The 72,089-nt window shown below is 44.6% G+C and overlaps 1 protein-coding gene across 1 annotated transcript; it reads right to left on the bottom strand.

Annotated features, from left to right (window-relative positions):
* Positions 1–22,402: 22,402 nt before the first annotated feature.
* LOC119394209 (uncharacterized) lies at positions 22,403–58,863 on the bottom strand. The gene is made up of 6 exons (XM_037661484.2): positions 58,449–58,863; positions 43,846–44,217; positions 30,846–31,196; positions 24,412–24,432; positions 23,998–24,090; positions 22,403–23,585 (listed from the first exon to the last, which is right to left on the bottom strand). Exons 1-6 carry the CDS (start codon positions 58,498–58,500, stop codon positions 23,524–23,526), a joined length of 951 nt encoding a protein of 316 aa, XP_037517412.1. The 5' UTR covers positions 58,501–58,863; the 3' UTR covers positions 22,403–23,523.
* Between the last annotated feature and the right edge of the window lie 13,226 nt (positions 58,864–72,089).

Genomic DNA, 72,089 nt, shown 5'->3' with positions numbered 1-72,089 from the left:
GGAGGGTCGAACTGTGAGTCGTGACATGGTTAAGAAAGTGTCCCCTGGACACTTTCCTTGACACCGTCTAGAACTATACGTCCAGGTTAGTCTTTGCTTTTCATTATGGCTGCTATACTAAATATAATTTCTTTGAATGTTCAAGGTTTTCGCAGTGCGGCAAAACAGGCTGAAGTGATTAGTGTAGCCCGTGCTGCAAATTGTGATGTTTTGTGACTGCAGGAAACCAATTTCTTCTCGCTATCCGACGTGCTGGCCTTCAAACGAAAGTTCAACCTCGATTGTTATTTCTCTTACGCTACATCTCGTTTTACGGGAGTAGGAATTATCATATTTAATCGGGCTTTATTGAGGGATCACCACGTTTTCTACGACGGCGTGGGAAGGGTTTTGGCTTTAGACTGCGTTTACTTTGCTTTTAGATTACGAATACTATGCGTGTATGGGCCAGCACAAAGCGGGCAGTCTAATGACTTTTTTAAGGACCTGGATGGTTTTTTTCTCGACGGTCGTCACGTTATTTTAATTGGCGACTTTAATTGTGTGTTGAATACGCGAACCGATGTACAGGGTCCTGGCTGGGGTCGGCCTGCATGGAATTCACGCGAGTTGTGCCGCCTTGTTCAGCACTTTTCATTATTGGATGCGCACAATGTCGTGCACGGCAATGCCTTTGTTTGGACATGGCGACGCGGACCGTCCTCCAGTAGGCTCGACCGGGCTTATATTCCGCGTGCCTTAGAGGCGTTTGTCTCCGATTTCCATGTTCCGCCCTTCCCCCCTTCTCCCGTGTACATCTCTGATCATCGTCCTATTGTCCTGGAGCTCAAAATTCCATTTTCTTTTTCGGAAAAACCATGGCGCCTTGATGTTCGCGTCCTCCAAGACGCGCGCTCACGGTCGGATTTGTCACGTGCAATACGTGCGTCGCTCGCTACATCTAGCCCAGCTGATTGGGACGCTCTTAAAACGCAGTGGCGTCTACACTGTTCAGTTCAAGGCCGTTCGCTGCGTCGTCGCGTTTCTGAGGAGCTGGCCGCTACTGCAACGAAGTTGCGCATCGCCCTGCGGGCCGAAACGGCGTCTCCCCTGATGCGAGCTTGGCAGCGTGAGTTACGTGAACGCTGCCAGCGCTTGATTGCTGCCTCGTCTTTGGCGGCGGCAGCATGGCGCTGTAGGCGCAACCCCTCTGCACATCCTGAAGTACTACGCTATGCGAGGCATTCGTTTTTTGGGCAGTCGCAGCCCTCTCCCTCTATGACCACACAGATACCACCTGCGCAGCCGCTTCCTACGCGTGACCGGTCTCTTTTCTTGGCGCATTTCGAAGCGATGTCATGTTCGACCATGCAGACAAACTGTGACATATTACCGCCCATGCTTAGGGGGTTACCCCGCATTTCTCAAGAAGCCGCTGATTCTCTGCATGCCCCTCCATCACCCGAAGAGGTAAAGGCCGCACTGCAGTCCATGAAACGTGGAACGGCCCCCGGGCCAGACGGTTTTCCGGTTGAGTTTTACTTGACATTTTGGAATGAAATCGGTGCTGCCTTTACCGCGGTTATCCGCCGGTGTTTTGATGATGGCGCCTTTCCGTCCAGTTTTCGAGATGGCCGCATTATACTTATCCCAAAAGGAGACGCTTCCTCTGTTAGTCCTGAAGATTGGAGGCCTATTACGCTCCTTAATGTTGACTATAAGATCTTCGCGACGGTAATCGTTCAACGTTTGAGGGCTCTCTTAAACTCACTGGTGGGTAATCACCAAGCTTCATCAGTGCCTGGACGAGAAATACACAGCTTGTCCTTTACCACCCGTGATGTAATAGCCTATACGCTGTCGCGGTCAGCGCGTGGTCTGCTTGTTTCTTTGGACCAGGATAAAGCATTTGACCGACTGGAGCATGCGTATATCTTCAACGTGCTCACAGCCTTCGGCTTTCCTAATTCATTTGTGGAATTAATTAGGAATACCTACACTCATATAAAAAGCACACTGGTTCTGGATGGTTGGGAAAGTGCTGCCTTTCCCATTACACGTGGGGTTCGTCAGGGATGTCCATTGTCTCCTGTGCTATTTATCCTCAGCATTGAGCCATTCTTGTGTGCTTTAGACGCGGATTCGCGTGTACGGGGTCTTGCGCTTCCTGGCAGCAGTGTTGTGAAAGTGACAGCTTTTGCTGACGACATAACCCTGTACCTTTCAGATGAAGATAGTGTTTCACACAGCCTGCGTTTATTCTTCGAGTACGGTGACATTTCAGGTGCAGTACTGAACTTCTCCAAATCCCGGTATCTGTTCATTGGCTCTCCAAACTCCAGACTTAGCTCCGTTTACCCTATTCAACCGGCCACGTCCCTTCGTATTTTAGGTATATTATACACCCACTATGGCATTTGTGACTCCGTTTGGTCAACCGCTCTCGAAGAAGTAAGACAAAAAATTCAGGACGCACGGGATTTCGACTTTCCGCTTCTCGAGCGAAGGTACCTTGCGCAGACTGTATTTTGCGGTCGTATTTGGTACCTCTGTCACGTGGTGCAGCCGCCTTTACGTATCGTGCGATCGCTGCAGTCGGCATTGTGTTCCTTTTTTTGGTCAGGGGGCACTGAGTTGGTCTCTCGCGCGGCACTAGGACAGCAGCGCGCCCAGGGAGGCTTTGCTTTCCCTTCGGTGTCTATACGCTGCCGGCTGCTGGCACTGCGCTTCCTGTTGCGCCTTGTACAAGGGGAAGAATCGCCCGCGCGTACTCTTGCGTATTACTTTCTGGGCACTCACCTCCGGCATTTGATGCCTAATATGCATCTTAACAGGGGCCCTCAGTCAATAACACTCCCTGCATTTTATGCAACAGCTGTTGCATTTTTTCGCCATGTCCAGTTGACCTGTCCTGGAGTAGATGTGCAAAACAATCCTATTGTTAACACAACAGCTGCTTTGTTGCTCCCGTTAGTTCCTCCGGCTCGCCGTGCTCGCTCTAGTCGTGTGTCTTGGAGCGCGCTAACGGCATCTTTTCTGCCTGGCCACCTCCGGGACTTCGTGTGGCGCCTGGGGTGGGGTGTGCTTCCCACTCTCGACCGCCTCGAGCGGTGGAGAATGGTCCAGTCCGCAACATGCCCGAACTGCTCCCTTCAGGAAACAAATCAGCATGTTCTGAAGCAATGTGTTATTGCTCGTATTTTCTGGAGGGCCGTGCATGCTGGATTTCGCGGGCTCGGAGTAGCTCGCTTCGTTTCTTCTGGGCGTTGTTCTCGAAGCCGCTTCGCCTGCCTTCTCGTTGTTGCCGGTGCTTTCTGTCTTTGGCGCAACCGCTGCGAAGCGGTTGCAGCAGGCCGTCGCCGTCGCGCTCTCTTCCCGATCCTAGAGAGACTGTACTCGGAGCTTCTGTCTGTTCTGTCAGAGGAGCTCTTCTTTCTCGGGGAGGAGGAATTCCTCAGGCAGTGGTCTTGCCCTTTTGTGTTGGTCTGTGACAGACGCGTGAAGCTTGTCTTTCGGCCTTCCTGGTTCTGGTAGGCTGATGTCTCTTTTGGTGCCGGCCGAAATACCATGTAAATACGCAAAATGTACATATTCACGTTTTATTTGTGCTTTTTGTTTGCCATGCAATGTACATATGTATATCCATCCTTTTGTGACAAATTTGTGTGTGTTTATATATATGTGAAATATCGATTGTACGTGTTGCCTCCGTCATTTCGTGTTTTGTTCCATGTAACTGAAGTTTGTTTTGTCATTCTCGTAAACGTATGTCTAGCAAGCAAATGTTACGTTGAATTGTTATTGATGTGAAGCGTCTGTGATAATAAATTTTTCTAAACACACAAGACTTCCATCATTTTCGAGGATCTGGGACGGCTTACTACTCTCCGCACGAAGTGTGCAAGGTACTGTGAATCATTAAACACGCTCTAAACACGCTGTTCGGCTCACCGCTCTCTCATAGTAGAACACGTAGTAGTCTAAATTTGTCACTTTTGTTCCAGACAAAATTAAAAAGCGTGGCAACACCAAAAGCTGTTAACATCACGCGCGCAGATATTGCTACGTGCATGTATTTTCGTGTTTCTGTACTATAACGTTAACAGACAACACCGTAATAACACTTGCTACTGTCCAACGACAACGAAGCACTGGGCCTGCATTAAAAAAAAAATAGTGTGCCAATAACAACTGACGTGTGTTAAACAGAGGTTCAAAACGCATACAGTCTTTCTTATTTACATCCATCCTAGCCTTCTTTTTAGTAATAAACATGCATAAAACTGATAGCTAGGCGAGTTAGTATGAATTCATGTTTAAAAATTTTCCTAGTGCACACAAAAGATTACTGATAAAGAAAAGTCTTTTTTGAATTGTGGTTAACTTGTATTCTGCTCATTTGCCTCATGACTTGCCCCTCCATGCTTTGTAATGATTATTTCTTCATATATGTTTAGTCCCTATAAAAAAAATAAGTCAATTGTGAATAAGCGCTCGTCTGTACCTTCTTTCTGTGAGTCCCCGTACTACGAAGATTTTTAAACATGAATACAAGTCAGCACGTAAGGCAATCTGTTCCTGGCCTTATGTCAAAAGCAGATGTCGGTGCTACAAGGTGATTTCCCGTGCCTTACTAGAGTCAATTAAAATGGAAGGGCACGACCGATTGCGCGCTCGCTCAGAAACAAGCGAGGCGCGCTTCACTTGCTGTATGCTGTTGTCTCAAACCAAGGGGGCGCACTGAAGTTTTCGCCGAATGCTTTGGCTCGGCGCCGACAATGAAATTTCTTGGCCGTTTGCGGATATCCAGGTCTTTTACTAGGACTACCTGAGTAGTCTTGTTCACGAAAAAGCTGGTCTGAGAATATGTGAATATGTTTAAGAGTGAGAGAGAATTGCTTGATCAAAGTTCAGGCATGTGGTCTGATAATGGTCGTGTTCCCAGGCGATGCTAACGCAGCTGATGTAGCTGCACGCGAAAGTGCGTGCGTAAGAGAAATAAAGGGCTTCGACGAGCTGCCTGATGTTTCGCTAGAAGCTATTCTGTCAGCAGCCTTGTCGTCACTGATATGTTTTAACACGAAAGTGTTTTATGCCGGGGTCCACCACGGCTCCACTGACGCATTTCCGTCACGGATATGACGTTGTAAAATATAATGACTAACATATGACAAAGAAAGAACTATAAGAAAATGTTCCGTCACCGGGAGTCGAACTTACGACCTCTCGATCGCCAGCGCGAAACGACTCCGCCACGGGCGGCACGTTCTCTGCCGTGCTAACGGCGAGCTATTTATGTACACCATTTGCCGGTGGCGGTACTCAGAGATCGGCGCTACTGCGTATTTTCATTATCAATAGCGAGATGGCGCGAGGGGCTCGAAGAGCGTAAGAAGAGCGCGCTTTAAAAGTTGTCCCCCACGCGGATTAGCGCGCGCCTCGACAGGGCGTGGTCGTTCGTGCGGGCGCTTATCTCGTGATCTCGGTGGTTTGTACGTCTTGCGCTCTGCCTGCAAGTTTCCGTTGAGAGCACGAAGGTCACCTCACTCACTGCAGCGGCCGCTTTTGCGAAAGGAGCGTGCTGCTCACACAGAAATAAGTTACAACTGTGACAGTTCGCGCTCATCCTGTGTATGTTCGCTCTGCGCGTCCTTTCTGCTTGAGCAGCGCATTGCAAGTTTCGAGCAGCTTGCCGTTCTTCGCGTAACATTACAATTTGATGCTGTATCATTCATTCCTTCGCGCTTGGGGCGAAAGCATGCACAACAACCGCTCAACTATACGTCTGTGAAAACACGTTTCACTTTCGTGTTATACCGATTCCTATGACAGAGGGATCAGCCATGTTTTTTATTATTTTTTTAAATATTTCTTAGCATAGGACGTCACATAATGCCTGCCTTCTGACACGTCAGCGACGAGAATAACGCCTTTGACAAATAATTGTTACTAGGTTAGCAGTTTAGTGGCCAACAAAAATACTGCCGGTTAGCAAGTCACACATAATGTCAACAAGGGTGATCTAACAAATCATGTGACAATGGATGGATGATGATGCCCGATGATTTATATTCATGTTTGCTAGACCCCCCACCCACCCCCCAAAAAAGAAAAACACCCGCAGATTTAAGCGTCAAACCCTAACTTTCAATTGAAGAACACATCTCCGATTGCGCAAACGGTGGGCGGACATGTGGTGGTCATTGTCGAAGATGCGTGTGCTCTTCTGCCACATATGTGTTGAGAGAATATGCGCATGAATCAGATAGACTAGGGAAAGAGAGAGAAAACTTATTTGTGCAGGCCTCAAAGATCATCCTCGTAGGGTGGAGCCCTTATTTCAGGGCCCCATTGGCTCGCCCGCTGGATCAGCCGGTGCTGCTCCTGCGGCTCTGAGCTGGTCAGCACTGTCTCGCAGGAGGATTGTGAGGGTGAAGGAATAGGGCGGCAGCCCGGTGGTTGTGGATATTCCCAGGTGCAGTGATACACCGTGGCTTTCGCTCCAGTATAGGGGCGGTATGAGAATTATTGTGTGGGGTGGAATAGATGAACGATGTAAAGGGAATGAATTAGTCTGAAGATGCCGCCAGGCAACAGCGTTCTCTCGGTTGAGTGATTTGTGTGGTGGTGGGAGAGAGGCGTGTCCAGGTGTCCAGACGATATGCACCCTGTGTAACAAAGTTGGATGTATTGATGTCAGGATACGGTGTGTGTAGCGTGTGACCATTCCTTTCGCTATGTTCCTACAGGCAGTTTGTGAATCAGTAACCTCGGTAATTGGTTTGTCCGGTGCTGGTATTTGTGAAGCGTGCATGATAGCCAGCGCGATAGCAGCCTTCTCTGCCGTGCCGCTGTCCAGGGTTTTAAGCGTAGCCGATACCGTTACAGAATCTGTATTGTCCACTACGAAGTTTCGAGGCATTCAGTATCCAGTAGGAAACACACAATTGTGTAAGCAGTCCCTCACGTTCTTTATCAGTACAAGTTATTACGGCATCTCCGATAGGCCATCTGTGACACTCATACGTAGCCACGCCTGCACCGCTTTTCTTTTTATTGCAATAGCAATTATATGGACACTCTCGGCTGATTTTTGCCGTCGCCGTCACCGTCTGTCGACGCCGTCATATCCCGGATATGTATATGTATGTATATATATAAAAAAGGCACAAAGAAAAATAAAGCAGAAGAAAAAAATTTTGAAGTACCCGACCGCGGATTCGAACCAGCAACCTCACACTCCCCAGCGCGCTGCGTTAGACAATTCAGCCACACGCTTTTGTTTTCTTTGTTGTCGGTTTATTAACGTCACATGTACATCAATAACAGACACCACTTGCAGTAATAATACACATTGCTACAAGAATGTGTCAAGATGAAAAAAATATTTGAAATAAAATAATAAAAAATAAATTACGGGACTGGCTTTCTGAAATTCCTTAAGGTGTGCCAGAGGTTCAACCCTGGCCAGCCAGTCAGAAACAAAGTCTTGTTGTTGGAGCACATCTGTGTATTGAGCAATGTTCTCGCGAAAAAGCACACGTGCAGGTCGCCAGCCACACGCCATGTATATAACGACGAGCTATTTATATACACCATGTACCGTTGGTGGTAAGCAAATCTCGAAGGAGCGTGAGCGTGTTTTCTTTCACGCAACGCTCCTAGTTTCCTTTCCATTTGAAAACTGCCCTTGTGTCGCGCACGACAAAGTGGCCCTTTTCTGTATCCACTCGTGATGTGCAAGGAAAAAAGGAAATAACACCGGGAACACCTTGCATCAGACGCCCCCGTGTGGCTGGAGACGCAGGGGGTAATTCCACGCGCCACAGTTTAAAAAAAAGAAATATCTAAGAGCGTCTGATTCTTCATTGTCGACAGTTGCAGACGCAGCGCTCCTAATTTTCTTTCATTTCGAATACTGACTTTGAGACGCGCACGACAAAGTGGTCATTTTCTGTACCCACTCGGGATGTGGAAGAAAAAAATCACACCATCTCCCGCTAAAGGGGACCATGAGGCGATGCGAAGCAGTGTTTCGGCATGTAGAGCCCGCGTTCTAGAGGTGGAGTGGTGAGGGGGAAAGTGGAGAGGGGTATAGGGGAGGGGGAGGGGAAAGGGAAAGGGAAGGAGAGAGGGAATGGGAGAGGTGATGCGGAGAGGGGAAGGGGAGATGGGGAAAGGGAGATGGGGAAAGGGAGAGGGGAGTGGAGAGGGGAAGTGGAGAGGGTTTGCGCATGCGCAGTAAGGGTGGTCACGCCGCACACCACCACCACCACCACCACCGGATTGAACTCCGCCATAAGATGCTTCACATAAAAAAAAAGACAAAGAACACCGGGCACACCTTGCATCAGACGCCTCCTCTGATAGGAGACGCAGAGGGTCAATCCACGCGCCGCAGTTTAAAAGAAGAAGAAATATCTAAGAGAGTCTAAATTCTAAATTTCCTCACTTATATTACCCACCGGTTTCATGGCCAATCCCCTGTAGTGGGTAAGAGCCAAGAATTAAGGGTCAAGCAAGCAAGCAAGCGTCTGATTCTCCATTGTCGACACTTGCAGCGTGTTGCTCAAGCCCAAGCCAACGCCTCCTATAAAAAGTTGTTTCTCAAGCACATAGGCGTAACATCTGTGACAGTTGTTAGTTCACGCTTGCCCTGTGCATGCCTGTGCGTTCATTTAGGGAGTCCTTTGTTGTGCTTCAGCGGCACGCTGCAAGTATCGAGCTGCTTCTGGTTCTTCGTGTGACATTTCGATTTCTCGCTATCGCATTCATTGCTTCACCCTTGCGGCAAAACTGTGACCTTTATTGTCATGATGACCTATAGACGTCTCCTTCTCTTGTATTCCTCTGTTCAAAGTTAGTGTTTGTCTAATTTAATTTGTGTGTCCTTTCTTGCGCTATGAAACATCAATCGTAACAGAAAGAAACTTGGTCAACCTATTACCCTTATAATGCGCTTATTCAGCTCTGCTACAATAATTAAAATGATCGGAAAACAAGAAGCGCTAAAGGCTCACCAGATGAGTTGAGAGACTGCGGGAATTGATGATTGTGTGGTGCTTGAAGCTGTGGCACATGCATCAGCAATGCCACATGGAAATCTGTATCACTTATACGGAACTGCGTGTAGGTAGCGTATAGGGCACATCGGTATGCCATAATCAGGTTTTATAGCACAGGAAAGGACGCGGGAACCTATAGAAGTGCCGCACACAGACAGTGTGTGTCGCTTCTATATATCTTTGTCCATGTCGTCTGTTGCACTAAAAAACCTCATTGTTCGTAAATAAAATAAGAAAGTACATTTCATATAAAACAGAGATACGTAGCCAGGATACTGATTTCACAGAATGTATTGCCGGCTTTGTTAGTTTTATTGTACTGTAAATTTGTATAAACATCAGAGCGAGACATCGTACGGAAAATTCCCGAAAGATATGGGGCAGGCGCTGTGCACCAATAGTATGTATGCGTCTTTTATTGTGAAGTTTGTATTGAAGCCAAGACCCGTAGCAGAATACGTTAATCACATATGTGGGCTCTGACATAACGCGAGGAGCTTGAGGATTTGAAAGGCTGTATTAGAAAATTCCGCCCGTATTCTCATGTCTCATCGGTTTATTAAAAAATTACAGCAAAATTATGAAACTAGCTGATCAATTTAAGTTATTAATAATACACATATCCAGCCGAACAAACTGCTTCACAAACTGTCAATTTATGGCCCACAAGAGTGATTTCTCTTTTTCATTTTTTTTAGTTTTATATAACAAGCGAAGCATTTTTATACGAAAAGCTGTCTCTTCTTTCAGAGCCTACATTAATTAAAGCTCTTTAAAACCGCTTTTCTGCAATCTGATTCATTATTAACCATACGCTGTATGGCCCACAAGCCAAAGCCAGCTTAAAATATTCGGAAGCTGCGCAAAGGGCCATGGTACGGCATTAGTAAATGACGTTTTGGTGTGTGCCACTCTTTTATGACTACTTTTTTAAAGGTTACTAATAATTTGCGTAGTCAACATATTACTGTCGCATTTTTAGTACGGCAACGTCACCCCGACTTTGTCACCTCGTAACCGTTTCGTAATATAGTCGCTCTCTTAACCCTTTCAGGCCCAGTGATTCCAATTGGAATCATCAATTTTCTAGGTCACTCAGCAAGCACCTGGTAAAGATAAAGCGTTGATCTTTTTCAAGAGCTCATACTCAGCATCTGCTCTACGTATGGTGGCAACCTGGTACGTACAACAAAGCAAGGTCACCTGTGAACGAAGAAATTACAGAAGCGGTCATGCTGTTCGCGCATTTCGCTGAGGCAGCTTCTTCTTTTACCATGCAGAGATAGGGCATTTATTTTAGTTTTGCGTCGAAAATTGGAATGTTGGCTGTTGGGCATTATGCTACCCATCTAAATTATTGTTTGAGTAATGAATTAAGTAAAAAAATGTGGTTGATCCCTCTGATATAGGAATCGGTATAGAACACGAAAGTGAAACAGTTGGCACATAAGCGGAAGTCTTGGAAAAACTCGCGACCGGGATACATTGTCCGGAGACACTGCATTGCACGCGCCGGAGCATCGCGCAAATCACACGTGAACCACAGGCGTTCGCAAACCGTGCAGGCGAAACCGAACGGGTTGTCACTGAATAGTTTGGTGAACTCGCGGTCCGCTTGCAGCGAAGGGTGCATGATTTGTGGGTCGTGGACCGTGTGCTGGGCATCCTGCGTCGTATTGTCGAGCGGCGTCCCGCTGGCGGGTCGCTTCGGCAAAGGTACGATCTTTCGGTCTTGGTTCGGTGTGTGTATGGCAGCCAGTTGGGTCGCGATGCGGTCAACTTCTGGAAAGCGAGAGGCAGAGTTCTCAGCTTGAGCCGTGAACGCGCGAAGGCCTCCCGCTCCCCCCTGGCGTGTCCATCGCTGCACCAAACTCACTTGCGCGACGTTAGCTCGCCGACGTCGTTGTCTTTCGACGGCGCTTAATGCCGCAGTTCTCGTAGTCGGTGCCATCACACTCGTATCAGTAGACAGCGGAGAAACACCGTTGGTGCATATGGAAGCTGCACTACGCTGCACACGCTAGCACAACGCGAAAGACGAAGCACGTAACTGAATCACTGAATCGTCACCGAGTCAAATCAGCGCGTATAGCGCGTCGCAATTGTAGCCTCCGCGATCAACTTCAGAAACATTTTCAGAGCTAATTGCGGAGGCCACGCTCCGCTGTGCTGAGTAGGGCGAACGCCACCTAGGTGGCGTTGGTAGTGCTTCTTGATGCCAGCGTCCCTTCGAATGCTGGCATCGAGGCGTCGTAGTGCTGAGACCACCGAAGCGCTCACTGTCGGTGCGCGTTAGTGTCATAATGCAGTACTTCTCTTTTCTGCTTGTAGGCGGCGGCACCGCCCCGAGCAAGAGCGCAGGTACACGGAGGAGTGTTAGATATATAAGGCGCGTCTGTGTGGGTCTTTGCAAATGCGTTTGCGGCGCAATGGATTAAACGCTCGGCGATCTATCGTCGTGGACCGAGAGGTCGTGGGTTCGATTCCCAAATTTTCCATATTCGTGGAACTTTTTCTTCTGGCTTTTTTCTTTGTATTATGTTCGTGTACATTTTAAGAACGTCACATCCGTGACGGAAATACGTCAGTGAAGTCTTGGTGGACCCCGGCATAAAACACTTTCGTGTTAAAATAATGGAATTATTATTAAACACTAATTAATAATTAAATTAATTTCGACATTAATTACTCTTCATTCAAAGTGTGAGCAAAGTTTTTTTTTTCATTTTTTAGTTACCATGATCACGCACCTCTCAAAATTTAAAAACCGGTTACTTACATTTAAAATAAATTAATTTGAGACTGAAAGGGTTAACTAGGGCGTTACACCCTTCGTAGCCCTTCCGAGCGTTCTTCCGCGCTCTTCTGCAAACATAATCGGCGTAGAAAAGCAAAACCCTCAAAGTAGGAGACGGAGTAATCGGATTATATGGAGCTTAGGTTTCTAGCATTGCAGAATGTGACAATAAAGGACATCCAGCGGATACGTCGAGCTTAGCCGCTTGTAAAGGACCATAATGCTATTGAGGACTCGAAAGGTTTCTTTCCGGGCCGGATTTGAGCGAAAGGGCGCCGAATGAGCGCCTAATGAGCGCCGCTTTTCCTGTCGCAGCGCTGACTCCGAAAAATCTGGGATCTTCCTAAGCGCATTGCTCTATATGGCGTGGCACATAGCAGGAATGCAAGAGGACCAAGAAAGCGCTGAGTTGTGTGTCCTTACGGACACACAAACGTGCGCCGAAGTTTCTCGGTTTCTCCGTATATCTTACCGCGCAGATCGAGACGCGTTTGCACCGAGTGTACGAAAAGACTACAGCGTTTTATGACGACTGCGCTAACTGTGATTTAGGGGTCGGTGCTAGGCAGAATGCCTCTTTCTTTTTTATAGAAGACCTTTCAGAGTATAATGAAATCAAAATGCTAAAAGTTGGAAGAAGTCACAGTTGAAACCAAATTACAAGAGCAAGTACAGTTGTTTATTCAAAGCCGATAACTCAATCGCGCCGCTCCTCGTAAAAATGAATTTAGCCTATTTCTTAACTATCTCTATTCTTCTTGGATACTCCTTTGTTCTTTCTATAGTTTTGTTCTTTGGTCTAGATGTAATAACTATGCATACTATCATAGACCAAAGGCCTTTTGTTTATAAAATGACTGTAACAAATTTTTCATTTTCTATCGAAAGGTAATTGTACATAAATAGCTATCATACAGTTATCTATAACTTCTTAAAAAGATCTTTTAAGTCCTAATTTGTTTTTTTATGTGTAACTTTCTTGTACTTGCAGTACAATTTATTTTGTAGCGTATCCATCCCTAAACAAAGTACGCACAACATGATTCTCTTATTATATCTAAGCACCGAGTGCGAATGGCTGAGGTTTTTGCAACCACAACTCGTTAAATGTCTGTGTCTTCATTTCCCGTAGGGAACCGTTCTTATTCGATAACTGAAAAAAAAAGACAACGCCAATCATTTAAGATTACCGTAAAAGAGAAGCTGTCACTCGCACGCTCATAAATGTTCTCTGCATTTATTCTTTTTTACTCGTTTCTCGCTTAAAACTCTTTTGCAAAGTGAAACAAAGCATGAAAACTCGCCTCTCCTAAACCAAGGTTCTATTACTTTACCAAGGTGGACGCGTGCTTAGGGTACCCGGGGAGTGCGGAGAGCAACCATTATGACTTTTACCTAGAAAAAAGGGCTGTCTCAAGGAGCGCAATTAATGCGCCCTTTAAAGCACACGAGCAAATCAATGACGACAGCGTGGAACGTACTCCTTAGAAGTTATCGCATTAAGGCGTATTCCCTTTAGCGAGCAGCGAGAGAGGCATTTTCTCCACCTGAGTATCCCATTTACGTGGGCCTTGCATTCTTCTTCAGCAGAGTCTCTCCATCTTTCTAGAACTGTGGCAGGCAGGGTTGCGTCGCGCCGTGCGAGAAATGTTTTTGCGCTCGTGGAAAAAGCATGCTGCCTTTGCACGTGCACCAGCTCGTTTGTCTACGTGGCGTGCATTCTAACGCTGCATAAACGCAGACGGTGCCTTGGGAAGCTGCCTGATCCTTCGGACCATCTACTCCTCCCGTACTCCTGCTCCTTGAATTTCGTACATCATGTTCTTTCGGTATGCCATTCACTGTAACTCTGTGTACTACCTTCTTGCGCGTATATGTGCATATACAGGGTGTTCAAAATGAAGATTTATTGTTTTCTTAAAATTCAGCACTGGGAATATGTGAAAACAACCTTTGCAGATGAGTTTTTTATCCAGGGCGACACAAAGTGAGACAATAATGATCACTGTCAGCCTCCCTATTAACTAAGATTGAATAATGAACTTTTTAATGAGTGCAGCAAGCGCGAATGTTTGTACTGAAAAGTTGGAGGCAGTCGCGTTTCCACACAGTTTCAGTAGGAATATTTCGTCTAGCATGACTGTGCTCCGGGAAATCCCGCTGCATAGTTTAATTGCGGTTTGCATGGTTACGCATGCAAGACAGCGAGCACTGGCACAAAGCTCCTCCCCGATGGGCCGCGGCAGTTGCTTGCGGCGTTTAATCTGACAACGGGTAGAAGGCATAGGTAAAGATGACAACGGTTGCCCTTTTGCTACCGGCAGGCTACAGCAAGCAATGACTGCTCGTCACATCAAGCAGGGACATTGCGCTGATCCTCACCGGATTGCATGGGTAATCATGGAAAGCACAACTAAACTTTGCAGCGGGATATCTCGGGGCACAGACATGCTAGAATAATTCTTTCAAGTGGAACTGTGTAGAAACGCGACTGCCTCCAACTTTTCAATACAAACATGCCTGCTTGTTGCACTCATTAAAAAGTTCATTATTCAGCCTTAGTTAATTGGGTGTCTGAGAGTGATAAATATTTTCCCACTTTGTGTCCTGGATACATAACTCATCTGCAAAGGTGGTTGTCACGTTCTTCCGAGTGCTGTATTTTAACAAAACCGAACACCCGGCATATTCTCACTAATGTCTTCTGCCAGTTTCACGTGTTTTCAGAGTCTCTGTTTTTTTAACACGAAAGTGTTTTATGCCGGGGTCCACCAAGTACATCCGTCACGGATATGACGTTGATAAAATGGACGCCAACGGGTGAGAAAGAAAAAACCAAGAAAAAGATACCCCGCTGGGAATCCAACCCACGACGTTGATGCTAGGCACGGCGCGAACGCGCCTTATATCTTTCACACATTCTCTTTCGCGGCGGGCGGAGCGGGGCGGTGCCGCCGTCTGTGAGAGGTGAAAAGAAGTAATGCTTCACGATGCACACTTACTAGCGCTTACTCCGAGATTGCACGCGATATCGGAGGTCATGGTTACAGCGTCTCGATACCAGAGAGGTAGACTGGCCGCGCTGGCGTCGCTGAGGCACCGTTGACGCAGTTACGTTCGTTGCCTTTGGCTTCGTGTTAGCGTGCGTTGGCTCATCGGAGTAGTGCAGCTTCCACGTGCACAAACGGGATATCTCCGCCGCCGACTGCTTCAATTGCAAGAGCACCGATAACAAAAGTGCTGCGTTACGCGTTGCGGAAAGGACGCGATTTCGACAGGCGAATATCGTGCCTTGGTGGAGCGAGAGCAGCGCCTGCGAGACAGAGGCCAGCAGTACGCACGCGTTTGCGGCTCAGGCTACGAACCTCTACCTCCCATGTTCCTGAAGCGCGGTGTGTGTTATTTATGCATGAGCACAGGCGTCGGCTACCCATTACTAGAAAGCGCACACCGTGCCGTTTCTCTCCTTAATTGACGACGCTTTGAAGAAGTGCATACCGGATACCAGTGTTGATTATGAGCTTCTTGATGTCATCCTTACGCGGGATTCACGATTCGCTGTGTCCAAATATATGTTCACACGGTCAACTATTACAACGGTTTAATCATGATCATGGGCGTTAGTCGTCGCGATAGAGACATGCTGTCAGCATGGGTGCATCCACGTCAAACGGTGCTATAGCTGCCAAACACGAATAGACATTATACACGCTCTCATATATCATTACACAATAAGCAATACTTCTGTGAAGACACGTTACACTTTCGTATTATACCGATTCCTATGACGGAGGGATCAGCCATGTTTTTTTGTGCTTCCCATGTGCTGCCTGATACTATGTGTACTAATTACGTCTTGGTTGATATAAGTTTTAGAGTCAGTAAAGTGTAATACGCACATGTTGCAATTGTAATGGCGAAGAACGACAACGGGGCTCTGGCGCGAGAGCAGGATGCGCGAAGAAGAGAAGAACGAGGTTCAGAATAAGAGCAGCCGGCCCACGAACGGGCGTTGTCTCTTGTTTCTCTGTTTCTTCTTCACACAATATAATAGTGGGTCGTTATTCGTTATGGCAAATTATTCTAAAAAAAGACTCACGTTTGTTCAAACTTTCAGTCGAAATGAATTGTCGGGAAAGTTATATTTCAATTAAAACTACGAGGAGCGCTGATTAAGTTATAATGAACCTAATGGAAGAATGGCAGAAGAAAAATTATAGTGGTTGCTTTTTCCTATCGTTCTAGTGGAATGCTACCTGTTGTTTCGCACGCTAAGCGGGCTTTAACCATTTCTGTCTTTTCCATTGCTCACTGTGGTGCCATTGTAGGAATTCGGCTTCCGTCGTAGGAAAGTAACAAAGCAAGCTCATTGTGTACACCTTTAATAGAAGCAGTTGGGTCATGCTTTTATGAAGAAAATCAAATACAAGCGCATACAACGCAAAAGCCAATATTTTGCGGCGTATGTCGATGGTAATGGCATGGGTACACGGTACCTCTAGTGTTCCCTTGCATACCTGGTGCTAACGGTTGGATTGCGTCCATGTATCTGTGATAACACTTCCGCAGTGGCACTACTAAAACTAGACGATGAAATATCTTCGTGTACACTGCTATGGTTTTCTTGCATGTCTGAGGATAACCTCCAATTTTGCAAGTGTGTGGTATGTTGGCACATATTTTTGTTTGTGACTCCACTCTACGTCTCATAACGGAAGACATTGGCGTCAACTCTAATAGGCATCGAAGTAGAAACGCTCAGAAATTTGTATTTTATCTCCAATGTGCGATCGGGCACTGTCAATAACTGCTACAAGGGCTGTTCTTGGTTTTCTCAAGAACACCGGACTGCACAATGAAGTGTAGGTAAATCATTGTGCTACGTGGCTATTGCATGTGCATAAGCATCACCTCTTCTTGTCCCCGTCATCATACCTCATCACTCTTTATTTCGCCTTTCCTTTTGTCCCTGTGCAGAGAAGCAGGCGAGAGCGTACTAGCAAGCCTGACCATTCCGTCTTCTTCCTGTCTCTCAGCGTATCGATATCTCTTACCGGCGCCTCCTCGAGGAAGCGCAGTTCTTACATACTTTTAAAGGAGCGTTGGTGGACGTAATTCCAGATATAGATCACTACACAAAAGAAAATGGTTTACGGCAGCCTCGGCGCAACCCGTTTTTTTGGGTGCCAGTTGCACCGTAAACGCTACGACACAGGCGCACCTGGTCCTTTAAACCATGGTGCATTTATCTGAAGTACTTCGTGCGTCTGGAGGCATTGTTTTCTCTTGTTCTGAAAACGTTTGCGATAAATAACATGCATACTCTACACGCGATCCCTCTCCGACCAAGTGGTCTACAAGACTACGAGTGCAGCCACTCCCGAGTGTTGCCGAGAGAGAGATAGAGAAAGAATGTGAAAAAGGCAGGGAGGTTAACTAAATTATACGTCCAGTCTGCTATCCTTCACACGGGGATGGCAATAAGGGAGTAAAATAGAGAGAGAGGAGGAGGGACACATGTCACATCACACACGCAGTGCCGAGTTTCACAGGCGGTCACTCAATGATGTTGCTTTCAAGTACTGCAGGACGGCTCGTGTGGCTTTCTGGGCTGATGTGCCATGCGTCCAGGCTCCCAATATCTTTCCTTCATTAAAGGGCCGATCATCGATTCTACTCAAGGCACACTGGATAGTCCGATGATCTTCATCAAATTGGGGACAGCGACGCAAGAGATGTTCAATAGTATCTCCACAGTTGCAGCTTTCGCACATGGATGAACCTGCCATGCCAATGCGATGGCTGAATGAGTTGGCAAACGCTACACTGATCCAGAACGGGCACAGCATTGTAGCGTCACGCAGAGAAATCTTGGATGGCAGTTGTAGCTGGAGTAACAATTGAAGGTTCTGTGGGCGGCGATTAGAGTTCAGCGGAGAATTGCAATGCGCAAGCGTGGCATTATGCGCGATGTGACCACTGACCTCCATTGAAAAGGCTGGACGGTGCGTCCCCGCTCTGCGAGGCGGGCGCTTGTGAAGCCACCGGAAGGTCCCCTGTTTGTCCCGGAAGCTGTCGTCTTCTGTCCGTCTCAGTCGCGCAATTCAAATATTCTCGGGTGGTAGCTGTTGTTATGATTGTTGTTATTTTTTTTATTTGTTCAAAGTCTGCGATTACGCTTCACTTTAGATGCCGATGAACGCTACAAGAAAGATGACCGACGCCATGCCGACACCGTCCGAATATGGCGGAGTGCTGCAACGTACAAAATACGTAAAAAGTAATGCAACTTTGAGGTACTTATGCGCGAAATGTCTTCCCTGACGACTTTTCCGGTCGATTCGTACAGTTTACCGCCCCACATGCAAGTATTTCTTTAAAAAAAAATGCCCCCACCTCCCCGAAGGGAATCGTGAGGAAATGCGAATGCATTTCTTGCGCCGAGAGTACACGGCGTAGTAATTTTAATGGCGTAAATTAATGACGAGACGAGGATTTGTACCGTAACCATTTATTTACACATTCATCAGCACCTGTTTGTGTTGTCATTGTACCTGACGGCCATAATCTCAGCCTTGTGGTCGCCGTTGGCGTTTCACAGCGGCGTCTCGAGTACACATTTCCGGATGTTCTTGAGAGGCGCCCAGCCAGTGAACGGTCGAGAGTGAGGCGCGAGCGGACGGGAGAGTGGGGCGCTGGGAGGAGAGAGAGTGAACGGCGAGAGAAGGAGCGGCGAGGCACCGCACCTACCCTCTCTCGCACCACATGCTCCGGTTGCTAGGGGCGAGGATAAGCGCGCGCGCCCGCAGCTGTTGCTATGGGAGAGGGAGTGAGAGCGGAGAGGTAACACCTGCCGGCGCGCGGACAACGCCGGATGCCTGAGATAGCCCGACTAAGAAATGCATTCGCATTTAAAAAGAAGAGAAAAGCTCTCTTCTGGGACAAAAACGGCGGCTTCCGGTGGCTTCACGCCCGCTTGCTCGATGCGCCATCCAGCTCCTCCTAGCGGAGATCAGTGGATGTGATTAAGTTCTCTGGCAGCGTCTACTCTTGACAACGGTATGCACAGTGTGGGCGCTCCATCGTGGGCACATCGGGCATCGACGTCGACGAGGGGGTTGCGACTGATGCTACAGTGACCCGGGAGCCATTGTAAGGCTATGTCGTGTCCTTGATTAGCGGCGCGACGACAAATTTCATTGATTTGAGACATCGACTGGTGGTAGTGTCCACGCCGTTGACTTCGCACGCATTGAAGGGCTGCCTTAGAGTCGCAGAATATGGCGAGATTCATAAGCCCCTCTACGGTGGTGGCGTCCTCTCAATCTTTAAAGGAAGAAAAGAAGAGCGGCAGTGTCATGTGACCGTTTGCGAGTTAATATTTCCTGGCTGAGATGTGGCTATATCTACCGTCCCATTTTCACGAATCTGTTGAAAACGCACCATAGGAAAGGAGGTTTGACGGCACGCCTTGTTTCCAGGATGGTGTCTTAAAGCACCTGCTACTCTTCCAGCTGTTGTGATAGCGTGTTGAAAGGATGCTGACATCGGGGAGGACCTTTACCTTCCTATGTTTTTTAATTAATTACGGGGAAATGTTGTAAGGAAGAAAAATATATTATGACAATATTATTGAACGTACTTTCGTTTCCATCGTCTTCAGTTCTTGTCACATCGGAATATAATTGGCTTGACGCTTACATCAGAGCCAGGATAAACATTAGTGACCAGATTCATGGCGACATGACGCAGATTCCTGGGATGATTGCACATACTTGTTATTATAGTCGAAGTATTGGTGTGGCGTTTCAATCCGTTAGCGCTGTACCTGCTGCTGCTCCTTTTCAAAAACTATGTTCTGAGTTCTTAGACTAAGAAAAACGCGCATAAGCAGAACTAAGTGTGCCAAACAAGTGTCTATCCACTACAAATATTACCCCTGTGAAGTTATTAAGCAAGATGTCTTACCTTTTTGTCTCACGATATTCATCCCCCGATGACTCTCCCGCGTGCGACGTCAGGCTCGCTGTATTTATGACACCCAGCAACGCTCCTATACGTGATATTCCAAAAGATAACTCATCATTTATAAAACCACCTCGCAGGGTACGCCGGCAACAGATGATCCGAGTTCTGACGCTATTTATGATCGGTCAAAAAAAGAAGTGGTCCACGGGCTGAACGTGACTCTAGTACTACTACTACTACTACTCCTACGCATGTACACTTTACATGAACACGCACTCAGGCTGCAGCAATAACTGTTTTGCGTGTTTTGTGTCGGTCGTCGAGTTTGTACGAACTGACGGCTCGCGAGAAATTCGAGGTTTTTAAGTTCAACGGCAAATACATTCCAAGGATGTATGCTTGACATGCCGGATGCAAGTAAATAAGACACGAAAAACGTCTTTATAAGTTGGCTAGTTGTGGTTCCGTCTAACAAAAAACGGGAAGCTTCTGTGGATATGGCTCAGGAAGGGAGACGATTTGACGAAACCTGTGGCTTCAATTCATTGGCAGTGCGCAATATTTGGATATGTTTTCTTGCCTTTATGGAACGGCTTACATTATCTAACTTGAGACACCCATTGTGCGATGTGCCGCAAGAAAGCGATCTGATGTCATGCTTTACTAAAAAAAAGGTTCTTGGACATAGCAGCTCAGGAAAATTTCACCTGCATTATAACGATGAAAGAAGGGCACTCTAACTTGAGAAAGGAAGACTTTTGGCATTGATTCTTGGAAGCGCTTACCTATGAGTGCATTGGCTAGAGACAAATGAAAAACAAAAAAAGAACTGAAGAGGTACTACAGCCCCGCGCGCTGCGATACGCGCGCGCCTCCACAGGGCGTGGTCGCTCGTGTGCGCTTGCGCTTACCTCGCTATGGGGGGCAGTTTGTACGTCTTGTGCTCTCACCGCAAATTTGCGTTTAAGCTCCGGAGAGCACGAATGTCACTTCGCTCACCGCAGCAGCCGCTTTTGCGAAAGGAGCGCGCTGCTCACAAAAATAAGTTACAACTGTGACAATTCGGGCTCATCTTGTGAATACTTGTGCGTTCGTTTCATGCGTCCTCCTATGTGCTTGAGCAGCACGCTTTAGCTGTCAAGCTGTGACAGTCGTTAGTTCGTGCTTATTCTGTGTTTGTTCTTTCCGTGCGTCCTTTCTGCTCGAGGAGCGCTTTGCGAGTTTCGAGCTGCTTACCGCTCTTCGCGTGAAATTACAATTTGTTTCCATAGCATTCGTTCGCTGACCATTGTGCCGAAACAAGGCACAACTTACGCTCAACTATGTCAGTAAAGACACGTTTCACTTTCGTGTAATACCGATTCCTATGACAGAGGTATCAGCGACATTTTTTTAAAACCCCTTCGCCCGCGCACAAATTACATCCATATGCAGATATTAGCTCATAATTGTTTTCTTTATAACAAAACCTATTACATGCATGCAAGCAGTAAACTTGTACAATCACGGATAGTTGAGTGCAACAGGAAATTCCTATTCGCGATAAGGTGTTTGGAACCAGACTCCATACTCGTCCTTTCACCTAGACGTCATTAAACTGTGCTCCCTTTCAGTGTATCTGTAGGTGGCCGCATTACGTGAGAACGCTCTACAGGATGCTGCCTAATAATAATATTTCTAGGGGTTTAACGTCCCAAAAGCCTGATTTGATTATGAGAGACGCCGTAGTGGAGGACTCCGGGAATTTCGGCCACCTGGGGTTCTTTAACATGAACCTGAATGTTAGACCTAGGCCTCAAGCATTTCCGCCTCCATCGAAAATGCGGCCTCCGCGGCTCCGATTCCATCCCGCAGCCTGCGGGTCAGCAGTCCAGCGCCATAACCACTAGACCACCGTGGCGAGTATAGGATGATTAGAATAACAGAGAACTGAGCTAGTTGTCAGTTGTTAGTCGGCGTTTGTGGTGTCCTGACTTCTTTCTTGTGTCCGTGTTTGCACGCCCTGTCTTTTTTTAGAATGTATAGGATGATTCCTGATTATGTCCATATAGGGTGCAGCTTTCAAGCGCTACGCAAGCCATATCTTTTTATATTCACACACATAAGTTGATACCTAGTCGACTCTTTATATTTGCTGACAGCACTTTTAAAGAAAATATTATTTTTGATTAATTTACAACCTTATGTACGCGAGGTCAAAATTATTTTTAGCATTTCATCACCCACTGTTTCTGTAAACCGACAGTGGCAGGTCTCCATGTCAAAGTGATCAGGTGAGTGATAGCTTTTATAAAACTATTAAATGCATGAAATTACTGCTGCATTCATTATTTTGATGTGCTAACTGGGTAGTTTGCTTTTCGGAATTAAATCGATCTATCATATCACATATACATTTACCGCTGATTCTTATCAACAAGTTATTCATGCGATATGGGGTACTGCGCACCACAATTCCACGGATGATATCTGTGTAAGCTGATAGGCTCATTGTTTCCGCACGTTGTACAGGCATTGTGATTCTAATGAGAACAGTTTCGGTCAACACACTAAGTGCATTAATTTGTGAGACAGGCGAAAGCAGTTTGGGGAGGGCACATTCTAAGCGAAGATGTCGCACTCACTATATAAAACAAAGTTACAGCCCTAATCGACTGGCGTTCCCATTCAAAATATTTTTGGGGCCAATGTAGCATTCCTGTAGGTCCTTCTTAGCGCACCCTTATCGTGTTAAACAATACCTTGCAGAATGGAATGGAAATGACCATTGAAATACTGAAGTAAGCAATGTGCAAGCTAGTACGCGTGCAGGAGATGCGTACCAACGGTAGCCCAAAGTTAATTTTGTTCAAGAGCAAAAAACAACTGGAACTCCATTGTAGATGTAACTTTTCTTTATGGTTTATTTATTTTGTAAACAGAGCGCCAAAATATGCATTCTGTACACGTGTCAACATCAAGCTAAATTACGTGATTGTGAAGTCAACAGTTGATATTATTTTTCACTCAGTTCGCGGCAGTGTCGTCGCGTAACACCATCGTGCTTTGTCTGTACCCGTGAAAATATTAGCGGTTTAGAAATATCCAGTGCTGCGGGCAGTTTCGAGTTTTGTCGTCTTGAGGAAGTTTATTTGAAAATGTATTATGTGGCGTATCGGCCTACATTTGAAGCTTTGGGAGACTCCGTCGGTAGAAATAGTTTCCTTTTTTATTTGTAGAAACACTAAGTGTGGTGTTTTAAGAATTTTATCTGATTCGCTAGCTCTGTTTGGCATCGTCTTCCGGTGTCTTTTTTTACGAACGTAACACTCAAACTAAGCAAGCAATAATTTACTCCCGCAGAGTTTGCGCGAGCTAGAGCTTAGCGTACGGGTCTGCGAAACTCGATAAATGGCTGTCGTAACACTTGCACACGTCAGTTTTAAGACGAGTCCGAAACGCAGCGCGACAGCGTCAGATCCTCAACGATGAAGATTGATGAGTGCCGCCTCAGACAGCCACTTCCAGGACTGACACCTCGAGCAAAAGTTTGTCCAACTTGGGTCTTTGGCGCTGAAGTCATCCTTTTCGCGTTGTTGTTTCGTGGCCTGTCGTCCGCTTCGAACACCAGCGGTGAAAGCCGATCGAGGAAAGGCTCATAATTTACGAAGGTCGCGTGAAACATTAAACGGCAACAGTCAACGTCATAATAACCGTCAATGATTCAGGATTTCGCTACGTGTCACCCTGGCCCTTGCTGAATGCGCGGGTTGTCTCGTGAATCCTTCCTCCTCCACCTGCATTAACCCAACAAAAACGAGGTAACACATGCAACACAGAATGCGCACTTCATGATCGACAAGAACTCCCATTGCGCACTTTGAATGTCCCATTTTATTTTGTTTGTTTACTGATTCTTTGTTCGGCATAAAATGCGATGAATTTGTGAGGAAGGCATGCGACGAACTATTTTTTGCCACTGTCACGAAACATTTGTTTTCTTTGTCAAGTGTTTCTGAAAACCAAGAAATTAGGTGTGATTATCATGAGTAGAGCAATTGGCTAATAGAAATCTTTAAAATGTATTAAACATTCATTTGGCTAACTCTCTCTGAACGAAAAAAATGAAGCTTTCAAATTTATGTCTAACTTATTCGAAATTATGAGGGCACAATGCCAATGCGACTTTCACGGAACAAGCTGACTTACCCCTCTTATGCGGCCCCGAAACGATATAGATGCTTATGCTCAAGACGATGTAAAAAAGTGACAGGATGGGCAGACGTGATGCTTTAGATGCACCTGCAGGAGATCAGAAAGATTGCACACATGCGTACGCTAGTTGCACGAAAGTTGGATTAGTAGTGGCAATAGATCGATACGTCGTCCATCTAAAATATTAAACTCGTGCAGATAATGTTAATCCCAATTCTACTCTTCGACCCCAAATACTCTAAGACGCTTGACAAACTGGTTAGCTGAGCTCGCTAAAGCACCAATGTTTCACTTATTGTAGTATAAATGTTGTCGCTAATTTCACGTCAAATGTCACACCTTCTTTCTGATGTTAACGATTGCAAGCAGTTATCGACAAGTTGAAGCTAGTAAGTTACAAGCACTTACCATAAGCTCCCCAGGTAAGCTCTGCGAAAAAAAGGACAAAGAATGAGCTTGGAAAGCTTTAGTTGCGGCTTCAAAGACATTGTAAAGTTTTGAAAACATAACTTCGTATTTGCTTTGCCTAAGGAATATAAAGTGCTCAGTCACATTTATAGACAACTTCTTTTGAAGCGAAAACACTATTCTTATACAGAAAAAAATAGATAGATAGATAGATAGATAGATAGATAGATAGATAGATAGATAGATAGATAGATAGATAGATAGATAGATAGATAGATAGATAGATAGATAGATAGATAGATAGATAGATAGATAGATAGATTAGAAATTAAAGTCACGAAGGTTAACAAGCACAAAAATTTGATTTGTTAGCCTGCACTAATTGCTGGTGGGAGAGTTTCAGTGTCAAAATTCTAATTAAGAGACCGGAAGTAAGAACAGGAAGTGAAATAAGAGCCCGGAAGTGTAAACCGGAAGCGAACATACGACCAGAAGTACGTTACTTTTACTGTTGTTGCTTTTCCTGGTTTAGTTCGTTTTCTTAAGCAGCAAAAGAGTCAATCGTAGTACCAGAGTCCTTCAATAGATTTACTGGTCATGAAGCTTCCGCGACAGTTTGATATAGGGACAGGAGCAGCCGCTAGGGGCGCCCTCGCCCGCATGCGGCATCGGTGCGGAGCCGGCACTGCAGTTCTACGGCACGCATTGGAACCGGAAAACGTGATTGAATGTACCCGTGAACGTTGATTATACTTTCAGGGCGATATTACCTTCAGGTGCATTTGGGGAAGCTCTAATAAAGTGCAAATTAACGTCGAATGAGGCCTTGCAGCCCGAAATTCGTCGGCGACAAACGCATACCGCCTCCGCTGTGCAATATACTACCGCTTTTTAAGTATGTTTCTTCCGTTTTCTTAAAGCATCTAGTGGAAATCTGCGGATGATCCAGAGCCCTTCAAGGGCTTTGGCGGATCTTACTGCGTCGCGGAAGTACAGTGGCTGCAACTCTTGAACGGGCACATCAAATCTTTTAGTCTATACACCTGGTGTTTGTATACGAAGATATCTTTATGTAGACTCGTATTTATCGAACCAACAGTCAATTTGAATTAATCAGTGCTTTGAATTTAGCAATTGAGGAGCACTAAGAAATACTTTAAACGGCTTTTCCCGGGTTTTATGTTTTCTTTTGCGTTGGTTTATCACTACGGCGCCGTGCCGCGTTTAAAGTTCGGTCGCTCATGCAATACTGTGTAGTTTTCGCAGTGTTTCTTCACTGTTGTTAAGGCGGAAGCCTTAGATGCCTCATCAAACGCGAAAATTGACCGTCGGCGCCTGTGGCGTCAACACGAGTAATGCAAAAAATCACCATCACCTGATGACGTCACCGTATGACGTCAGAGATCGCCAAAATTTGTGATGTCGCCATGACGTCACGTAACCTGGCGTCACACGATGAATTCATCACATGACATCGCTGCTTTGCATTGCCTCCGTGACCGGCCCAACGATCACGGAGGCAGTGCAAAATCATCTTAGGTGCAGACAGCTTTCGGCGGGTGGCGGGGGAGGATCAATACATCGACTGAAGAAAAAGAAGAAGATGGCCTTAACGATTCCATTAGTCGAAGGCGAATGTTTAAGAGACCCCGTGAGTTTATTCCGCTCTTCAGTTGCGACGTCCAATAAATTATTTTTTTTTGTTTCCGGCATTCGTAAGTGTCGCGGTCTTCGTCAGGTGTTGATTACATCTACTGTTAGCGTGTCAGAACAAGGCTTGTTTTGCCCGACTGTTAGGAATTTTTTATTGCTTCACGAAATTCAAACCTTATGGTACCGGCACTCGGAACCAAATATTTTTAGTTCAGATGTTTGCTCTGATACACATGCACAGCACATACCTTGCGTGTATCTTTTACGCTTTTTTTGTGTAGGCGGGCGAGCTCTGGACGTTTTCGCCCTAGACAAGTACGCTGGGAGGCCGTCGAAAATCCTCGGCACAGCGTCCGCAAAAGTTTCGGAACAGCGCGCTGCAACATCACAACGCCACTTCCGACTAGCCATTGGTGCACACGAACAATGACACTCTCATCGAAGTGCTTTTTACGGACACGCACATGCAGGGAGTCAAACTGTGAAACCACCGGTTCGTCGTCGTGGTATGGCGCACTTGCACATTTCCCGCCTTTAGCTGTCTCTAGGGAGCCAGAGCACCGACACATTTTCGTCATTTCCCTTGTATTCTGATCGAATCCAAGGTACGCAGCAGGTACGCGGCATCCTTTCCGATCCTCAGGTACAACACACTGGGCACAATGCAGGACATAAAGTGAAAACTGCGCGCTGACTCGCCAAGATATTTTGCACTAACACCGGCAGCCGCCTTTGATGCCGTTTGCCCGATGCCAACAGACTGGACACAGCACCGCGCCGCGGCCGCCGCTTGCAGCGCACAAAGCTCCCCTATAGAGTTACGGCGAAGCTTCAAGACCAGCAAAAGTATTCAAGGACTCTGGTAGTACTTTTCAAGATATATTTGTCCATACGTGCCCTCTTCCATTGTGTCGAGGCTTGGTGAAATTTATCGCGGAGTTGTTCGTGGCTGCTTGATTGAAAATATATTAAACTTCGGGGCAATGTCAATTTTTCGTTTCTGCCTAAGTTGCCAGGAAATATTACGCGCTCTTCTTTCACTTCGTTTTCTTAGGATAACAAAAGCAAAGCCATTACGGAGGTTCAAACATTAATATTTGTATTTCCTTATTTTTTATCGTGCATAACAAACCTAGGTAAAATGCTCAAGGATTGCCCAATAACGGCACAGCAGTTCGCCCGTGCAGTCGAATCTCAAAACAAAACTATTTTGAAGAACAGTGAACACCGTACGGAAACGCTCCATTATAATATGCTGTAATGTGCATGAGCCGAAACGTCTGCTTAGTTAGTTTTGTAGTTAGAGTCACTGGCGGTACGAATCTATTACCGCTGAACAAAAGTATGTGCCATGCTAGCAAGTAAAGCGTGGCATTGCATAATTTCATCCGACATAGCTGGTTCATGATGCAATATTCGAAGATTATGATAGGGACTTGTTTGTTAGCTTGTGCGTGTGTGCGTGTGTACGTGTGCTCGTGTGTGTGTGTGTGTGTGTGTGTGTGCACGTGTGTGTGTTCTTACTGTCCTCGTTTGCAGCAGTCATGGGTCTGAAAAACGCCTGCCGTATCGCAGCCCTAAATAGAGTGACAGAGCAGCGAGCACGTGTGACCCGCGATAACTAGCGTTTTGGTTAGTCGACGAGTTGAGCGGAGCGCAAGCGTGTTCACGGAACACGAATCCACCATGTCTAGTAAAACAAGCGAGTTCGGTTTGCGAAGTGCAATGAGAACCGTTGGGTTGTTTGCTCTGCAAACGGTACAGCTCCGTAAACATGGCTGCCAAACGAAAGCTACAGGCGCACAAAATACGTGCCGGTGGCTCGTTTCGCGCGCGTGCTTTCGTAATGTTTGCAGGTCAAATACGCGAAGTTATGACGCGTCACGTGGATATTTGGTGTTGCTGCGCTTTGCAGGTATGACAAAATAATTCTCGGAGTCGCATGTTTACCAGACATTTCTATCTTTGCCTAGCTGTTCTGTGCTTCTCAACCAAAAGCAGGAAAAGAAAAAAGAGTTTGTAATTCAAGCGGTATTCGGCGTCCTTGTTTGCGGGTGACTTTGGGCGCTGGTTAGGAATTAGATTGGTACTTATAGTAAAGTCACTAGCATCAGTGTAATTGCAATCCGGTAATTACAAATCATTACTGCTCTTTTGCCTATATAAAAGAATGGCTATATAAAAGCAATGACTGTTGGTCGCGTAATGAAGTGCGTATAGATGCAAGAGGCAGTGGAAAAAAATTGAGCAGTAGGGACGAGATTCGCAAACCCTTGGTGCCTGTGCAGGATGGCCCGAGTTTGGTGAAACACGGAATCTTTGCGAGCTCTGGCGACGCCCCCCCTTTGGACGGGCTAACAGTCCGGAAATGTCAAATCCATCCCTCAGCGCGCACTGCGTTCCATTGGTTACGATGGAACGCGGCGTCACGTCAAGGGCGGTCGACAAAGTTTGGTGGTGTCTTCAAACCAGAGGCATCTTTCATTTGTTTATCGCTCCACAGAGTGCAGAAATGCACCCATGCAAGAAAAGTGTCAGAAACGTTACTAACGATATTTTTAGCGGTACTGGCTGTTTAAATTCCTTTTCAAGCGCTAATGTTTGCACTAAGTATCTTTTAGCATAATCAGCACCGTGGCCTCTGAGATTAGCTCCCGCCGAGCGCCTTACAACACCGAGGCCGGAGCTAATCACCGGGGCCACGTGTGTAATCATCATGGTCGGCCTGCAAATTCGAAATCGTTGCTCGGCCGGCGTGCGCCCTCTTCATCCTCTTATTATTTGTCTGCTCGTTCCCCGAGCACGTGCACCCGGCTGATTAGTTGGCTGGGTGGTATACCAGTACATGCTGTGGCCAAGCTAATTAAGCCAAATCATACTAAGACCGAGCTAATTGCGGCACATCTTACTAATATGCTAATGAAGCCGTTTAAAACTAAGACCAAGCTAATTATGGACATGTTTATTAGCATAACGCTAAATAACGTAAACTAATTAAAGCTAACCTAATTAGGACCCTACTCACTAAGCTTGTGCTAATTAGGGTCGTGTTGATTAAGATTATGATAATTCATACCATACTAACTAAAACCTTGTTAATTAAACATAATTGATTAATGACGTATTAATGAAAACAATGCCAATTAGGAGATAACTACTTAATGTCATGTTCATTAAGACCTAGCTAATAATACCATCAATATTGAGACCGAATTGACGTGGTCTTCACTCCGAAGCACACCGAGCAGACTGAGCAGACGAGCCACGTAAAAAGCTGGAAGCTAGGTGATTGCAAGCTCCTCCGATGGCTTCAGCCTTCCACAAGTAAGCTGCTAATGTGAGCTGACCAATTTATTTTATATGCAAAGAAGCTGCTGCTTAGCGTCCACCGCATGAAGCCCTTGACAGGCAGACCGGCGCTATGACAGTCACAAGTTGAACTGGGGCCTTCACAGCATCAACGAGGTTTTGCCCGAGCTCGCGCGACAATCACTTTGATTGACAGACGCCCGCGGCGAAGATCGGGTACGCCCTCCATGTTTGTTTGCTCTTGCCGAGGACCAGTGCTCAAGCCGCAACGCCAGCGAGCGCCAGATTCATCTATGAGCTTAATCGCACAGATTATGCACATACGCACGAAGAACTAAAGTTTATATCATCACGTGGCTACGATGTCTCGCATTGAATTTCACCGTTCTCACGGCGTACCACTCACATCCATGAAGCAAGCGCCCCTGGTGGTATTTGCAGCGAGAATTGTTACTGTTTACTTATCTGTGGAGACATTGTTTCTACCGACTCATTACTACAGAAAAATCTTCAGACGTGTAATATAAGTAGCAGTAACCTGTCCATTTATTTACCTGTAATATTCGACAGAAGTGAAACGAGCTGCACGAGAATGCTGCGTGTGCCTCCTTGTTGCCTTCGAGTGTGGAAATTTCTATGCTGCAGGTGGAACGAAAGAACTTGCCCGAAAGAAGACAAACGCACACGAACACGCCTGTGAGAGGCGCGATTACCTGTTGGCAAAAGACAGCATGACAATCGCGCTGACGCCTCTGCACTATTGAAATGGTGACTGCGTAGCGCCTCTTGCGCGTTCGCACGCGGTGTTACTTTGAAAGCCGCCGCAAATGCCGCACACGCGTTCGCTACGCCATGCTCATTCTTGTTACCGTTTTTATCAACGCTGCTACCGCGCGCTTCGCGCTGTCTTACTCTCATGGCCGCCATAGTGCAAGCTGGGAGCAAACTCGTGTTTCCGAGAAGCTCGGGCCATCCTGCAAAGCACCTCTGGACATATTTTCAAAGTCTTCATGCACGAGTTAGGTTTATGCGACTTCTGTGGTAGAAAGGGCAAATAAGAAAGTTTATTAATCGTTTAGAGATGAACAAAAAAAAAATGACGATCAGTAACCATTCTTCAGTAGTATCGTCTAAGCAGCTGCACAATAAAACGAATTGTAAAAAATCTGATGTTCTGAACCGATACAATCATATTCCATAAACATTGCAATCCAAACAAGGCAGAAGTTCAGGGGAGGAAGGAAGCTCTAGAAAAATCTTTCAAAACGTGGCGTCGCTGTAGCCAACGTTTCGCTAAGCGGTCTTGCCTTCTTCAAGGTAGCGACTGTTTTCTTGAAGAAAAAAAATACCACGTAAAGGTAACGACGCCCCGCGTTCAAGGATTTTCTATCTCCATAAACATTGCGATGTGAGACGAAGGGTCAGCTACTTTGAAAGTGAATTAAGGAAAGAACGAAAACAAGGCCTCTCACCGTGAGCGACAGTCATTCTGCGCGTCAGCATATAGTTGCTGTACGGTATCTCCAGCACGCATTCGAAGAGGTCGGCCAGTGAGGAGACATGACCCTCGAATGCGTCAGCGTGCAGTGCAACGTCGAAGAGCCCGTCTTCGATTGTCGCCGTCGTGAATGTTCGGAGGCCCGCCTCGGTCGCGGGTCTCCTTCTTCCTCCCTTGAGTAGGAACAGCGTCAGCACCGGCTTTGGGAAAGTGCCCCGTGCCACGCACTGAAGGCTCAATGGGAGATCCGGTGATTGTGGTCGTGGAAGCCGGTCAAGTGGCGGCGGCGAATTACTGTAGTTAAAAGAAAACGTCTTTGCCGGCACTGAAAATAAAGAAAATGGGGTGGGGTGAGTGGAAAACTGTTACTCCAAGCAGATTGCGAGCAGTGTAGTGTAAGTAGTGTTGTTTACGCTACGTTAAGATATGATGGTCTGTAGTACGCCATAATGTATACGTAAATCAGTTTGATCTACGTGTACATTATTGCGTACCACGAATTCCGCCGCGATCGCATTGTAGAAATACGTGTATAACAGGATATAACAAGTCGTGCTCTAAAAACGAAGCTTTATAATGCGCATAAGATGATAGACTTTGATAACCATGACATATTCTGGCGTAATATTCTCAATTTAAGGTTATTTGGGGCGTGGCGGGAAGTTATCGATCGGACAGCGTAATTTAGTCAAAATTTTGCCGTGACTGAAAAAAAAAACAGTGACGTGATTACCACTGTTTGTGTTATACAAGCATAATAGCACACATCCCTCTGCACGTCAATCTATATACCGTCCATGTTTGCTTTCTTCTGATGATAACACGCTTAAAAACAGCTTCCAGACGTCCGTGACAGCGTCTATACTTCCAGTGGCAACTGAGAGTGGCCCAACATGTATAACTACAGCGTGCACACTACGCGAAATATTCCCCCTTTTAGCTCGCATAAAAAATACGAATTACTTACTGCGACCATACTTCTGCGAAACGAGAATAAAAGAAAACAAAAGGCGACTTCAGTTGCAAGTGAAGGCATATTTGCATTATTTTTATCATTGCATAAGGCATTTCGCACCGGTCGTTAGCGAGGCACACGTAAGTTCAATTATAGCTCTCAGCTTCGTCTGCTTGATTTTGCTTCGTGTTATCATAGCTTCCGAGTCATTAACAAATTATATAAGGGGGTAGTATCCCTTGGTTTCCTCTCTTCGTTTTTTTCTTTATTTCTGCATATTCGTAGACACAAATACTGTGAAACATTATCTTGCATATGAGTGAAAAGTTTAGGGCCGGCAAAGCTGCTTTGCTCAAAATTGTTTGGTTGTGCTTTGTATAGATTCGAGAGGACATGATTTCAGACAATTTTGTCACAAAGCACAGGAGGACACGTTGATTGTTTGGAGCTTTTCGAAAAAGGAATGGCTGGTCTGTGGTTGCCTTCTTATTTTTACCACACACAAAAACGCTGAGGCGGCGTGATCTGAATAGACTGAGAATGAGACGTCGTAGCGCCTTCCCATTTCTGTGACCTTGCTTGTTACGTTCTTACACTGGCTGTTGTTCTTCCATTAACTTTATCCTTTCTACAAAACCGTAATTGACGCACCATTTGATTTCGCTATATCTTGACGGTAATTACAGAGCCGTTTTGCTGCAACACTTTTTTGGAACTTTCTACGAGAGTGTATATGAATAATCATTTCTCCGGAAGGCTAGTGAGGTTGAGAAAAGTTCTGGAGATGAAGAAATTGTCATTTTGTACGTTCTTAGCGCGAAGCCATAAAGGAAATCTGTTCGCATTTCTTAGGCAAGAGGTCTTCTTATAGTTTGCGAAAAAGCCGGCCTTCTTCGTGATTCAAATCCGGGACCAATGTCATGCTGGGACCACCAATGTCTACCAATGCAACTAGCTCCTCTATACCAGCACATCAGTTTTCCGCAGGGATAACATATAAACCAGGTTTATCAGCACAAGTTCTGTTCACCTGTTTCTGACATTTTGCTTTTATTTTACGCTCCAAACAAAAAAAAATTGAGGAGCCCTTCACCAGTCGCGAAAATGGGGGCAAGCGAACCTTGGAGTGGGCGTACCTGACGAACTGATTTTTCTTTCTTTCTTTCTTTCTTTCTTTCTTTCTTTCTTTCTTTCTTTCTTTCTTTCTTTCTTTCTTTCTTTCTGTTTCTATTTATTTCTTTGTGTCTTTCTTCCTTTCTTTCTTTCTCTCCTTCTGTCTTTCTTCCCTTCTTTCACTCTTTCTCTCTTCTTTTCTTTCTTCCTTCCTTCCTTTCTTTTGGTTTCTCTTTCTTTCTGTCTTTCTTTATCTTTCTTTATCTCTTTCTTTCTTTCTTCCTTTCTGTCTTTCTTCCTCTCTTTCACGCTTTCTTTCTTCCTTTCTCTCTTTCTTCCTTCCTTCCTTTCTTTCTTTCTTTCTTTCTGACTTTCTTCCTTTCTTATCTTCCTTTGTTTCTTTCTTCCTTTCTTTCTTTCTTATTTCTTTCTGTCTTTCTTCTTTCTTTATCTTTCTTTCTTTCTTTCTGTCTCTCTTTCTGTCTTTCTTCCTCTCTTTAACGCTCTCTTTCTTTCTTCTTTCTTTCTGTCTTTCTTCATCTCTTTCACGCTTTCTTTCTTTCTTCTTTTCTTTCTCTCTTTCTTCTTTCTTTCTGTCTTTCTTCCTTTCTTTATCTCTCTTTCTTTCTTTCTGTCTTTCTTCCTTTCTTTATCTCTCTTTCTTTCTTTCTGTCTTGCCTCCTCTCATTCACGCTTTCTTTTATCTTCTTTCTTTCTGTCTTTCTTTATCTTTCTTTATCTCTTTCTTTCTTTCTTTCTTTCTGTCTTTCTTTATCTTCCTTTATCTCTTTCTTTCTTTCTTCCTCTGTTTCACGCTTCCTTTTTTCTTCTTTGTTTCTGTCTTTCTTTATCTTTCTTATTTCTTTCTTCTTTCTTTCTGTCTTTCTTCCTCTGTTTCACGCTTTCTTTTTTCTTCTTTCTTTCTGTCTTTCTTTATCTTTCTTTATCTCTTTCTTTCTTTCTTCCTTTCTGTCTTTCTTCCTCTGTTTCACGCTTTCTTTTTTCTTCTTTCTTTCTGTCTTTCTTTATCTTTCTTTATCTCTTTCTTTCTTGCTTTCTGTCTTTCTTCCTCTGTTTCACGCTTTCTTTTTTCTTCTTTCTTTGTCTTTCTTTATCTTTCTTTATCTCTTTCTTTCTTTCTTCCTTTCTGTCTTTCTTCCTCTCTTTCACGCTTTCTTTTTTTTTCTTCTTTCTTTCTGTCTTTCTTTATCTTTCTTTCTTTCTTTCTTTCTTTCCTTCTGTCTTTCTTCCTCTCTTTCACGCTTTCTTTTTTTTCTTCTTTCTTTCTGTCTCTCTTTATCTTTCTTTCTTTCTTTCTTTCTTTCTTTCCTTCTTTCTTTCTTCCTTTCTTTCTTTCTTTCTTTCCTTCTGTCTTTCTTCCTCTGTTTCACGCTTTCTTTTTTCTTCTTTCTTTCTGTCTCTCTTTATCTTTCTTTCTTTCTGTCTTCCTTTCTGTATCTTTCTTTCCTTCTTTCTTTCTTTCTTTCCTTCTGTCTTTCTTCCTCTCTTTCACGCTTTCTATCTCTCTTTCTTTCTTTCTTTCTTTCTTTCTTTCTGTCTTTCTTCCTCTCTTTCACGCTTTCTTTTTTTCTTCTTTCTTTCTGTCTTTCTTTATCTTTCTTTCTTTCTTTCTGTCTTTCTGTCTTTCTTTATCTTTCTTTCTTTCTTTCTTTCTTTCTTTCCTTCTGTCTTTCTTCCTCTCTTTCACGCTTTCTTTTTTTTCTTCTTTCTTTCTGTCTTTCTTTATCTTTCTTTCTTTCTTTCTTTCTTTCTTTCTTTCTTTCTTTCCTTCTTTCTTTCTTCCTTTCTTTCTTTCTTTCTTTCCTTCTGTCTTTCTTCCTCTGTTTCACGCTTTCTTTTTTCTTCTTTCTTTCTGTCTCTCTTATCTTTCTTTCTTTCTGTCTTCCTTTCTGTATCTTTCTTTCCTTCTTTCTTTCTTTCTTTCCTTCTGTCTTTCTTCCTCTCTTTCACGCTTTCTATCTCTCTTTCTTTCTTTCTCTCTTTCTTTCTGTCTTTCTTCCTCTCTTTCACGCTTTCTTTTTTCTTCTTTCTTTCTGTCTTTCTTTATCTTTCTTTCTTTCTTTCTGTCTTTCTTCCTTTCTTTATCTCTCTTTCTGTCTGTCTTTCTTCCTCTCTTTCACGATTTCTCTCTTCCTTTCTCTCTTTCCTTCTTTCTTTCTTTCTTCCTTTCTCTCTCTCTTTCTTTCTTTCTGTCTTTCTTCCTTACTTTATCTTTCTTTCTCTCTTTCTTCCTTCCTGCCTTTTTTCCTCTTTCTCTTTCTTTCTTTCTTTCTTACTTTCTTTCTTTCTTTCTGTCTTTCTTCCTTTCTTCATCTCTCTCTATTTCTTTAGATGTAGTTCGCCGTCCTCGTAACGCTGATTTCGGGCGTAATCGGCGTGGGGTCTTTCATTTTCTCTGCAGCGTTCATCAGCTTGTAAAACTGCGAGCGTAAGGACCATCATGCGATCACGGAAACGAGCTTTAGGAATTCAGTTTTCCCGAAGTCGAAGTTTTCCATAAATGGGCAATTCCTGATATAGACCTTACGCTTTGTCATGCAGATGGCTTTTAGTGCACGAACGCGAAATATTGAATGACGGGCCCACACCAACTGCACTGCTTCCCAATAATTTATTAATTGCATCGGCGGTAGTAGGCATTAATATACATCAATTCAGTTCACATTGGGCCACGCGCCCTCTAGATGTCTGCGATTACTAAATGCGAAGCATTTCTTAGCGAACCTCAGACGCTTTGGCCGTTTCTATCTACGTATCTATCTATCTAACTATCTATCTTTCTCTCTAGCCGCCTACGTCTGGGCGCTCTCCTGGTCGTCTCCATAACTTGTAATATACCAAAATTGGCCTAGCAGGGGATCAGTGTATGACGAACACGATTCACTGGCCATGACATGAATAACGCAAAATACCTGTCGCGTACGTCATGAAACCCTTTCTCTCAGTCACGTGTGGCACATACCCGTAAACCAGAGCTAATGTTATGCGGGTATGTGCCACAGGTGATACCGAGTCTCAACGAACACAGTAACCGCGAACACACACATTCATACGTAAGGAAAGAGGTAATAATAATAATTGTTGGGGTTTTATGTCCGAAAACCACAGTATGATATGAGAGACGCCGTAGCGAATGGCTCCGGAAATTTGGACCATTGGGTATTCTTTAACGTGTACCGAGATCGAACAGAACACGGGAATCTAGCATTTGCCTCCATCCAAATGCGACCGCAGCGGCCGGGATCGAACCCGCGACTTTCGGGTCAGCAGCCGAGCACCTTAACCGCTACACCACCGCGGCAGACGCAAGGAAAGTGAGGAAACTGAAGACAAAACACCCCTGGAAGATGCTCAAGCACCATCCACTCGTCGACATGGTCCTCAACGTGGACCCCGTGGATTACGCAAAAACTGGCGTCAATGCTTCCTACAATAAATCTGCTGAGAGAGCCAGGCCTCTCATCATTACCGGTGTCTTGAACATTGATTTATCAAGACCCAAATATGTCTGGTCCTTATATTGCGTGAAAGACGGATTGGATGTGGCGAGAGCATCAAAAGACCTCGCTGCCACGTCCACGACAAGAGGCATCATAGATCATTTCATCGTAAGAGGCATCCAGGATTTCCACCAGCTGTACTATACATCGCACTTAACTACACTTAGACCCCTCGTAACCGCGATTACGAACGGATCTGGTTAACAAGTCCGGCCCAGCTGCTGGTGCTCACAGATCACGGTGATGATGACCTTCTTCGAGAACTGTCAAGAACCCCTTCTTCACATACACACGGGTTCGTGAAACGTGCTTGCGTTTTCCGTCATAACGGACAAGTGTGAGCATTACAACGGTAAATGTGACTGAATCGTACGTGCAGCGCGCCTGCGCGTGCCATTCGGCTCTGTATATATCTATGGAAACTTTCTTGAACGAAGCTTAGTTGCGACTTACGCCTGTCCTGCAGGTCTGTGTTCCTTCTTTGTCCTGTTCGGATTCGCTCTATCCAGTATTGATAAATATAAGCACTGCATATCAGCTTACCGCGTCTGGTGTTGGTAACACCCATGTGTCACTTGCCATTGCTACACAACTGTAAACAACTGCTTATATAATAGATATGCGACTCCTCAACGTTATAGTGTGCGTATACCACTTCCATATTTCTCTAGCGTCATGTGAAAAATTACGCCACAGTCACCTTCTCGCGCATGCTTCGCATAACATCGATTCCCAGGGTACGTGGGATCTGCCAATTTTTTTTTTCTTTGGTGTGCAAGCGCCAGCAGTGGGTGAGGAGGGTTTTTCTGAACCCCACCAGCTACACAGCTCAGTCAATACAAGCTTCGCTTGAAAGATAATAGGTGGTTTCAGAAAACCCCGTGGTGAATGAATTTATTGACTCACTAATATTGACCACATCACTTCCTATCCCTTAACTTTTTCTTTTCTTTCTGGTTATTTCCTTAATCTTGTTTTGCAGTCTGATCGCCGTCTTGTTCTCGCTCCATATTCCCTATTGGCTGTTAAGCAATTAGCCGCGAGTTCGTTTTCCTCGTTCTTGTAGGCTGGAATAACAAAGTTTATTTAACACCACAGACGTCATGCATTCGTTCGTTCTCCAGTCTCCATGCACAGCCGTCGTCTTCGTCACTTAACGTCACACGTGCGCATACTACCGTGCACTGTGCACACGTAATATAGCGTTTGTATTTAGGTAGAGCTTGCGAGTAGACGAAGTGTACATCGAAGTGCACGCACAAAAATATATCATAACGTCTAAGCTCTGAACTTCTGAACTCTGCGATGTATTCATATGAACAGCGCATGACGTCTCACGCCTCGGATGAATCGAGTATGATAAATCAATACACACTCAGGTCAGTGCGCCTAGATTTTGCTGCATGTTAAATAAGCCCCGAGGGTCAAAATATCCGGAGTCCTTCACTACGACGCTTCTCATTATCATATCGCAGTTTTGGGAGTTGATCCCCCAACAATTATTCACAGACAACTGAGTGCATTGTCGTTACGGACTTGAATACGATTTCCTTGCGTGTTTTAGCAAAACACCACTTGATTTCAATTGCAACGTGAGCATTGTATCTGCATAAATTTATTTTTCCTACAGAATAAAACGTTTGAGTACTTAGTAGTGCCAGTAGCACCAAAGAAGCAGCAAATCACAGCACAGAAAATAAACAAAACCCGCACTGTCCCGCTTTTCCTGTTTTATGAACAGAGAATGTTGATTGATGCTGAGTCCCAAAGCAGGGTTCACTGGTACGAACGAGCTTGCTGCAGTGCGTGCACTCCGCGCACGCCTCTCTTCCGGCAGCGCATTGCTTTTCCGATGAGCCTCGCTGACGGCTAATCAATAACGACACACCGTGCCACAGAACGACGACGCGTCCTGCATTTCTCAATAAGCCTCGGGGGATTTTAAATGGCAGAGCTTATTTTGGCGCTTTGTTCTTGCTCGTCGCAGATGCTTCCGAGAAGTGCACAAAATATATCTTCGACAACAATTTTCCTCCGAAGATTGTTCTTCAAAATATACGTGGGAGCAATATTGATTGGGTCGTGAATACTGGCGGCGTACTGTCGTCGCCTTAATACTTGGGGTTAAAAAGCTTGGTGGCCCCTTCATTGTTTGAGAATGGCGTTAGTAGTCTAACGTGACCTGCGACATAGTTCTGACATCGCCCATGAAATGAACAAAAGTAAAGCAAGCCGTCAATGATTGGCACTGTTATTGTTGCAACCATGTTGCAACCATCCCTTTCGCACTATATGCTCGCTGTTAGCGATTCTACGCAGATTTATATGTTGCCGTGAGCAGTCTGTCGGTCATTTCATCAGGTTTATCCTGCCAGTGCTCGATAGAATACTGGCTCTATTTCGCATATCACTAGTTTCGGTTTAAAAAGTTCTAACTAACACCCTAAACACCCATACGGACAGAGCACAGGGATGTTACAACAAGCGGATAATATTAATGAGTTTTAACAAACAATAATGCCAAAGAAAATATAGGGGATGCTATTCGTTGTAATTAGGATAAAGTGTGAAGAAAGTAAAGTGGACGAAAAGATAACTTGCCGCTGGCAGGGACCGAACCTGCGACCTTCGAATAACGCGTCCGATGCTGAACAAGCGGATAATGTATTTATAATACAGAACAGGCATTCCTAACTCGCTCTGGTAGCTCCCGTCGGTCATCAGAAATGTTTACAAGCAAGTGAAAACATTGCTTGTCCGATGTAGATCACGACACGTCTCATCACTTTTCTTTGGTGTCATGCCCAACGCAACAGTCACGATCTCACGACAAGTTGCGCTGGGTATGTAGCAGTCATAATTTTCTCTATATGTTGCTGCTTTTCTGGCACTGTAATAATCACGCCCAGGGTCACTGCTGCGATGCTTTAAAAGAGCTCGATCTGGAATGGAGGACACAATTGTTGTCGCTGTATAGTATCGCCTCCACCGATTATAAACCACCCTTTACAGAATGATTATTGGCTATATGAACTATTGAAGGTGATGCCCTGGAAGGCTTCGCTGATATATAGTCTATATTATTGTTTTCTGACTGTTTAACTGCTCATTTATTAATGGCGCTGCAAAAAAAAGTACGTTTCGTCGCTCACTGAGCCTAGTAGTGGTGAGAGTTACTGGTTCTCTCCTCAAACGAAAAGGCGCAATTCTCGGCAATGAACAATGAAGAATTAACACGAGGAGATGAAGGTCCGCTTTTCTGTTGAACGATGATGTAATACTTATATATTTGCATGGAGAAAGACATATTAACGGTCTTAAATAACTATTCAGCCTTTCGGCGCTGCATGTACTATAGTTGCACGTAAAAAAATAAAAGCAACTTTATTCGCCTGTGACATCGCTTTAGTCAGATTTGACCCTAACATGTAGCGAGAACTTTAAAAATTGACGTTTTAACGAAAGTGCACACAAGGCTGACGGCCTTCTTGTTGCCTAAACCGGCAACTAAGAATCAGGTAAGGTCATTTTAGAATGCTTCCCTCAGTTTTCAAGTTCAACATACTTCAGTCCGTCTACGCATTTTCTGGCAATCACATGTTTGGTGTTTGTAGACCTTGTTTTGCAGTGTTCCACGGCATGTCGGCACATTGAAAGTACTAGCGATGCTCTATGGACAGCCTATTTGGCCGTTAAATGCTCCTAAAGCTCTTCTACAGAGCGGTATCCTTATCACACTTAAATTCGACGTTGGAAAAGTCTTATTTGCACAATGCATAGCTGTTAGTACAGCACGCTACTCGCTGTCTGTTAGTCGTCTTGCAAAGCACGCTTTTAAAGAATATAAAAATGACCTTTAACGCAACCGCCCCGGAAAAGCAAAAGCCGAACAATGCTATTGATGATGTCTTATGTACTCGCAGTTCCCCGAAACCTGCAAGAAGGAAAATAATGAAAACATCAGGCTGGCGTACTTGATTCATCCCCTTGAATGTCGCCTTGGATGTTCTCGCTTGCAAGAATCAAAAGATAAAACAAGAACGAAAAATACGCGCGTAGAAAAAGATGCCAAGACTATTTCGACTTGCGCCGCTGTGGTCATGTACAGTGTTCCGATAAGTAGTGCTAATGTTGACGTCGCCCAAACAGGTCGATGTCTTCGGGACAACTGCCCGTCCTTGACAGCTAAAGACGGTGGCGAATGCGGTTGTTGCCCGCTCTTTGGCAAGGTGACTATAGTTAGCAAATGTAAATGCTGGGGACAGGTATAATCGAAGCTCGACAGAAAAGCGTGGAATCAACCACGCAAACCAGCATCCCGTAAGTATTGAGGTGACAAATCAAGACACAAGTTATGCTTTAGGAACTTGACCTTGCTTTGCAATGGCGGTTCTTGAACCGTTCGACGCTACGACGCTTCGATATTGAATACGCGCGTTTTGTTTCGGTTTATTGCGCGTGCGTGCACCTTCCATGCTGTGAAAAAGATTCTGTACTGCCTATTGGCCTATTCCTTTCTCCTCATTTTAATATTCTTGATATTTTATCTTCGCTCAGCAAAACTGTATAAAAGCAGACCAAAGGCAGCGTCGGCTTTTTTTTTCTTCAGTCGCTGATGATAATTTTGTGAACTCGAGTTTACTGCTCTTAAGATATCCAGAAGTTTGATAAAATATTGGATACGAGCGAGGTAGAGAAAAAATGCAGCTTCGTAGTCCACTGTGGTCCCAAGCGGTCATTTATCTCCAAGAAGTGGCGAAACCTCGACCACATTAGATGCTCTCTTTACAGAGAAGCAGTATACGGCAAGGGCATGTTCGTCCGTTGTCTGTGGTCCGCGAGCCAGAGCGTATGTGCCATTGAAATTTGGCAAGCACCACTGTTCACCACTAATCCACAAAAATGAAGAAGGGAACACGCGTGCGGCAAACACCAACTAAGATCGTTCACAAAACACCAAGCGCACGCTACAAAGCCAGACAAGACGACGTGTGTCGCGATATGGACAATACGGCAAAAAGACGCGCGCTGCTCAAATGAACAACCTTAAAGAAGCTTACGCTGAATTCGAGACGGATTTCCTGGACAGACATTTCGGATTTAGTTGCAGGGTCTGTGATTGACTATGGTTCGAAATTCTGTGTGGCCTCCGTGACATGTGCTGAATAGCTTCGCTAGTCGTCCACCTACGCATAGTGGAATGGCTCTTCAATTTAGCAGCGAAGCTATTTAGAAAATCGTTCCTTCCCCGACGAATAAAAAAAAACTATCATCACAATAACCGGGTGTTGTGCCACTGAAATTGGGTTAGCACTACTCACCACTGGTGCAATAAAAATGAAGAAGGCAACAGTTAGTCCAACAAATGTGCCACTGAAATTGGGTAAATCCCACTGCTTACCACTGGTCCACTAAAATAAAGAAGGCAACAGTTAGCCCATCAACAAATGACTGCAAAGCGACAGCGGCGAGCTGAAGACCCCGAGTACGTACAGCGAGAGATTACTAGGTTGCGGGAAAGGCAACGGCGGCTGCGAGAAAAAACGATGGAAGCCCTACGCCAACGACGACGTGCCCGTAGATGTATGAGAGGTTCGAACGCTTGGTTTCAGCGCGAACTTCTGTGTCTGGAATTTGGACATCCTAGCAAATCCTAGCAAATACCTACAAGCAACCTAGAAACAACCTGCATTCGCTAGGTAAGGCCCAGAAGTAACCTAGAAGCAACCAGATTAGTCTTCAGAATTGTCCAGTATTGCTCTTTCAAGCCTTGGGCAGAGCAGTGCACGCTTCGCCAAGTTTTTTTTTTTCGCGATGTTAATTATAGGCACCTATTTTTTTTAAGTTATCAAGGTTGCCATTTCAGGTAAGCCGGTCATAAAAACAAGACTTCTAGGTCTGTTATACTTTTAATTGAAGTGTAGCAATTATTGGACAAAACAACATTTAGTTATTGTAGCCGAAAGACTACTCACCGCCCGCGGTGTCCGAGCCCACACTTTCCACGCGTAATTCAAAGGTTGCGGGCTCGTTCCCATACTGATTTTGCGAAAGAACATCTTCCGGAGTGTTGTTTTCATATGCTACTTCATTTATTTTCCATAAGTGGTACGAGGTAAACGACAGTCCAAAATTTCCTCCAGGAATCTCACTACAGGTAACTAGGCCTAAATAAGTTTGCAAGGCACGTGGTACATAACTGAGGCCATCACAGCCTTATATGAATCGTGAGCTCCATGACACTCACTTTGCACTGCACAATGCAGTCGATTTTCTTGGCTTTAAACCACGGAGCTGTTTAAGACGACGGTTAGTCAGTGCAGAGCGAACAGAAACTATCGATATCATGAACCTGTATGACATTCTGCCGCTAGTGAAAACAACGCACACAAGAAAGAGACGAACACGACATCATGGGCGCCAATGTGGACGTGTTCGTGTCTTTCCTGTGTGTGTTGTTTTCACTAGCGGCAGAATGTCGTACAGTAAGCAATACCAACTAGGCCAAGAATAAGTTCTCTTCAATCATGAACCTGCAAGTGCTTTCTTGTCCTCTTCTTTATACTTTGCTTCACTCCCGGAACACTCCCGCCGATTTGTCTGGCGTGGGATGCAATAACTGGCATGGGCGCGATAATGAGTACGGAGAGATAGAGCGAAAGGAATAAGGAGAAAAATAAGGAGAGACAAGGCAGGCCGCGCAGCACCGCACTTCCTTCAGGCTTAGCACCACTAGTGCGAAGATGTCTTTATTTTTTGCATACCTATAAGATAATGCATATTTAAAATTACAAACGGAACCTCATGTTCGTGCCCGCTTGCCTCCGAAACTTGTCGCTTTTCTTTCTAGAATATCATTTATTTTTATCATGAGTACACACCAGACTATGGGTTGTATTCCACGATCAAATGCCTATAAAAGTCGCTTTCACCGTCTCGGTCACAGCTCAGTCGCCAAAAAGTTCCTTTATGTTGTCCTTGTGAAACAGAAAAAAAAATGTCTTTGCTATTGTTCGCTCACTAACCGTTATACTTTCATTTGAAAAACAATCAAGCATTTCTTCTGAAGCTCCTCTTGGGTTATTATTTCCCGAATTCCTTCTTCTTTCCCAAATAAAATGCAGTCGAGAGACAGCGCATGTTCCTATGTGTTTCCTCTGCCCCCGTCGTCCTTTTCGTGAGCGCTGCGCAAACCACTTCACGCCCGCGACCAACTAGCTCAATGTTTTTATCTTAATAAACAGCTTTACCATGACTACTGTGGTTTGCTGCTACTACTGTTACTACCATTACAACCACTGATACGTATATCTACTACTACTATAACGACAACTGCAGCAACCGCGGCATAAAATGGTGTAAGATTGCAACGTGAGGCCACTTACCAAAGATGGTCATGTGCTGATGCCTTGCGTCCTGGCCAGCAAGTGAGGTGACGACGCAGGTGTACTTGCCACTGAGTTCCCAGGTGGGCCTCAGAATGCGGATGGCGCGGTACTGCGAGTACGCGTCACGAGAGCTGACAGAGAACGTGTCGTCCAGGCGTTGGCGCAGCACTCCGAACGCCTCGCGGACCCCCATCTCGGGTATCCACTGGTAGACGGGCTCGGCGCCGTCGTTGAAGAACCACTTGACGACCAGCTTGAGGTCGTTCTCGTTGTACACGTACTCGCAGTCGAGAACGGCGGGCGTCTCGGACCCATTGCGCACCCAGCGCGGCACGATAAGGCGTCGAATGATCACAGCTCGGCAAACACCTGGGTGATAAAGAAACGAGACTTTTGGCGCGGAGCTTCGCCATATGGCCAACTCCAAGCAACCAAGTCCAAAGACAAGAGCAATAAATGAGTGAACACACAGAGATTGAAAAGAAGCGTAACTGGATGGTAATAATGTTGCACTTTTAAGCATTGGTTGGCTTCCGAGGTGTTAGTGCTGTTTTATTTTAAATTCTCTTTTACATTTTTTTTATTTGCATATTGTAGTGAATTATGCCATGGTATGTTTGTTTACTTCCTTGGCCCTTGAGTAGTTCTATTGCTTTCCTGTAGATGTAACGTGTCAATAGCCTCTTCTATAATATGGAAATGTGGAAGCTGCCGAGGAATACATGGTGTTTAAAAGAAGGCGTTAGACAATATTAATGACACGCACACACGCACGCAAGCACGCACGCACACACGCACACACACACACACACACACACACACACACACACACACACACACACACACACACACACACACACACACACACACACACACACACACACACACACTATATCTTATGTAGTATAAAATATGTATATTATGTTATATGTATACTATATATCTTTTAGCTAGCATGTGAAAAGTTATTGTTCAGCTAACCACTCCTAACGTTCACGTACTACGTAGCTCCATTACGCAAAAAGAGGTTTTTCACATTCCCCGCCGCGGCCACGGGTGCCGCAGGCTCGCTTTCTCAGGGTTACACATGCGTATATACCTAAAGAATATAGACTGCGTAATGGCCGCCGCAAAGCACAATCTTGGTGCATCACAAGGAAATTGCGTGCCTAGTAGATTCACATTTTACCGGCAGCAAGATTTTTCTTGGTATACCTTCACTTTCCGTCAATCTTTACTTAGTACGACGCAATAACCTTGGTAAAACAGCAAATAATACCCGTTACGCTATCCTCGGCTTGATATATTTGTGATTTTGTATAGTTATGTAACATTTTATTACCAGGCTCTAGCCTCATACTGCAATGACTGTTACCACACCTGGCTGCCATCCGTTTCTACAAAGCGTTTTAGTGATACAGTGAATCGCTTTGGGCATACAAGCGCGCGCAATGCCGGCGGTCAGCTATCGCTGGTATATTTTTGCACCTGTCGCTATGGTCTCTTGTACACTTCATCATCGAAGCAAGCGCTGTCGCCATGCCTTGCGTGACAAGCAGCGCTAAGTTGGAAGCGACTCTGGTACGAAGCGCAAACAGGACATGCAATCCCCGAACCGACGTGACGCAGCGCGAAATTAATCCTTTACGGGCATGGGACGCCAGAGTCACGCAAAAAAGAACGTGCGGGATAAAGCAAATACCGATCTCAAAGAAAGGAACAACGATCGGCGAATGAAATAAGCAAACTACCGTCGAAGATAAACAAGGGCTGCACGGCTGGCTCCAGTCTTATGGTGGGCACGTAGAGCTATATTGCGGCGGCTGTGGCCGACGCTGCACGCGAACGCATCCTCTCGCGAGCCGCCTTGTTTCTATCTAACCTTTATTTTTTTTTGCCGTAGGAAGAAAGGGAAAGAAAAAAAAGGGCCTCCTCCAAATAATGTGATGTCGCGCCGGGCATTTCTCATTTTCTGGCGTGTCGACGATAACAAAGGCGACAGAGGAAGGGAAGATAAAAGCACCGGTGGGGGAGTACAGAATATTGAATGACGTGTTTCAGCCCTCCCACGAGCCATATCCATCACGTCCATATTACAGCTTCGGGCCTCCTCTGCGCTGGCGCTCCCGTATAAACCCGCTCGTGAAGAGGAGTCTATTTGGGAAACCACGACAGGAAGATGGTGGTAAAGTCTTGTACCATACCCTCGGTTCCCCCGCTCATCGTCAAAAGAAAAGAAAAAGCGAAATAGTTTGGCAGGCATGAAGGATGGCAGCATATCCTTTCAGGCGTTGTATACGCAATTGAAGTTCATCCCAGAGAAAGAGCATCTCAGCAAAAACAGTTATAAATATACATTTTAAATAAGGGGCATATATATTAAAAAACTAATGGTTGTACTTGTGTAACAAGTTTCGAAACTCGGTGAAATTTGTTTGAGCAAAACGAGTTGGGAAACTGGAGCGCAGGGTGTTTTGTTTACTCAATCTGTCACTGCATCGCTGTGTAACGGATTGCGTTTATCATTTCTTTTCATTTTTCAGTATCACTATAAAAAATTTATACGCCTTGATGGGCTTATATTGTTAAGCAAAAGTTGTAAACTATGCTACGTACTTTTCGTTCCTTTTAAGCGGCATTTCAAATCTTAGCACGTCACGAATGGTGTGCGCGTCGTCAGCGTGACGTGAAATTCTCGCCAGAAAGACGGCTAGTTAAGATTTTTGATGAAGTGGAAGCAAGATAGATGATTATTGTTCGGGAAGAATAAGCGCCCCGAAAGGTATCAGATGTTTTTAGAATGCGTGAATATTTTTTCGTGTAGGGGATAGACGCTTAACGAGAGTATATGAATTCAACTTAGTAGAATTTTGGGACACCACTCATGTATAGGGAGCCACACTAAGCATGATTTATTGAGCCTGAGCGAGTCTGCGCAAAAAAACAACAACAAAAAACACAAAACAATGCTGTATTTATTGAGTAAGCCTGGGCGAACTGTCATTATTATCTTCTTGGTGAAATAATCCAGTAAATATCAGGCACAAATTTAGATTGATAAAGGACAGTGCTGCGTGGAGCAATGCTTTGTTCTGATATACCAAACCTGCACAGACTGTAGCGCGAAAAAATGCAATTGATAAAGGCGGTAGAGTCGTCCTTAAGTTACTGCTAGATGCCTTGGTTGCATACATTAAGTTAAAGTAGAGGTACGGCCTGTCGCAATTCGCGGTTGAGAGAGCTACCTGGGAAAAATTTTGACAGCGTTGATAAACAACTGACAGCTGACCGTTCGTTCATTAAAAAGAAAAGATTGTCATACTTTATTTACACTGAACTCGTTTGCGCCAAAACCAGGTAATAAAGCATATTAAATATTATAAAAAGTGAAACGTACATTTCCAGGCACGATCATTAGATAGAATGGTAGATTTCACTCTTGAAACGCAATGTTACGGCTAGTTCATTTACATCTCATTATTCGAAAGCAGTATGTTTGTATAGCGCATTCAAGAGCCGAAAGAAGCAGTGCGGGCTCAAAACAATTTTTTTTCACTTGCTCTGTTCGGAAGCTGTCAGCGTTATTCGTTTTTGTCTCAGAAAACTACAATGGTACAAGAGAGCCGGTCCAACGTTCTGAGAAGGACAGGTGCCGTACTCCAGCTTGTAAGCAAGAGAACTGAAGATATTTAACTTTCAAACTCAATCCTGTACGCATATGCAGACCAGCTAGGTCTGAATTCCTTCTGGTGGTTTTATACGTAGGACTTAGTGCCGTGCAAAAGAATTCAGTCATTTCGAGTGCTACTTATTATTCCAGATATATGTAGCCGACAGCCGCTATGAGTTCACAAGGACTTGAAGTCAATAGCTGTGAATGTCGCCTGCTGAATATTCTTCAGCCCCATCCTGATTCAGGAGGTTAATTTTTGTCCAAATGGCAGCTTTGAATCTTGGGCTATCTCAGCATCCCAGTTTGCGTCCACTAGGAATCCAATCTGTTACTCTTAATGACCAGCGGTCACCTTGCCTACGCGCCACATGGGTCGCCCGTCCCCATTTCTTCTTGATTTCGACTAGATTTCGACTTGATTTCGTTATGCAAAATGCTCATTCATATTTACATTTTGTTAGGATACAGTGTTGTTGAAGTGCTGTTTTTTGCCGCCATTTCATTAGGGTCTTCCTCTTGTATGTGCTAGAGACCTGTCGCCAGGGCTCTAGAGCTGTTATCATTGAATAATAATAATAATAATAATAATAATAATAATAATAATAATAATAATAATATAATAATAATAATAATAATAATAATAATAATAATAATAATAATAATAATAATAATAATAATAACAATAATAAACACAACAACAATAATAGTAATACATCGGGGGTTTTAGGTGCGAAAACCGCCATATGATTGGAAGCACGCCTTAGTGCGGGGTCCGGCAAGTTGGACCATCTGGTGATCTTTAACGTGCACTGACGATGCAGAAACACGGGCCTCTAGCATTTTGCCTCCATCAAAATGCAACTACCGCGGCCAAAATTGAGCCCCAGACTTTTGGGGAAGCAGCCCAGCACCGTAACCACTACTCCGCCGCGGCGGACTTTCATGGAATGAAGTAACCGATAAAAAATTTATTCTGCTAACTGGTGAAGTTGGAAATCTGAGCATTTTAAAGCTCATTCTAAATTCATGAGAACCATAGTCAGAAATACCTCTTTGAACACAGGTTGTAACTCTCGAATCCAATAATGTATATGCAGATCTTGTATTTTTAAGAGCCGCATCGATCTTTGACACGATTACTCCCAAGATAATTCAGCACCCAGCAAAAGATGCATGCAAGCAAGAAAGAACGTACCACGCGGGTGTTGTACTGTAATTCAAATACAGCAAGGTGTACTTGATTGGCAAAAAGCGAAAAAGAACGTCATTACGAAAAAAAAAGATAACAGGGGCGGGTTTACGGTCTCGACAAAACAAGATTCTGGAATACAATATACGAAACTTCGGGAGCGTTACTTGAGTGGAGTATCATTGGCTATTTTGGTAACTCAAAAGTAATCAGAAAGGGGCTACATCTCACAAGCGCCCATGTCGTTACCATTTCAAAGAAACATGTTTACGGGATAAGCTCACACGAAGAAGCCGCTGAACTTTTAGTCATTATTATCTCGTCGTTTAATGGCGCTCAGATATTTCAGGTAAGTTAAATTAGAGCTAATTAACGAAATACAAATGGAAAATTTTCAGGTAATCAGGCCCTATAAACATATGCATACATAGATTCAAACAAAAAAGTATATATATATATATATATATATATATATATATATATATATATATATATATATATATAGAGAGAGAGAGAGAGAGAGAGAGAGAGAGAGAGAGAGAGAACGGTCTAACTCGGGATTAGTGATCAATATACAGAACTTAAACACGTGAATGCCATTTCAAAGCCGCCCTGAAATTCGTTGCCCCGAGAAAAGGAGGTAAGGCACTAAATGGCATCGAGATAGCTGTACGTGTTGCAGATTAAAAAATAATTAAGCAGGGCCAGAAGTGAAGCACCGGAGTTTTACTTTTAACTAAACGCGCCAAGTGCGGACATGATATGCAAATTTGCTTTAAAATGCTATTTAATTTTTCTCCTTCAATCGATTAGACTTAGAGACGTCGTTAGGTTTTAATAAATGACCTAACGGCAAGAACACAGACAATGTGGGTCATGTTGTTTTCATTCTGAGCTCGTATAAAAGTGAATTCCGCAGAACTTTCACTACATGCCGCTGGCTCAGACATATTATTGATCCATGTAGAACGAATGTAATTCCTCCTGTGAGTACTAACGGTAAGGGTGGCGACAAACTCTATGGAGACTAACCACGAAGTCAATCGACCTAACGTCATAACGCTGCAAAAAGACGAGAGAACTTGCTCCCTGCTTTTTGTCACGGCATTTATTCATCAACAGAGTGATTATTAGAGACCGGATTTTAGGCAAATGGCTATTTTGTTCCTTGCGCTCCTATCGCACCATTTTGATATACGAGCATAAATTAGAGGTTAAGAAGGGCTTCTAAAGTGGCTTTATAGTGCCTATAAATGCCTGTTTTTGGCGTTCGTGCCTAAATGCTTACCAATGCCTATAAATGCCTATTTTCAGAATTGCCGCTAATATGAACACTATTTAGCCTCAAGTGTCTCCCCCAGTTGCAGTCTGAGACCGTTTTTCATGTTACCGCGCAACACTGACTGTTTGGAACTATGGGTATCAACCTAGTCCTCTAATTGAACCAACTTCCGGATACAACCGCTAGCAGCAGTGAAGCGGGACACGCCGGCGAGGATTCGCCGCCGCGCTGATATCGCGCGAGCGGTTGGCGAATGCGAATCCGCGGAGGGCCATCAGCGTAAAGGAGAGTAAAGAGAAAAAAAAGAAAGAAAAATTTGGTTTGCACGCAGGTTTTGGTTTGTTTGCAATTTACTTTTTAAGGTGTTCACTGCAGTAGGGTAGCCAGAATTTTTTGGGGGGGGTTAACCATACTCTATGTATGTTCGTACATCATGCGTTTGTATGTGTACGTGCATATATATATATACACATGCAAAACTGAAAAGTTTCGGGGGGGGAGTTGACCTCGCCCCCCCCCCCCCTAGAACTCTCCGCCTGACTACGCCAGTGATTCATTGCCAGGGGAGAAATTGGCTCTACGCGATGCGACACGGTCAACAGGGGGAATCCCTTTCTTCTGGTCTTTCAGCGACCTGGCTATCAGTCCCCGCTCTCACCTTCTCAGTCATGACGAAAAGACACCCAGGTAGTATGTTGATTCGACAGTGGCCACTTGACTCATCGTGAAGAACACGGGAGAGACCGTGTTCTGCGAACCGTTCGAGACAAACCAGAATCGCACGGTTATTTGTTTACCGTTGTCGCCTTTGTGCGATCTTAAGCAAAAAAATTTGTGTCTTCCTGTTGTAGATAGAGGTCGCGCACGTCTTCGTTTGAAATTATTTGCGTTGATGTGAAAGTTTATTATGCCTATATATATGATATTGGAGGCCAGAACGTAGTTTTGCCTTCCTATTTTTGGCGCCTAAAACGAAGTTTTTAATGCCTAAAAAAATCCGGCCTCTAGTGATTATACAACGCCAGTGGTATGGTAAAGGGAACTACACAGCAACTTTGGTAAATCACATGCCGACTCCAACTCGAGTTGTCAAGTTGCTTGTGCCCGTCATTTGTCCCATTGCGCTTTTTGTTATCCCAGAGAAAAGTCCAATGTTGTTCACTGCTCACAACAGGCGATTATTTTAGCATCAAATTTTATACAAAAGTAGCAAAAACTTGAAAGATGATCGCTAGCTGGGGGGAACAACAGCTAAAGAAGTGACGCATCTTATTACCGTCAGATAAAAAACTTGGTAGGTATCGTCTCTAATTTAAAAACATGATGTATGCACACAGTTGCCAGACATTTTATAGAAGAAGCAGGAGATACAGAAACAGCGAATAAGATATCAGAAATTTCTCAGCAACATTACCGTAATTCACCAGTAATAGTGATGTACCGGGCGATTAAAATTAAGCTTTATGGTTTTTTTTGAAAGGTCAGCACTAGGATGTACGTGAGCCGTACCTTTGCAGATAAGTGATGTATTCAAAGGGACACAAAGTGAGACAACAATTATCGCTGCCAGCCGCCCAATTAACTAAGATTAAGTAATACATATTTTAGAGGACTGCAATAAGAGGAGATGTTTGTATTGGAAAGTTCGAGGTAGTCGCGTTTCTGCAAACCCCAACTTGAAACAATTCGAGCACGTCCGTGCACTGAGACACCCCGCTGCAATGTGTCATTGCGGCTTCGCATAATTACGCATGCCAGGTGGTGAGGATTGGCCAAGTGCTCCTCCATGATGTGACGATTCTGTGCTGTTGCCAGCTGATGATAAAAGGGTTACCGTTATCATCTTTGCCTGTGCCTTCGAACCTTGTCACATTAAACGCCGCATGCAACTGCCGCGGCGCATCTGGGAGGAGCTTTGCGGCGCCGGAGGCGCCGTACTCACATCCTTGATGTTACGTGGGTTCAATCCACAACTGCGGCCTTGTTCCTTGATCCAGTTTAATTCATTTTTCCATGAAGGTACTTGGAAGCGCAAAAGACACGAAATACACAATAACTAGACAAGACGAGTGCTCACTTCAAACTAAAGTTTATTTCGTGCGTTTTGCGCTTCCAAGTACCCTCACGGATCAGTACAAGCTCGCCCAACTTTCTTTTCTTCAAAATCATTTTTCCATTATCTAACAACGAATACACTTCATTTAAAACTAAAATGGCCCATATGCTTTCGTAGATATCATCACATTTTTAGTTGTGTCAACCAAAAACGGGCATTTCGGTCAGTGCCTCTACATAGACACCTGTGAGCATAATAATATTTACTGTGCATCAATGTGGATTTCTAATTTGACCGCTACGCAATCGCCTTCTTCATCACTTGCATAATTATTGTGGTTTTCTATCACATCTTTATGAGAACAAATGTTACCAATTTGTAGTGTGTGTTCTTATTTCTAAAGGGATAAATTTCGTCGTACAATATGTATAGGCTGTATGAAGACATTATTCTGATGAGCAGGCCCTCATCTCCACAGAATTTGAAGACAATGCAATAATGAATATGCTCAGTCAGAATCCTTTTTTTTTTTATTAAAAATTATTCGCTCATCGTTCCCACTCCATCTTTTCTCTCGCGATATCTTTATGTACTTCATTTCTCACCCGCACAGTTTCTCTTTTCATATGTACCATAACCCCTCTTGGCACGTTCGCCTGAAAAGTCACTGACTTTTGATCAAAGTCTGTTACTTATCATATCACCCATCAGATACGTCTAGAAATTGCCCCTCAACTTTGTATTATCGCCGAAATTTTGCTGGTGATGCGCCCATATATCCCTTTCGCATATACCATACCTACTTTCCATCTTTCTTTCCCTTTCCCCCTCCCCTTAGTGTAGGGTAGCAAACCCGATGCTACAATTCTGGTTAACCTCCCTGCCTTTCTCTCGTTTTATTATCTCTCTACTTGTAGGACTTGCAGTACATTTTTGTAAGTTTTTTGTGTTTGCTACAATTTGCACCACCAGCTCTTTCTGGGCACTTTTAATTGCTCATTCTTGTTATATGATTGCGCTGGTAAGCCCTGTCCGGAATGCCATGGAGAAGTAAATGGTTTATTGTTTTTTTTTTGCATGTCGAATAATTTCGTTCATTTAAGGGAAAAGTGTTCCTTATTTTATTACGAACGCCACTTTCAATCGTGACATTTTACGCGTACTTGTGAAGGGAAGAAATATTACGTGAAATACCTGTATTTTTGTATTCCGGTCAGCGTCGATTCTCTTAAACGCAATGTGCTCTTTGCCCACATCGGAAACAACGACAAATGCTTTCCTACACCTTCGCGCCTCGCTCGGGCGTCGTTAAGTTGACGAATGAGGCACCCTTCGTGGCGGGAAAACAAAGGTCCTGCCGACTATTTACACAGTTCTCGCGTCTCCTCCGAAATGGACTAACGAACAAACAAAGCCCGCGCAGTCCAAACAAACTGACACGAGTTTCGATAAACAGCCTCCAGTTTACCAACGCTTTTTTTTTCTTGATGTTTGCGTGACAACTCCACACAAGACACTACAATACGTTGGCAGGTCGTACTTTGTGTTGGTCTACTCTACTGGCAAAGTAATTGTGGAACTCAAAGTGATTGATACATGTGCACTCTGAAAACAATATACCCATGGCTGTCAGCGCTACTGTACTGCCTTGTCGCGCTCAAACATTCGAAGTAAGTTTGAGTTCTACATCAAACGGTAATCAGTTTAAACCTTCATGATTCGCAAACAGTGTTCTTGTCAGAATGTCTATCTCATTAGAGTAGTTGTACAGTTGAATCATGTGAACGTTGTGGAATGGTAATAACGTAGGTGCGAGTACCTCGCGTCTTATGGCACAATGCGAAAATAATTAATAATGAAATTAGAACACACGCAAATTACTGGAAATATTGCGTTTGTTTTTATAGCGATATCTACGGCTTATATTATTTTTGGTGCAAACGCCTCCTTCTCTCGTTGGACTGGCTGTCTATTTCCTGACAGAATAATTCTACGCTTATTTAAGGCTGGCGTCTGCGACGTTTGTCATCGGCGTCGTATTCTTCAAAGTGGCTAGCCTCTATTATGCAGTAATAATCAGTCGAACAGACAATTCGACCAGGGAATTCATATATGACGCTAATTGTTGCGTATAACTGTGGTGTAATGATTGCGACGTAAATTCAAATTGATCGACGGGGTCGAAAAATAGCCCGTTCCGTCGCTGGGATTTGAACCCACAAACTTCGAGTTACTTGTCTCGAACTCTATTAATTGAGCTACTACGGAATGCCTATCCACTTCGTTGGGCATTTCTGTGCATGTATTCCTTGGGAGTGCTAGTCAGCGCCGCTCGTAGCCCAGCCAGCGAGTGTGGAACTCTTTTTCGCTGGAGGGCGTCACGGATGTTAAAGGCGAAGCATTTCTTAGTGAACCAAATGCACTTTTCTTCCACTTCAATTCATTTCAGTTAACGTCACACTTAGTATAACACGGTTAAACACAACGATTAGCGTACTGTATGCTTTACCTCGCCTAACTGTCTGTTGCTTTACCTCGCCTAACTGTCTAGGTTGTGTCGAACGTAATGTCACGCGAGCTCTTTTGTGCATTTCTATGTGACCCGTTTGTTACGCGCAGTACAACCACTGCCTTTCGTGATCCGCGCACGAATGTAAGGGAACCTTCTAGATTATTTCAGAATCTTGTAATAGGCTTGAGTGCCAAAACACGAACAGTTGAATTTATTCTGGAACTAGCACGGCCACCAGCAATAAGACTCAAAAGTTTGATGCCGCATGTATAAATGCCGACGCGTCTAAACTACAGATCAGATTATTGACGACCGACGCTGTGTTCGCCGCTATCAGTGTAAGCGTGTATCGCTTGTAGTTTGACTTCTCGTTTACCGGGCACAGGTTTGCTCAAATAAAAAGTTTCGTCTTGAACCCCCTGACTGCTGCCTTCTCCGATTGCTGCCTTTTCCGACTGCTGCCTTCTCCAACGTCACGACCACTTGACAATATAAACGAGCCTCTCTGAAAAATTCCCTTTCTTTCGTTTAGTCGTTGCTATGGCTTATGAAGGAAAAGTCACAGTTTCGCAGCAAGCACCAAGCAACGAATGCGATAGAAATAAATTCGAATGTTATATAAAATACGGTTAGCTGCTACAACATGGCGCATCCAACCTAGCGTATTTCAACAAAACGCCAGTATAAGGAAACACGACCGCGGCAGCGTGCGAAGCCACCTTTGTGCTGTGTGCCACTTTATCGCTAACGAAGAATCTCGGGGAATGGTCGAGTGCTGATAACAAGAGACTGGACCAAGGAATCAGAGCATCCATTGCTTTACAGATAAGCCTACTAATTTGCTTGTCTTTTTCAAAGAATGTCTTTGTGCCACCTGTTGTCTTCCCAATCAGTTTCGTTTAGAGTCATTTCAGCATTCGTAGCGTTTACTTGAGGGCTAGTTGGTACATGTTAAAAAAAAACACCGAAAAGACTGGACACAAAAGAAGGAACACACCACAAGCACATAGCACAATGGAGCAGGCACGTAGCCATGAATTGTTTTTCGGAGGGGGGTGGGGGGCAAGGCCTAATTGTTCGAAAGAAAGTCTTTCCATGGCAAAAAGAAAACAAAAACGTTGCCCGGGAATATAGAAGGCTTTAAGAATTTCGAAGGGGGAGAAGCCTGCCCCCCCCCCCTGCCTACGTGCCTGCAATGGAGCGTTCGTAGATTCTGTTACACCTTGTCTGGTGACGCATAACCTGTGCTAGATTTTGTTTTTTAATCGTACGCCCCAGGAGCAGGCTAAAAAAGTTTCTCTCAGGTGTACAGTGCTCGGCGATTGAAACGCGATAATCGGAGCGCGTGGCTGCCGGCAGTGAGGGCGAGAGCATTCGTGACGCATGGCGACTGCAATTACTAAAGAGTCGTTCAGTCTGTGGTCCTCGGTGGTGCCGGCGGAGCGCTGGAATCCTTCCTAACGCACGTCCGCCAGCTCTAGCCGCTTCGCGGCGTCGTCACCTGAGCACACTGTTCCGAAGCCATGGCGACTAGCGTTCCGTCGGTACCACCAGGAACAACCGACTGGATGGCTCTCTACATGATGCTGCCACCATGCACCACGGACGCTCTCGCCCACACCGCCAGAAGCCACGCGCTTCGAGCATCGCCTTTCAGTCGCTGACCACTGTACATGCCCACCATTTTCTGAGCTGGTCTCTATCATCGTCAACTCTGCAACTTGTAAACATAAAGGTCTACATGCCAAGTCATCTTTGCATTCACCTTGATATGAAACACTTTTTCTTGCTGAATGCAGTGTATTGCGGCATAATGGTTATGAGTATCCATGTTCAGAACATTGCAATGTTGATATGCACTCTTGAATAAGGCTCCACTCTTCGTTTTCTTTTTTTCCTTCTTTTTATCCCGCATTCCCTTCCCCACTGCAGGGTAGCAAACCGGCCGTGCCTCTGGTTGACGTCCCCGCCTTTGCTATTCCTCGTCTCTCTTTCTCTCGTATTTTCTGCACTTTTTTGTTTACTTTGCGTCTGTATAGTGATCGAACCGACAACACAAGGAAAACACTAAACATCAGACAAAGTCGGAAGTTTAGAGCTTCCGTTTTCCTTTCAGAAACACGGTTTGCAAACTGAAAAGGCAGCTTCTTTTCTAACGAACCTGGTCTTTTGGGGCTCTTGGGCTTTTGGGGCAAGTTTGTTACATCTAAAGTGATCAAACTGCTGGATGATATACGGATAAGAGAGACGCACAGGAGGGGCGCTAACTTTCAAGTGAATGTTTATTTCCATAAACAGCGGTACTTATAGACACGCGCGCATATAAAGGCTTCAACGACCGCCCATTAAAAACAGCAGCGCCCAGAGACTCGAATTGATTTGCAGTCACAGCAACAAAATTTGAAATTTAGCGCCCGTTCCGTGTACCTGTGTTGTACGTGTCTCCCAGCGATATGATGATTTGAAGTATTTGAATTCGCACCGTCTCAGTTTGAATGGCAGAGTATACTGCTTTAGTGTCTACAGTATACTTTAGATGTTAATACTGGGGCGAATTGTGACAGCAGCGGTCATGGGAAAGTAGCTAATGTTTTCATCCCGCTCGAGCCTATGGTGCCCGATGAGTGCTGCTTTCTCTGTGCGCCGGCGTTTTTCATCTTCATTACAACGTATAATATATGCCGTTAAGGCTCCTTAGTCACGCAGTATACATAAGTAAAGGATTAGCTTATGGAAGTTGCTAGTTGTCGCACCTGTCATTACCCTACAGATAGTGCACGGCAGGCGGCTGAAAAACGAGCGCGGCTCCATGATAATCGTTCCAATCACTGCAATTTAACCAGTTCTGGTAACCGATGTAAGGTAATTCACGAACGAGAGACCTTGACGGGTGGCCTTATTATAAGCTCCAATGTATTATGGCGATTGTTACCAGTCTCGTCCAAGGTGCAATTTATGCGTGAAAAATCTAGAGGTCCTGTTTTCTTTTCTGTAGTCAAACGCTTGAACAGACGACGACATATGTGTGGCGTGCTAAGTCAGTAATGACGCGAAGCCACAATAACAAGTATATTTCGCTGAAAAGAAGGCCGCGGCTGACATTCCAGTCGGGGTGATACCTCGCCAGACGTGACTGCCCGAAACCTCTCGGCACGGGCAGCTCGCGAACCTAACCTGGTTTTTCAGGCCTGCTGCCGTTCTCTTCATCGTCGGCGATGCTGCTCAAACGTAAGCGTTTTGCTTGAATTGTCCGAGTTGGTATTAGGTAGTAATACCAAGTAGGTATTATTACCAACGATATAGGTATTATCTCTAGTGAAACTTCTTCGGCTTTTCATGTCTTTAAATGGCTATAAAACTGATGATACTCGAGACTTTAGAGCGTAGACATGGAAATATAATTCGTAGTATTTGGTCTTGCGAGCCTGACGCGTTAACTTTTGCCTTCCCTCTATGACACAAAGCTTAAAACTGAGCGGGTGCTTCCTTAAGCAGGCACAAAGTAAGCTACACCAGGAGGATTTATTCTGCTTGGGCACACAATCGGAACAGCCTGTCCGTGTAATCAAAAAAAATAATGAATGTATAGCTCAGAGCGTCACTTAATCTTGTTTAGTTCATTGTGCTAAGCAGGGGTAAGTGACACACTCAAGAATACGCGCATTATTGGATGACATGAGTTTTGGGTTCTGAAGTAAAAATCTCTGACTATGTCTTTTAGATCTACCGCTTTGTTTCTTATTTGTATCGGTATTTGACAGCATGACTTCGTGCGCCTCGCCATGCTTTACAGTGAGGCGGTCTCTCACCACCCTTTGCAGTGGGGCAGCTTTACTGTGCGAAACCGATGCGAAAGCGAGCACGCGCCTTGTGTCCGTCGCCACTCACCTGCCAAAAGAAGCACCACGAGCGGGAACAGAAGACACAGCTGGTACTTCATTGCCCGGCAATGTTTCCAGAGGGGCGGGACTATCCCTCCAAGCACACGATGAACAGTGTCAATGCCATTGCCCTGTCCAAAACATGTGCGCGCATGTTTTGTATCTCATCCGATGCGCTGGCGCTGAGTTCGCACTGTTGTCAGACGTATCTTCCGGATCACCGAAGGGGGGCGATATATTTTTTGTCAGACGCAGAATCACGCGATGTCACCAGCGGAGGAATGTCACCAGCGTCGAATCAACAACCCATCACGAACCGAAGAGGGCGGCAGTGGCGCTCGTCACCGTTCGTCCTAGAGACCGAACTCCGGCCGAATGAGATGAAAGAAACGGGCGACGCATCTTCGACCGCAGTCTGGCGCACACTCGCGTTTGCCAGCCGTTCGGCGCTTCTTTTCAGAGCGGGTGAGGGGGCACGCGGTCTCGCGAGCGGTGCGTGACGTCACAGGCCCGTCGACAGGGCCCAGGTGCCCCCTCGCGGTCCGCCTCCGAGCGCGAACCCGGCGCGACGCTTGCGGTTCCTCTCGGTCCCGCCAAGCGATTTCGCGGGTTGGAGGGACAAACTAGCGCCGTTCAATACGTCGTGCGCGACGACAGCCCGGCTTAGCGCTCTGCGGCGAAAGTACGCTTTGTGCCGCCCGGAGCAACTTATTTTCAGGTCTCCGTTCCGAGTTGTTACGAGGGAGGACTATTGATTACGTCATGCTGAAGGTTAACTGTCCGCGTACATTTTTGGGTGTATGAACATTGAATGCACTTTTCTAGTATCCAAGTTGGGTACTGCTGCCTTCAATCTCGATATTGCTAACAGAGGTTGGCTTTTGTAATTTTTGTGTTCATTCAAGTATCCAAGAACTGTCAAAACTATGAAAAGCAATTAGGCTCGTAGGTTTGAACATGTACCATAGCGACTGTAAAACCCGTCGGACCTAATATGCTGCACAAAGTACACGGGTCGTGGCAAATCATGTCCATTGAAACTGAAATAAATGTGCGCAGCGGAAGCAAGACACGTGTAAGTAGACAGGAGTAGACAGGTCGTCCTGTCTACTTCTTTTACTTGTGATCTGTCCCCTGCGCAGTTTCATTTCCGTGTCAATGTCTCACCAACTAGCCCTCCAGCGCACTTTACTTCATGTTCATTTGTCGCTCAAACAGTTGTCTCTCGTCGCGGTACGCGGTGCTTTCAAGTAATATGTGCTCCACTGTCTCCATGCTGCCGCACTTATCACAGTGGGGACTAGTTGTAAGCCCTATGCGGTTCAAATAACTGCTCGTGTATGCGACGTTCAGTCGAAGACGATGACACAGTGTCTCTAGGTGGCGCTATTTAATTGCCTATTTCAAAATGACGTTTAATGATTGACTATTTCCTATAGACAAGCATTAACTTATCTGACATCCTAATTCTAAATATTTGTATAAGGTTCACTTGCAGATTTATTATTAGTTTATATTCTCTATTTTTATTGTTATTTTTCTCGCTTTTCAGGAATTTTCAATCCAATAACCCATTCTTATACAGAGTTGCACGCCAGCGGTTATATGGACGCCAGCAAAATCTCTCTTGTTCCAGTAAAGTCTCTCTCTCTCTCTCTGTGTAACATGTAGCACAATACTGCGAAATAGAGCAGCAAAAATATGCAATTTATGTGTTTGAAAGCAAACACGGATTCCTCGAAATGAAACACACGCGTGCTTCGAAAACCAGTCAGAACACTTGTACTTGCATTTCCATATATACTTTCACTTTTACCGTCTTCATTCACAACTTTCTAGAGCATGAGGTAAAAACACTTTTTTTCGTTTTTCTTTTCGTACGAATACATCTGCGTATTAAAGCAGAACTGTGTGCTTCATTGATGATACTTTTCTTTGGCATACTACGATGAACGCGCCTAGAGCATTATTTTCACCTATAGTTACAGCAGCACACACATCCTCGGGAAAAATTCAACCGTTCGTTAATACGACGCAACGTCGACAAATACAGCGCATCCCCGGAAAAAGATATAACAAACTCGCAGTTTGCCGTTTCCAGAATGAGTACTCTTGTAATCGTAATCAATCAATCAATCAATCAATCAATCAATCAATCAATCAATCAATCAATCAATCAATCAATCAATCAATCAATCAATCAATCAATCAATCAATCAATCAATCAATCAATCAATCAATCAATCAATCAATCGTATCATTTCGAAGATGGTTATATCAAATTCAGACAGCGTGAATGCTCTCGCGGGCAGTATGCTTTGATATTTCGTCTGTAGATTAGTGTCTTTAATTTTGATCTTTCATAAGTACTTGCATTGGTATGCCAGACTTAAAACTTTGCGCTATAGTTTTAGCAACTGAAACAGATACACTGACATGCTAGCCAGATGCGACTTACAGGGTTTTAGATGAGGTAGGCCAGTTGAGATGTGATGTACGAGTTTGATCTTTTATTTTTCCTTTATCTGCTCAAGCGTTACCCGTTTCGTCTAAGGAAGCCGTGGGAGACTACGACATTGTCTTTGGTATAGACACTCGGGAAGCTCTGGCGTGGGTGGAACAAACGATCCCTGCGAAGCATAGGAAGGGATTAACGAGCACCAGCTGCAGAGGAACTCAGCCGTCCTATCTTCTAAGAAGCGCTGCTCCTAGGGGCTTAGTGCTTTCAAGTGAAGTAGAGAAGCTGGCTCGAAGGAGCGTCCGTATAATCCCTCTCCTAATCCATTAGTAATGCAGACCTTGTAAATAGCCCCAGAAATAGCTATTCTCCAAGCTTAAGTAATGCGTTGACGAAGGATTTGTGCTTGTGTATTTAAGTTTATTTCTGTGCGAAGCGAAAAATGAACGAAGTCTAGGAGGAAGGAGCACACAGATTTGCTCGCAGCTCAGATAAAATATTGAAAACAAAGATACACGGGCGCATACATAATGTAGTGCGCGCAATCTCAAGCTCATGTTTAAATATTTTCTGAGAAACGCCGAGGTTATTCAATGCTTGACATTTTGGCACTTAATTGAAGTAGTTAGCTTGCTCTTAATTAGTTGTTATAATTATGAAAGTGTCAAAAGTGGAAGGAGGGTGGTGGGGCAGTATTGAGGGTAAAAGAATAGTGATGGAGGTCAAAGTGAGGTATTGCTTTGATGACACGCAAGGCATTTTGACGTTTCCCACTAATGAGGAAAAGTTTGCGTAGAAAATGAACACCCACCAAATAACTGCTTACTCGAACATATTTAATAGCAGCCGGCATCATAATCTCACTCACAAATGTTGTGGATCACAGGGCTGCTTCACAGCTCTGCGAGTTTCCTTGGTGTTCATAATCAATAAATTTTGCGATGTCTCGGGGCGCCACGAGAAGAAATACGTTTGTTGTCACCGACGTGCGGCTCGATATAATGGCGGAGCAGCTTGCTTCTCCGCTGAGATTTTGATGGCGCTCTTACTTCGTGTGGGCGGGTAGGCAGTCCGATGGTTCTTGCTTAGATGAAGAACCAATTTTGAATATTCGCGCCTCTATAAGCAGTCGAAATATGCTTTAACAAAAGGGGCTTGGGGAAGAGAACAAAATATAAGCTTTGAATGACCAAGTGAGAGAGCTCTTGAAGACCGGCGAGGTTTGCTTGTCGGCATGTCGAGCCCGAAATTCCCGAAGAACACGGTACCAAGTGCATAGGACACGCAAGACGCAACACATCAATTAACAGAGTAACGTACTCCAATGACACATAGCGGAGTAAAAGAAAGTCCAAAAGTTCTTTTTATTACGTGAGGCGCGCGTAAGAACGTCCATTAGAGCAAATTGTAAATGTTATAAGGCCACATACTTAGGCTCTTGTTTTTATATCATGTAGCCAGCAAGCTCAGATCAAGTGGGCTCTGTAACACAGATGTCGGACACAACATACAGCTAGCTACACCATTGTGATGATTCAGTTTTGGTTTGGCCGCGTTAGAATCTAAAAGAGCTGTGTGAAGAAAGAGAAAGACGAAGTTGTGCGGGGAGGCCGTCGCCGCGTTCTATATGAGTAGAAAAAAACTTGTATCAATATACTGCACGTATGTTCGTCCAATGCTTGAATTCGGGTGCATCTTACACATTGGGGTTGCTGCTTACAAGCTTCATCCCTTTGTAGTTCTCGAGAAACAAGCTTTGGGATTATGCTTAAGTTTTCGTAAATTTGTTGCAATAAAAGTCTTGTATATGGAAGCTAGACTCCCCTCACTTGCTACCCGGTTTAAATTGTTAGCAGTACAGTCATTTCTAAGGCTGTATGAATATCGCGTTAGGCGTTGCAAGACAGGTTTTTATTGCACGTCCTGACTTGTATTTTGGATTATGTTGGCCGCGATTTCATACGCCTCAAATTTTAGTTATTGAAAGCTTTCTTGATAAAATAAACGTTCAAGTTAATGACCTGTGTATAATCAGTAATAGTTACAACTCTATTAAAATACAGTTTGATGATATTTTTCCGAATAATGCAAAACTATTGTCATACCGCTTATTAAAGGCTATATTAAGCGATTACCTGGGACATATGCCAATTAAGACAATGCTGGCGACGGATGCTTCCCAAAGTGAAGAAAAATGTGGAATTGGGATTTTCTCTGCTACTCTAGACTGGTCGTTTTCCCTTCGTCTTCCAGATTTTGTGCCCATCTTTGTAGCCGAATTTTTAGCTATCAGTCTAGCTCTACGTAAATTATAAGCATCAATAAGATCCGCAAAAATTTTGACGGACTCACTATCAGTATGTTCCTCCTTCACTGCAAATGAGGACTCGTACGTTTTGAATGCTTTCAAATCATTAGTTCCACTGCACATAAATTTCATCAAGTTAGTGTGGGTTCCTGGGCATAAGGGCCTATTTATGAATGAAATGGCAGATACGCTAGCTAGGACATCATTGAATGGCCCGGTAATTCAGGTATTGCCCGCATCCAACTTCATTACAGGTGCTAGATTGAGGAGGAAAATGATGTTAGAGAAATTTTCCGCACCGTCATTAACGACCATATTACAATTCAAGCATTTAAATCATCAGTGGAATAGGAAAATATGTCAATCACGAGCAACAGAAGTCGCAGTCACAAGACTACGCTGTCAGACTCCCTATCAAAATTTTTATCTACAGATAGCTGGTCTGGCAGCTTCGCCTAATTGTTTTTTTTTTTTTTTGCGGAAGACGTGAGAGGGCGCAGCACTATCTCATTCCCTGCAAGAGGTACTCTACCTTGCGCAAAAATACCTTAGGCGTCGTTTTCCGTCTGCTTAGATTGGAATTAAATGAACAAAATGTACTGTCACACTGCCGCCGGGACTGTACAAGAAGTAGCCATCACGAGCACCTGCGACGTGCCATCTTGCAAGGACGAGACAACCAGGTCATCATACTGCCCGGCGCCTGTGTTCGCCACAACGGCATGATTGACGACGTCTCGAGTACGTGGCTGCTTGCAAGTTCGGCACGACCAATTCATCGTGCTGCCCGGCGCCTGTGTTGGTCGCAGCGGTACGAGTGAGTGGTCATCGACTTCATAAGCATTGGCTCACGAGCTTGCGGTGCTGTGCATAAACATTTACGTGGAAGATCATGTGTGGTATTTCACCAAGGCTGACGGTTACGTCGTTAGCGCGACGTCCCGTTTATGTGAACTGTGTCAGTTGTCTATGTAATTCAATTGGGATCCGTGCGAAATGATAAAGTAATTTTCTATGTCTGCCGTCTTGGCTCTGCGCGTCTGAGTTCATGGGCCCACGAGCCTTCACAACTTTGACTGTGACATAAGATAGACTGATTAAAGCCTACTACATTCATGCTGACACACTGCAGTGACGGTGGAAAACGGTCGGTGAGCGTTTAACGGTGTGAACGTCCATTTGCGGGGCAAGTCCGGGGCTACAAATTCAAGTAGGTTTCAAAGCACAACAGTGGACACAACAGGCGTTGATCGTTACGCAAATGTGGGTCCGCTATATAGCCAATAGTTATGCAGTTTGTAATCACTTGAGCTCACTGGCATTCTATCGTAGGAAACATCGTTCACTTCACGCGCGGTTTGGATTAGACAAAGCTCTTTTGAACATAATTAGCTAAATATTAATGAATTTTGAAATACGCAGACGCCTTTTGTACATGGAGAAAAATTTAGAACAGAGCGGATGTGTAAAGGATAAAGCAATGAATGTGTTGTAATGAATATTCATTTTCACTCCCTCTCTTTACTAAATAAGCATAGGTTATGTCATAACTGAATTAGCCATAATGAAATAAGGAGTAAACCTTGTTTACAAGTTTTGCAAGATGGATTTCTGTCTCGACAGGTACGTTTGCAAATGAAAAAAAAAAAAAACTGGCGCTATATCAAAGCGTCATACGAATATTATAAATGTAGTGCAAATATCTACTTCTCAATGTAGAGATTTATATGTAAATAAGCCGCTCATTTCTTGTCATCCAAGTTCCAAAGGCTTTTTCCAAACCTTATATTTCTCCGCGATTCTCCCCAATCAAATGAAGCGCTGCCAAAGCCAACCTGCACTGCCTGACTTGTGGTTTCTCTGCGGGCCACCATTGCCAAACGGCCCACTGACGTATGGCTAATTTCCAACTCCAACAAAACCTCTGATAACGCACAGAACTGCATCTGTGAACGTTAACGCTGGCCCCTTTCAGAATTTGAAGCACCACCTCTTATTTATTCAGAAACCAATGTTCTCTGTGTTTGATTATTAGTGCATTCGCTTCGAGTTTCTTCTGGGATTATCTTGGGGATGTTCATGCCAGTATTTCTAGCTGCGCATACGATGTGACTATATGAACTATTAGATGTTGTGACATCGCATCACTTCTAATTAGCAAACATTATTGCTAATTTCTCTGCGCTAAAATTGAGCCCTAAATATGTGACTTGATTGCGACGCCTATTTAACTCTCTGCACGCCGCCAAGTGGCCCACGCACATGGCATTTGATATCGCTAGTGCGCCACTGAATGCTAATGCAGAGGCGTGTATAGCTGCTGTGCTGAAGTGTGTAGAGCTGTTTTGCTTAAACCATAGGTGTGCGCGGGGGGGGGAGGGGGAGGGGGGGCCAGGGGGGCGGCCGCCCTCTCTAGTCATCTAAGAGGGGGGGGGGGGCGAAAATTATGCCCCTTATACATTACCTAATAGGGAGGGGGGCGCTGCGATGAACCTTCGCCCGCCTTCGCCCCCCACCCCCTGAAGGGGAACCCTGGTCACTGCCATGGCTTAAACAATACAAGTTACAGGTGTTTGATACCACTCAGCAGCTATTCTAAATGAAATATTTCTCCTTGGACTGATTAGGTAGCTTCTCTATACAGCGGTGTCTCTGACGTAATAAAGCTCAAGTTATGTGTTCAGCCAAAATATCACCGCTGTGCTCGTTGAAAGCAAAGTACGAGAAATTCATACGCAATGCAAAACCTTAATATCCTAATGTCGGTGTTTCGTTGTTCATCCAAAACTGCTCCAATTTTAATACACCGCATTGCACTCAGTAATCATTATTGAGCAAGCAACCCGCACGTTCGCTTCATTTCATGTCATGAATAGAGTTAGCGGAGCAGAGCGCGCATCCGTCGTTGTTTTTTTACTTCTCTTACCTGGCGTTCTTTTTTGCTGCATATAGCCTTACAGAGGGTGGGAAGCTTCCTACTCGGTGCAACTTTCCTTAGCATTTCTCTCTTCTTTCACGATGCATAGGCGGCATTTCTCGTAAAAATGCATTTTCTTCCGCTAAAGTTTGTAGCTCTGCTACTGATTGAGAGTTTTTTTTTTTAGTTCTGCCTGTGTCCTCTTTTATCCAGTCAGCACACCAATACACCTCATAAGGACCATGCTAGATTGTCTCGTTGGAACGTGAGATACAAAATAAGAGCAATACGTACATTTCCAAATTAAAGCGCTACTAGTTGGGTTCTTCATTGAAACGTGTGTTTCTGCTTGCTAAAGAAATCAGAGCTGTCTTGTTTAAACGCAGAGATGTTGAAATCACCGAGCAAACCAACGAAATGCCCTCGTCAAAGGATTCCTAGGTAGGATTATTTTTTAGATTTTGTGTCATTCCAACTTTATTGAGACGGGCTGTTGATGAGCTGGCATTAACGTTCTTCAGTGTTTCCTCGCAAATCCATTAGAGTGACTTGCACAATCAGCCAATTATTCAAATATCCCAGCAGAACCGCTGCAGCAAAGACGCGATATCGTGTATATATGATGCATGTCCTGTATTAGTATATGCTGAGGTGCATTCATTGGAAGACCATACCGTATTTTTCACAAGGCCTAGAGAAAAGGTTCTTTGGATTTAAGCATTTAAACGTTTTTTTTTTATATTTTCATGCTTAAGGTCTATACCGTCGTCAAGCGTATTCTCTATATGTCAGTAATGCTACAGTGTTTACGATGACGGGGAATCTGGCGTTCGTATGAAAACCGTTTTGTCGAAAGAAAGCACTGCGTCGTAAACCCACTTCCATCTTTAGAAACAAGGAGCAGATCCCATTCCTTGTCATTAAAGAGTTGTAAGGAGGCCCACATCAAAGCGGACGTTTGTACACGTCGACTGAGTTGGGAAATTCAAAGACTTCGCGGAAATTCAAAGCGGAGCTAGCTTAAAACTAATGAGCCTCTTAGGACATAACACGAAATATAAAGAAACGGGATAGGTTGTCAAAGCAGCAGCGTCCGCATGTTCGCTAATGAGCTGAAAGCGTCTTTCCCCGCAGAAATCTGACCATGTATTCCTTGAAGGAGCCCATCCGTGGAAAATGCTGCTAAGTTTGTTTATAGAGTGTTCAAGTGAAGCGACGTGCTTTTTTTGCCCATTAACTCTTTTGGCACGTAAGCGAGTCGTGAAATAATGTTTACTAGGACGCGACCTGAAAAGTGGCAGCTCACGCGTCCGTCAAAGGGCGTCACGCCCAGTGCAATGCGGCGATGAACGAATGCAGCCGTCCATGAACGAAATAACACTTTGAAGTAATTTAGCAGCGGTGCGCCAGCTTGCGTCTATGCCATATTTGGCCGGTTTCGCGCGCTTATTTACAGGACGGTTGAGTTCTAGTCAGATATATTTGAAACCACCACGTCTCGGAAAACAAACGACCAGGAAGATTTCAGCACAAAGTAAGCGCTTAATCACGAGATTATTTGGCGTGACATACAAATTAAAACTGATAATTTCGCGATTAAAGCAACAATGAAAAATTTGGAAACCGAAAGCTAGGTAAATAACACTTAGTATTGAGAATAATGCTTGTTGTAAGTGCACACGAATGCCGCTAATATGCAGCAGGCACAAGTTTCCTAGTGCACATGTTTTTTTTTTTCTTTAGTCTTGGGCCGAGTTACCTTGGACACAAGGTATAAACGGGTTGTCTGAAATAAAATATGTATATGAATCATACACTCTCAGATAAATAAAGCTGCTCACTTCCCAAAGTGTCACAGTGGTTGGAAAGGCATGCTAGAGGAACGATGCTCGAAAAATAAATGTATCATTGATTTTGAAACATGACCGAGATGTTCATATATGAAATGTTGTGCATGCGAATCGGACCAGTGGTGACTGCAGAATTTCAATTACCTAAACTTTGTGTGGTTTGGAAAAAAAGGGGGGGGATTTCTTGTGCCTTTGTTGGCAAATCGACGTTTAATCGTGATAGCAGACACACAATGCCTCCACTTCGTATCTAGTTTCTTGCCGTCCATGTAGAGAAGTAACCTCTCAAATATTACATTACTCAGAATGTAGCAATCAAGAACTAAATAATAGCTAAGCAGCACCTCTTAACTCTTTCGTTACCACGCCTATTCAAATCGATCACCGGTGATCGATGAAAAAAGCTGCCGATTTCGACGCGTTAAAAATTTTTCCCGTGCATGCTGCAGCATCTCGCGTTTAGTTCTGGGACTGCTCTTCTACAATCCGTTTAAATTTTCCCGCTCTGACGACGTTGCGATTTTTGACGGAGTTTTTCGCGAACGAATGCGCATGTGTTACTGGAAAAGGGGGCGTGGCTGCCACACTAGGGAAAAAAATGCGCAGCTCATGTTTGTGCTCCGTTATTATCAACATTTTGGTATCAAACGATTCCTAAGAAGCCAATTATCAAATTGTGTCGTCAGTTTTACGAGGTAATAAATTTTGGCTGTGATAATTACATGAAAACGACACCTGCTACTCACTAGCGAGCTTTGCTTCCGAGTTTGCGCAATATTATTCAAATACAGCTCGTTTCTGAAGGTCCGTCGCGTCTCTAACGTGTTGATATGGCCTTTTTAGCCAGTTTGCAGCAGTTTTGGTTTCGTTTCTCTTTATCTATGCGAGAGGGGCGCATCGGGCGTTAGCGTCGGCGCGCGCGGCAATCTCTCGGCCGCTCCCATGGCGTCGTCAACCCGCGGGGCTGCGTCGCGGGAAAAACGTTCCGCTCGAAAGCGTGCTTAACCCGCTCACGAATTTAGTGAAGCTGAGTCGAGCTATGAGTCCGAAGACGACACCAGCTCATCTTCAAGCGCTGACAGCGACGATGCTTCGAGCCAGCCCGGGCCATCCTCAGCTGTGTACCTGTAAGTTTCGTTTTCGGCCTTGAGCGGTCTCGTCCGTCGGAAGCGCTTATCTGCCGATCTCGGTGCACGACCTTTGAGATGCCCTGGTTATCTGCAGGATACGCACAGCGCTTGGACAGGATGTGCTGCCGCCGGCAGCCAGGAAGCTTCAATTTTCACCAAGAAGGCCGCCCGGCGCGCATCTCGGCCCGGCACACCGGAGCAGCGCAAAACGTTTCACGACGGCGCGCGATTTTTTTTTTCTTGTTTTCAGGGAAACTCTTCAGAGAAACTCAAGAGAAACTCTATTTTGACCAGCTATCCTTCCGGTTGGAGCTCGCTCAACAGCTTCTCGAGGTGGATGCGGATGATGTTCCACGAGTGGAGCCTCCGCCAAAAAAAGTGCAGCACCACCACAAAAAGATGCCGAAAAAGAAAAACTGCCGCAAGTGCTATGAGGAACGAAAAGTTGAAAAAAAAATTGAACGTTCTTTGTGAAACCTGTGGCGTCCACCTGTGCTTCACGAAAACCAGAAACTGCTTCACCGCATGGCACGAGCGGTGAAGCAGTTTTCGGTCTGCAGTATTTTAGATCTGCGTGAAAAATGGCTTTATGCAGATTGTTTATTTTTCTTTTACAATATTCCTAGATCATTTTCCTTCAAAATGTATATTTTGAATTTTGTTTGTTCGTAATATTTTTGTAGATATTGTGTTTTGTTTGTACTGTTTTTCTCAAGTTCCTGCAAAAGTGGTAGATTTCAGATTTTTTATAAGTTTTCTAACATCTTTTTTGTTTTGAAACTTGTGTTATCTATAAAGAGCAATTCATTATGCACAATTTGGTGTGCTGCTATGTTACCTAGAGCATTATTTATACTAGCAATAAATTTCTTCCTCAGACCTATAAAAAATGGCCATTTTCATGCGGTAACGAAAGAGTTAAGGCGGAGCAAAAGCCAAGAGTACCCTCTGCCTTAGAGTCATACCGATACCCGCCATTGAAAGAAAACGAGGCGTCAATTAAGTGTTTGAGTGATGACGTATGCGAGAGATTACACAGCATGACTCGAACACCGGCATCCGGAGAATCAAATAAATGGCGGTCTTTGCAGTCACTGCTCAACTTTCTCATCGATTAGTATTTAAAATCAGGTTAGCCAGGCAAAGTGGGCCCGCACACGAGAGCATCAACGTTCAATAAAAAATGTGAATATATTAGTATAACGGAGGCTTATCATAAGTTACCATAATGTAGAGAGAGTTCTTGTTGTTTTCGCGGAACCTTTTTTCGGAAGCCTGTGCGGCCAACTTTCTCATCATGAGTGTGAACGCGTTAGAGTATAAATGTAGAGTGTTAACTGGTCAAAGATGCGATTAGATACGAGCTGCGGTTCACTGCCTGCATCCTCTCGATATTCGTTCCATCACCATCATTTACACCTGCTGCTTCTTTGAAGTGTAAATGTGTGAGGGCCCACGTGCGGTACGCACCGTGTAGCCGCATTTATACAACGTTGCAGGGTCGATAAATCGAACTGTTCCTATCGTGGCGAGCAAATGAGATGTAAGCTGTGAAACATCTAGCCCGTACACTGCTTCGAAATTTGCATAAAAGTCACATGCAGCAAGCTCGGTTCCATCGAGAAGACTCACAGCTTGTTACAGTCTTAGTTCATGAGCAGCAGTGGGCGAACAGGCGAAAATAGAACATACCTAGTGGTGTGTAAAATTTCGTATGTATTTTAAGTCCTCGTTGTTGCGACAGCGCTATAGCGAATTTCAGAATGGCGTGCCCTAATTGTACGCATCCAAGTGTATTCTAATGTTCTGGCTCAGCGCGCAGACCGTAGAATAAAATCTTACCCGTTTAATTTCTTCGCGCCATCCAATGACGGGTATTTTAGAACTCCTTTAGAGAAATAACTGAATTTTGAAGACCGTGAATTTCAGTTTAACAATTGAGACCACGACTCGACGACAACATCCTGCAAAATTAAAAAAAAGGGGGAGGGGGTTATCTGCTGCTAGTATAACAGCTTGCTGGTTTAGACCTTAACGTAAAAGTGCGCAACTTTCCATATATATGAAGTGACGTACTGTATGCTTGTATTACGAAGCGTCTTCATGAAAATACCAGCGATTCCTTTGAGAACTGCGTTGAGTATCTCATCTTATATGCGCCAAAAAAGTTTGGCTCACCGTTGGAGGTAAGTCACTCCCGACTTTGCTGGAAAGGACGATAGCTTACATGCGCAGAAAAAGAAATAACCCTTAGCCGGTAATGATCTTCTCCATAGCTGCTCACGTTCACCTTGGAAAATTTCTATGATCCCTCATTTTTGTGATGCATTGATCGCGCGCGCCGTTGGCAGGCGAGGCCGTTGTGTGCCCACTGGTTAAGATGACGAAGTTTCGCACAGTCCTGGCAAAAGGAACATTATTTTTGTTCCCTAAGACCTCGAAAGTTGGTAGCAAGAATGGAGAACCATGCTAAACATCCCAATGGTATCCGCTCAGCAGCTTTGGGGACAGCGGGTCACTTGGGAAATAGTGAAATTACGCAGAACAAAACCCCAGAAGGATTGGCGTGCAAGAAGCTGTCGAGAAACTAGGAGACGAATGAGAACAATCATTCTCTCTTTTTTTGCCATGAGTAGAACGTATGTTTCACGCTAGGCTGGAGGAAGTTTTCTCATTAGTTATACACTCACCTACGTTTGCTGCTGGAGCAACGCAATATATAGCGCTTTTTATGCTTCTTGGGGCGCGCACAACTTCGCACAATAAGTACAAGAGGATGATACGGCAGGCGAGTACATTAATCAAGTGCTATTCTGCATCTTCTACCATCTCTTACTTCCTGACACCCGTGATGTGCATCTCTGAAGTGTGTGTTCCAACTTTTTTTGCTAGCACATTTTACCGGCTTGCTTTTTGCTCGAACTTTCAACGTATCTAACTCCGCACCAACTTGAACGGAGACTCTATTTCAGTCGGAGAATGAGC

This window comes from Rhipicephalus sanguineus, chromosome 5 (genome assembly GCF_013339695.2).
Source record: "Rhipicephalus sanguineus isolate Rsan-2018 chromosome 5, BIME_Rsan_1.4, whole genome shotgun sequence".
Lineage (NCBI taxonomy): Eukaryota > Metazoa > Arthropoda > Arachnida > Ixodida > Ixodidae > Rhipicephalus > Rhipicephalus sanguineus.
Note: the sequence above shows the minus strand (reverse complement) of the source record. Positions and strands in the feature narration are given on the sequence as shown.

Excerpts from the sequence above, each read along its gene's own strand:
- LOC119394209 (XM_037661484.2), bottom strand. The coding sequence starts at position 58,500 with ATGAAGTACCAGCTGTGTCTTCTGTTCCCGCTCGTGGTGCTTCTTTTG. Across the intron at positions 44,218-58,448 it reads CGTGGTGCTTCTTTTGGCAG|GTGTTTGCCGAGCTGTGATC; the intron begins GTGAGTGGCGAC and ends TTTATCACCCAG. Across the intron at positions 23,586-23,997 it reads TTCGGGGCCGCATAAGAGGG|GTGGAGGAGGAAGGATTCAC; the intron begins GTAAGTCAGCTT and ends GGGTTAATGCAG.